Source organism: Aotus nancymaae, unplaced genomic scaffold (genome assembly GCF_030222135.1).
Source record: "Aotus nancymaae isolate 86718 unplaced genomic scaffold, 86718_ANA_hifiasm-v0.15.2.pri h1tg000138l, whole genome shotgun sequence".
Taxonomy (NCBI): domain Eukaryota; kingdom Metazoa; phylum Chordata; class Mammalia; order Primates; family Aotidae; genus Aotus; species Aotus nancymaae.
Genome location: NW_026988553.1, coordinates 1,881,787 through 1,952,926, shown reverse-complemented (window position 1 = coordinate 1,952,926; position 71,140 = coordinate 1,881,787). Strand labels below are relative to the sequence as shown.

At 51.0% G+C, this 71,140-nt stretch overlaps 3 protein-coding genes across 3 annotated transcripts; 2 read left to right on the top strand and 1 right to left on the bottom strand.

Moving 5' to 3' along the window:
- The first annotated feature begins 14,692 nt into the window (after positions 1-14,692).
- Positions 14,693-15,655, top strand: LOC105708103 (melanoma-associated antigen 4-like). Its single transcript, XM_064371503.1, has one exon. The coding sequence runs from the start codon at positions 14,708-14,710 to the stop codon at positions 15,653-15,655; it is 948 nt and encodes a 315-aa protein (XP_064227573.1). The 5' UTR covers positions 14,693-14,707.
- A 9,446-nt stretch (positions 15,656-25,101) lies between these two features.
- Positions 25,102-39,484, bottom strand: PWWP4 (PWWP domain containing 4). Its single transcript, XM_064371513.1, is given in 5 exon segments — positions 25,102-31,440; positions 31,508-32,404; positions 32,407-32,705; positions 33,407-33,587; positions 39,402-39,484. Coding segments are annotated over 3 exon segments (6,105 nt in total). The 5' UTR covers positions 32,486-32,705; positions 33,407-33,587; positions 39,402-39,484; the 3' UTR covers positions 25,102-26,311.
- A 22,841-nt stretch (positions 39,485-62,325) lies between these two features.
- LOC135272838 (PWWP domain-containing DNA repair factor 4-like) lies at positions 62,326-70,996 on the top strand. Its single transcript, XM_064371512.1, is given in 4 exon segments — positions 62,326-62,691; positions 63,393-63,691; positions 63,694-64,590; positions 64,658-70,996. Coding segments are annotated over 3 exon segments (6,105 nt in total). The 5' UTR covers positions 62,326-62,691; positions 63,393-63,612; the 3' UTR covers positions 69,787-70,996.
- Positions 70,997-71,140: the final 144 nt, after the last annotated feature.

Genomic DNA, 71,140 nt, shown 5'->3' with positions numbered 1-71,140 from the left:
GGCAAGAATTGAAGTTGCTGCAGACACGTACAGACTTGCCACCAGTAACTTGGGGTAACTCGGAGGTCTGCCACCGCTGACGCCTGTTCCTTCATGAGATTTAGAAAGTCTCTTCAATAATGGAAAGACGCAAAGCCAAGCCAAACCTTGTGAGTGGCAGAGAGCCATCCTCAGCGACGGAGTTTCCATCTGGTTCCCTCCCAAATCTCATACTGAACTATCATCCCTGGTATTGGACGTGGGGCCTGGTGGGAGGTGACTGGATCCTGGGGGTGGATTTTCCATGAATGCTTTAATACCATCCCCCTGGCTGTCCTCATGATAGTGAGTTCTTGTGAGATCTGGCTGTTTGAAAATGTGTGGCACTTGCCACTCTCTCTCATTACCCAGTCTCAGATATTACTTTATAGCAATGTGAGAACAGACTAATACAATCAGCAAAGTCAAAGGACAAATGACACACTAGGGAAAAATATCTCTAACTCACATCTCAACATGTGATGAACTCTTACAGAGAAAAGGATGAACCACCCAGGAGGAACAATGCATAAAGGATGTGAACAGAACATTAACAAGAAAGGAAAGAAAAGAGGCTCTTGAATCTATGAAAAGATGCACATCCCCAGACATGCACATCAGAACCACACTGAGATATCACTTTTTGTTTGTTTGTTCTTACTGATTAGATGGGCTAAATTCTAAATGTCAGATTACACAGTGTTGGTGAAACTGATGGGACACATAGATGCCCCCACTGGTTGCTGGTAGGCATAGACATTGGCACAACACCTATGGAGGGCAGTTTGGCAAGATCCACTAAAAATTCAAATGCACAGAACATTTGATCTCACCATTGTGTGGGAGGAATATGGAGCTTACAGACAGATCCTCTCATAGATGAAAGAAATATATTTAAGACCTCCAGTGCAGCATAGCCAGTGATAGCACAAGACTGGGAAGGTTCCAAGCGTCCATCCCGGGAAGACTAGGTAAATGACCAAAGGAAGAATGATATTATCTCAGGACAGGCAACAGTGATGTGAAATGCAGACGCCACTGTCCAGCAATAAAGTTGCCGTGATCCTTTATCTCTGTGTTGTGCCTGTGGGCCAGCTTTTGTGCCACAACCGCAGAGTTGAGGTCACAGAGCTGAAAATATTGACCCTCTGGCCCTTCCCAGAAAATGTTCATCATACCCTGCCTTCCACTGGCTGTGCTCCTTTTTGGCTGGAAGCGCTTGCCCTGCCTAGAACCCTCTGCCCGCCCCTATCCTCGGCCTGGGTAACTCCTGCTTGTACTGCCTTTCTCTCTCAAGTGGTTCCCACAGGACACCATCCCTGCCCACTCAGCAGGGGCAGGTGCTCTTGCTGCTGCCTCCGATAGTCCCCGGCTTCCCCCGTTTGGGATCTTAGCACGCATACCACTGACTTCCGGATGCTGCTTTCGGGATCCCCTCCGGGAGGCTGGCGTCGTTTGTGGCGCACCTTGACTGGGGGTGTTTCATCATCCCGGCTCCCAGTCCTGTATTGGCATAGCGTGGGTGCTCCCAAAGTGCTTATTGAATGAATGAATGTGCCTCTGTGCTCACATCAAATAGGCTTTCAGTTAGATAAACACCAGAACTCAACGTCGTGGCTGACTAGAGTAACTCAGTTTCCATTCCTGCTTCTTCATAGACCGGAAAAGAAATTGAAAATGCTTCTGCTTATGTACACTCCAATTTTTCTTTCCATCTAGCATGAGCTAATCTGTAGGATAAATATGGTTTTGGGCTCCACGTACGTGTGTATATTTTTACTCAGCACTGAGCACTGTGTTGGGGGATGGAGGACTTATTAACCCTTCAGCCCACTGAATGCAGCCAGTGGAAGAGCAGAGAGGACAGCCCCGCTGGGGAGATGAGACTGGGTGTGTGAGTTGGGGCTGCCAACAGAGCCAGTGCGCTTGTGTGTTCCAAATCCACACACTGGGGTCATGGGCTGGGCCAGGTCAGGTCAGATCGCTCAGCTGTTCCAAATCCACACACTGGGGTCATGGGCTGGGCCAGGTCAGGTCAGATCGCTCAGCTGTTCCAAATCCACACACTGGGGTCATGGGCTGGGCCAGGTCAGGTCAGATCGCTCAGCTGAGCATTCTGGGTATGCTAGAAGAAAATACTTTCCTTTCTGTGATTGCCAAGGAATGGATGTGTTCAAGTAACTTCTAGCAGGTCAGCGAAGTGACTATTTCCGGAGGCCCTCTCCCTCTCCTGATTCCTCCCTGTGGTTGCAGGAGGCTGGGTGCGGACCACTGAGCAAGACGGCCCTGGATGCCAAGAGCTTCACCTCCAGAATGGCCTGTGGACCATAGACGTCGGTGCTGGGTGGCCCTCCCACCGGAGGTTCTCATCTTCAGGTTCTCTAATCTTCAGGTTCTCAAATCCCCGTGGTGGAAATCCCTTGACTGTGACATGGAGTGTCAGCATGCCGAAACTAAAATGCTTGGCCAGCTTTCCTTTTCCTTTCTAAAATTTTAATTGTGTTAAAATACACATCACACAAAATAATATACCACTTTAACAGTTTTTAAGTGGACAGTTCGGAGGAGTTCAGCATATTGACAGTGTTGTGCAGCCATCATCACCATCCGTCACCAGAGATCTTCGTCTTCCCAAACCAAAGACCCATCCCCATTCAACACCAACTCCCTGCACCCCTCAGCCCAAGGCAACCACCATTCTACTTCCTGTCCCTATGAATTTGACTACTCTAGGGGCCTCATGGAAGTGGAATCCTACAATATTTGTATTTTTGTATCTGGTCAACTTCCCTTAGCATAATGTCCTCAAGGGTCATCCATCTTGTAGCGTGTCTCAGAATTTCCTACCTTTCCTCCAATAACCTTGCCCCATCCCTCACCCCTCAGCCAGTCCTTCCAGCGGCCACATGCTAGTCCTAGACACAAGCCCAGCTTAGGCTCAAGTGCATGCCTTTACCCTCGGGTCACCCCATCCTCTGTCCAAACTATCATCTGTTCACCCCCCATGATCCTCTCAAGTCCTAGCTCCTCTGATGACCCAGGTGAAACGTCCTGCTCACTTTGCTACCACTGTGTCTTTGTGCATACCTGTGCCTGACTTGCTTCTCTCACTGCCTCCAACTCTCATGTCTCCCAGCCTACCTGCACCCACCATATACTCAGAATCTCCAGTTACCATGAGGAACAACTGCGTTAGGATCCAAGGTCAGTGCTGCCAGTTGCATGCTGGATCCCATCCCCCTTTACCTACTCAGAGATTGTTCTGGCACTTCTTCCCTCTTCTCCCAGCATTATCTCCCTTCTCTGGGAAATTTCTTGCTACACACAAACATGCTGTGACTTTTTCCATCTAAAACCAAGAGAAACATTTTTTTCTCTTGATCTCACCTCCCTCTCTGGCAACTGTACTCTCTCTCTTCCCTTTACTGCAAAACTCCTTAATAGACACACTGCCTCTAATCCACCTTTCATTTGTCCTTAAAACACCCTCTTCATATTGTTAAAGTAATACAGAGAGAAAACATAATCCTATAAAGGTACACTTTAAAAACGTTTTAGGTCAAACACCCTTGGAAACAGCCTGGCTCCATGGAAGGAACTCGAAGCTTGCCATCCACTCCAGAAGTCCTCCTGTTCTCTCCTGGACACAACGCCGTCTACATCACCCCTCTAACCCCAGAACAGCCCCCACTCTGACTCTTTAAGGCACTCAGTGTCTTAATTTCTGTGACACTTTTATGATACAAATCCTCCTTCCCACTACAGTTGGGTTGTTGCATGTCCGCCTAAATCCTTTGATTAAACGAAAGTGGCCTAAGTCATGAGAAAGCAACAGAAATCAGCCATCCATTGCTAATGCTTCCATTCTTAATTCACTAAAGGTTGCAAATGGTAATAAGTTAAGGCTACCCCCTTCTTCATTTACTTGTGGAATACTTCTATAAAGGACTCTTCCCCTCACCTACAGTTTTTATGGGAAAGGTCTGTGCTATGTATGGTTTGAATGCCTGTGTCCCCGTCCGATTTCTATGTTAAAATCTTAACCACCAAGGAGGTAGTATTGGAAGGTAGGGCCTTTGGGAGGTGATTAGGTGACGAGGGCTGTACCCTCACCAATGGGATCAGTGTCCTCATAAACAAAGCCCCAGAGAGCCTGCTAGTCCCACTTGGTGAGTCCACAGCAGGAAGGCACCATTCATGACAAGCAGGCCCTCCTCTCCAGAGACGGAGTCCGCTGGTGCAGTTCTTGGCTGGCACCGTCCTTGAGACTGGACATGCAGCCTGCACACTGTGACAAGTAAGTTTCTGTTTTGCATAGGTCACGCCCCGGCCATGGCATTTTGGTATCGCAGCCCAGTCGTACAGACACGGCCTGATGCACGCTGGAGCCTTTCCCTTTACTTACCCATTTTCAAATAGAAGCGTTGATGCCCCAGTGTTTTCCGAAAGCGACCAGATGTTGTTTTTCTTTTCTTGTCACTTTGACCTTGTGGATTTAGACCTATTTATGTGTTTTAATCGATTTCGGTTGTTATTCTTACTGATGCTGAAACGGCCTCATCTGCGGCCAGTGGGAGCCCCTTCGGGTTGGTTCCCAAGACCTTTTAATGCCAGCCCGGCAGACTTTGAGCTTCCTCATCTTGTGGTACGCTCATTTCCCCAAGGACTCTTGTTGGTTTTGTGAGAAATTGTTTTCTTAAGCGAAGAGTGGAATTTCAAGAACGATCTGGGTGCCACGGAGGCTGACTGTTGCTGATTTGATCAGGATTTCTAGACCTCTTCAGCGCTCGGCGCTAGGAATCACACACAAATACATGCACGTGTACGTGTGCACATTAAAGATAAAAGATTATGTCTCATCATCTGTAGATATGATAACTCCAACAATATCCACGACTACAGAGTGAGCGCATCTACTTTACAGATGCTTATATATGCATCAGAATACAACACACTCATTTGTTGTATCCCACAGTATCCACAAAGCATTCTCACCTGAAACTCTAAAACTCTTAGGAGAAAACATAGGGGAAACGCTTCAGGACATTGCTCTGGGTAAAGATTTTATGAATGAAACCTCAAAAGCACAGGCCACCAAAGCAAAAATAAACAAATGGGATTGCATCAAACTCAAAAGTTTCTGCACAGCAAAGGAAACAATCAGCAGAATGAAGAGACCACCCACAGAATGGGAGGAAATGCTTGCAAACTATTCATCTGACAGGGGATTCATATCCGGAACATACGAAGAATGCAAATATTTCAGCAGCGGAAAACAACGACGACAACACACTCTGATCTGAAAACGGGCGAATTATCTGAACAGACATTTCTCAAGAGAAGACACACAAATGGCCCACAAATAGATGGAAAAAAGATGCCCAATGTCACAATCATCAGGGAAATGTGAATCAAAACCACATGGTGATAGCTCATCCCAGCTAAAATGGCTGGTATCCAAAAGACAGGCAATAAGAGAAGCTGAGGAGGATGCCGAGAAAGGCGAACCTTGGCACACTCTTGGTGGGAATGTAAATTAGTATGGCTGCTATGGAGAACGGTACGGAGGTTCCTCAAAAGACTGAAAATAGAATGACCAGCAATCCCGCCACTGGGTATGTATCTGAAGGAAAGGAAATCAATATATCTGAGAGATATCTGCATTCCCACGTTGGCTGCGGCACTGTTCACAGTAGCCAGGATCAGATGAAGGGCTAAAGAAAATGAGGTACTTAGATACAATGGAGTACTATTCAGCCATTCAAAGAAGGAGAGCCTATCACTCGCGGCAACATGAATAGGACACTATGTTACGTGAAATAAGCCGGGAGCAGAAAGCATAAACCCCACATGTGCTCACTCATATGTAGAAGCCAAAAAAATTGATGTCACAGAAGTAAAAAGTAGAACAGAGAGTCCTATAGGCTGGGAAGGGTGGGGGGAAGTGGGAGATAGGGAGAGATTTGTTAAAGGATACAAAATTACAGCTAGATAGGATGAAAAAGTCCTAGTGTTCTACAGGACTGTAGGATGACTGTAGTCAACGGTGACGGACAGTTTCCAATAGTTAGAAGGAGGACACTGAATGTTCCTGACACAAAGAAATGATACGTGCTTGAGACGACGGGTGTGCCGATGACCCTGATCTAATCACCACCATAAGTTACATGTATCAAAACATCACTATGTGCCCCAGAAAAATGTTCAAGTATGATGCGTCAAGCGAAAAAAGTAACAAAACCAGCCTTGCACGAACGTGATTACAGAGGAGAGTCTGAAAAAAAAAATGGTGCATCTGCTCTTTCCCCCGTCCCCTTTCATTGTACGGCTGCTGCAGTGTGTGGAGCCTGGCTGAGGTACAGAGCTCTAGGCTCCCTTCTCCGGCTTGTGGCCCTCGGTTTTCCTTGATCCCGCGTGGAAACACGTGTGTCATGCTCACCAGCAGCCTTCACTGGTGCCCCTCCAGTCCTTTTGCTCTAGCAGACTCCTAAGAACGGAGGCATTGCAGTACATTCTTAAGTTTTTGCATGTCGGTGAGAACTTGCTGCATTTACACTTTGAATGTGAGCTTGGTTGCGTACAATATCCTTTGCTCGGAGTTTTTTCTTATCATCTTACATTTTCTTCTAGCATAAGGCTTTCTGATGAACAGTTTGAGGATACTCTAATTTTCTTTCTATTATACATGTATTCTTTCTGTCTCTCTGGCTGAATATCCAAAGACTTCTTTTTTTCTTTAAATGTCAGTCATTGTGCTGGAACGTGTTTTGGTTTTGCTTGCTCTGGGCTGGTCTCCCCATGTACGTGGTGCGCTCTTTCAAAGGTTTCGTTTTGTTCTTACACATTTTATTGGCTGCTCTTTTCCTTTGCTTTGGTTTTTATCTTGGGGGACTCCTATTACATGCACACTAGAGTTATTTTGCCTGCCTTCTGTATTCGCCACTTTCTCTCAAATCTTCATCTCTTTGTTCATCTTTTAATGTAAACATTGGCCCTGCTTTGCTTTTTCTATTTATCTTAAAGCATTATATGTCGCGTTTATTGATTCTTGGGCGCCTTTTAAGGCAAGGTCTTAATGACTGAACATTTGAAAAACCTTTTATTTGTAATTCTTTCCCAGGCCTTTTCAAATTAGCCATGCTTTCCCGGGTCTGTCGTCTCATCTCTGAGTTGCTTTAATAATTCTGATTTACGTTTTGTTTCATATGTTGAATCATTTTCTCAAGGTCCTTAGCTTGCTTTAAAGTAAAGGATTTACAGGCTGGGCGCGGTGGCTCACGCCTGTAATCCCAGAAATTTGGGAGGCTGAAGCAGGCAGATCATGAGGTCAAGAGATGAAGACCATCCTGGGCAATGTGGTGAAACCCCGTTTCTACTAAAAATACAAAAATTAGCTGGGTGTGGTGGTGGGCGCCTGTAATCCCAGCTACTCAGGAGGCTGAGGCAGCAGAATCGCTTCAACCCAGGAGGCAGAGGTTGCAGTGAGCCGAGACTGTGGCACCGCACCCCAGCCTGGGCGACAGAGCAACACTCTGTCTCAAAAAAATCCAAAAAACAAAAAACCACAAGAAAGAAGAAAGAAAAAGAGAAAGAAAGAAAGAGAGAGAAAGAAAGAAAAGAGAGAGAAAGAAAGAGAAAGAAAGAAAGAGAGAGAAAGAGAGAAAGAAAGAAAGAAGAAAGAAAGAAAGAAAGAAAGAAAGAAAGAAAGAAAGAAAGAAAGAAAGAAAGAAAGAAAGAAAGAAAGAAAAGAGGGCCGGGCACGGTGGCTCACGCCTGTAATCCCAGCACTTTGGGAGGCCGAGGCGGGTGGATCACGAGGTCAAGAGATCTAGACCATCCTGGTCAACGTGGTGAAACCCTGTCTCTACTAAAAAAAATACAAAAAATTAGCTGGGCACGGTGGCGCGTGCCTGTAATCCCAGCTACTCGGGAGGCTGAGGCAGGAGAATTGCCTGAACCCAGGAGGCGGAGGTTGCGGTGAGCCGAGATCGCGCCATCGCACTCCAGCCTGGGTAACAAGAGCAAAACTCTGTCTCAAAAAAAAAAAAAAAAAGAAAGAAAGAAAAAAAACCCCAAAAGGTTACAGTTTCACCTGCACGTCTTTCTGGGATGTTTTCGTCGTCTGGAGGGATATTATACTGCTCCTTATTCTCTTCTCTGTTTTAGCAACTTTGTACGGGATTTGCCTTTGAGCCACTTGCTAACTAGTTTTCCCTTGAAATTCGTCCCTCTGCAGTTGTGGCAGGGTGGGAGAGGCTAGGTTTTCTGATTTCACGTATGAAGAGCACTCTCTTCTGGTGAGTGCGGGAACTGTGACCGTCTGTCCGTTTAGTTTCTATCACACGTTCCCCACGTGTTCGCCTCCTCCACTGTGATTTGGACTTTCTCTTTTTTTGCCCCTGCTGTGCCTGTCTTGCTTTACTTGTCTTCTAGTCCCACAGGTTTCTGCTCAGTGGGGGCCTTTGTCCTGCAGGGAAGTTTTGGGAGTTAATTGGGTCCAGTCTGTCTCAGCGCCTTTAGACCTTCGGGGTGATGGCGAGCCCACCCTTGCTTCTCCTCTGGGAGACTGTGGGCTCCTGGATAGTGGGGGGATTGGCCCCTACCTCTCTGTGTGCCCAGTGGCTGGCACAGGGGCGGACCGCACCCCGAGATGTCTGTGAAGACACTGGCCCACCAGCCCCACTCACCACGTGCCTGTGTCCTGGAGCAAGGGCTCGTTCAAGCCTGGGGCCCTCGTTGGTAACAAATGAGAGAAACAGACCCCCGCCTCCCTCGGGTCTCCTTGATCCCCCGCCCCGCCCCCCACCCCTGAGCAGGTTGGTCCCACAGCCCTGGAAGGCCTTTTGTCACTAGGCCCGCTGGGGGCCCAGGCCACCAGGGGGCCCACCTGCAGGCAGGGGAGGGTGGCGCTTGCCTCTCCCTGCCTCCCTGCCTCTCTCTCTCTCTCCCCTCTCTGCCCCCAGGCCCTTCTGACCTCTGCAGCTTCACAGTCTGGCCCCCGCCGCGGTCCGGCATTCCCCTCCCCTTCAGAAGCCACTTGGGCCACTCTAGCCATTAGTGGGTCCTCTGTGCTGCAGCTAGGCCAGGGGACTTGCCTGCCTGCCTGGATTGACAGACGGCTACTCTTGTCCCAGCCCGGGCGGGAGGCAGAGGGTGGAAGAGAGAAGCACTCACCCCTCTCACACGCACGCGGGGCCACGTGGCCAGGCTGCTTCCACGTTCCTGTGCCCGAGGCCTTCCCTCCCAGCACTGTAGCTTATCCCTGGGGCCGCTGGGTGCTACCCTCTTATTGCGGCTGCCTGTGCCTTGTGCCTGAGAGTGACTGCGGGTTCGCTCTCCCGACATACAGGGGCCACAGAATGTAGCTCAGCCCCTCCTGTCAGCCCTGGAAGACCCTGGCAACCTGGTCGCCTGAGCACACCCCTCCTCCCACTGCCACCTCATGGGACTGGGGGTCAGAGACTTGGTCGGAGAGGAGCAGACACAATCGCCAGAGGATAGGGGTTCAGGCTCCACCAGGCATCAAGGTCAGGACCCTGAGGGGTGACTGAGGGTCACCCAACCCCACCACGGCCAGCACGACCTAAGCCCCGGGGTCCCTGCTGGCATCGCTCCTCCTGAAACCCCCAATCCCTCCCATATAAACGTCTTCACACCCACCCCTACCCGAATCCAGGCAGCATCCGGTTCCGCCCCTACCGTCAACCCAGGGAAGCCCTGGTGCCCGGATGTGACGCCACTGACTTGCGCATTGGGGGTTAGAGAGGAGCGAGGTTCTCGGGCTGAAGGGCGGCCTGAGATCAGCGGACGGAAGCGGGCCCAGGCTCTGCAAGGAGGCAAGGTGAGAGGCTGAGGGAGGACTCAGGACACCCCCATCCCAGATAGAGGGCCCCAGATGATCCAGCGCCACCCCTTCTGGCAGCCCTGGACCACCTGGGGGCGGACTTCTCAGGCTGGGCCACCCCCAACTCCCTGCTGCTGAAGCCGCTGGGGACTCTGGAGTCAGAACTCGTGTGACCAGGGAGGGGCTGCTTGGGAGAGGACAGCGTCCAGGCTCTGCCAGGCCCCGTGCTCAGGAGTCTCAGGGAGGGCCGAGGGCCCCCAAGACCCCACTCCAACGCCCATTCTCTGGACGACCCAACCCCCGCTTCACCGCCATTCCCACCTCATCCCCCATCGCTCAACTGATCCCCATCCGCCCCGCCCTTCCGCCCACACCGTTCCCACCGGAACCCCCACCCCCAGCCCCACCCCCACCCAGGCAGGATCCGGTTCTGCCCCTGCCATCCACCCAGGGAAGCCCCGGGTGCCCGGATGTGACGCCACTGACTTGCGCATTGGGGGTTAGAGAGGAGCGAGGTTCTCGGGCTGAAGGGCGGCTTGAGATCAGCAGACGGAAGCGGGCCCAGGCTCTGCAAGGAGGCAAGGTGAGAGGCTGAGGGAGGACTCAGGACACCCCCATCCCAGATAGAGGGCCCCAGATGATCCAGCGCCACCCCTTCTGGCAGCCCTGGACCACCTGGGGGCGGACTTCTCAGGCTGGGCCACCCCCAGCTCCCTGCTGCTGAAGCCGCTGGGGACTCTGGAGTCAGAACTCGTGTGACCAGGGAGGGGCTGCTTGGGAGAGGACAGCGTCCAGGCTCTGCCAGGCCCCGTGCTCAGGAGTCTCAGGGAGGGCCGAGGGCCCCCAAGACCCCACTCCAACGCCCATTCTCTGGACGACCCAACCCCCGCTTCACCGCCATTCCCACCTCATCCCCCATCCCTCAACTGATCCCCATCCGCCCCGCCCTTCCGCCCACACCGTTCCCACCGGAACCCCCACCCCCACCCCCACCCAGGCAGGATCCGGTTCTGCCCTTGCCATCCACCCAGGGAAGCCCCGGGTGCCCGGATGTGACGCCACTGACTTGCGCATTGGGGGTTAGAGAGGAGCGAGGTTCTCGGGCTGAAGGGCGGCTTGAGATCAGCAGACGGAAGCGGGCCCAGGCTCTGCAAGGAGGCAAGGTGAGAGGCTGAGGGAGGACTCAGGACACCCCCATCCCAGATAGAGGGCCCCAGATGATCCAGCGCCACCCCTTCTGGCAGCCCTGGACCACCTGGGGGCGGACTTCTCAGGCTGGGCCACCCTCAGCTCCCTGCTGCTGAAGCCGCTGGGGACTCTGGAGTCAGAACTCGTGTGACCAGGGAGGGGCTGCTTGGGAGAGGACAGCGTCCAGGCTCTGCCAGGCCCCGTGCTCAGGAGTCTCAGGGAGGGCCGAGGGCCCCCAAGACCCCACTCCAACGCCCATTCTCTGGACGACCCAACCCCCGCTTCACCGCCATTCCCACCCCAGCCCCCACCCCCCACCCCCCACCCCAGCCCCCACCCCCCACCCCCCACCCCATCCCTCAACTGATCCCCATCCGCCCCGCCCTTCCGCCCACACCATTCCCACCGGAACCCCCACCCCCAGCCCCACCCAGGCAGGATCTGGTTCCGCCCCTGCCATCCACCCAGGGAGGCCCCGGGTGCCCGGATGTGACGCCACTGACGCGTACTGGGGGACAGAGAAAAGCGAGGTTTCCATCCTTAGTGGCGGCCTCAGTTCGGAGGAGGGAAGCGGGCCCAGGCTCTGTGACGAGGCAAGGTGATAGGCTGAGGGAGGACTGAGGACCCCCCACCCCAGATAGAGAGCCCGAAATATTCCAGCGCCGCCCTTGCTGCCAGCCCTGGACCACCTGCGGGAAGACGTCTTAGGCGGGCCACACCCAGCCCCCTGCTGCTTAAGCCTTGAGAAACACCAGGTTTTCCTCCCCAAGCTCTGGAGTCAGAGGTGGTTGTGACCAGGGCAGGACTGGTTAGGAGACGGCAGGGCCCCAGCTCTGCCAGGCATCAAGGTCAGGACCCAGAGAGAGGGCTGTGGGCCCCCAAGGCTGCACTCCAATCCCCACTCCCCCATTCCCACTCCCCACCCAACCCCCACCTCCCCGACTCCATCACCTGACCACCACCCTCCATCCCCAGCCCCAGCCCCAACCCTTCTGCCACCCCACTGTCTTCCACCCATCCCCACCCTCATCTCTCTCATCCACCCCACTCCCATCCCCACCCCCGTTCTGGCAGAATACGGTTTACCCCTGCTCTCAACCCACGGAAGCCCTGGGTGCCTGGATGTGGCACCCCTGACTTGCACCTCAGAGATGTGAGAGAAGCCAGGTTCATCTAATGGTTCTGAGGGGCGGCTGGAGGTCCGCTGAGGGGAGTGGCCTGAGGCCCTGGGAGGAGGCAAGGTGAGAAGCTGAGGGACGCCTGCGGAGGCCCCCCACCACCCCAGGTTGACGGTCCTCAAGTGATCCAGCACCACCCCTGCTGCCAGCCCTGGAACACCCAGCCGGGGCACACTTCTCAGCTTAACCTGCAGGACACTCTGGCCACCTGCCACTTAACTGGCAGGGGACTCTGGAGTCAGAGCTTACGTGACCAGGTCAGGGCTGGTCAGGAGAGGGTAGGGCGCAGGCATCAAGGTCCAGGCATCTGCCCAGCATCAAGGTCAGAACCCTGAGAGGGATCTGAGGGTCCCCCACCCTGACCTATATCCTCCTCTCCACCCCTACCCCACTCACATTCCCATCCCCACCCCCGTACCCCAACCACATCTTGGCAGAATCCCTGCAGTCAACCCACGGAAGCCCCAGGAATGGCGGCCAGGCACTCAGATCTTGACGTCCACATCTGGGGCTGATGGAGGGAAGGGGCTTGGGGAGGGAAGGGGCTTGGGGAAGGAAGAGGCTCGAACAGGGTCTCAGAGGAGCAGAGGGAGGGCCCTGCTGGGAGATGAGGAAGGCCTCAGGGGACCCAGCACCCCAGGACAGGAGACCCACCGCACCCCTGTCTGGGACTGAGGCTGCCTCTTTCGGCCTCAAGGATCACAGTGATGGGGACTCAGATCACCGTAGGGGTGGGACCCAGCCCTGCCAGGATCACGAGGAGGAAGAGGAGGGAGGGCTCAGGTGACCTTGGAATCCAGATCAGTGGGGATCTTCACCCTGGGAGATCCAGGGCCCGGTGGCCACATGTGGCCCATACTTCCTGTACCTTTGAGGTGACAGAGAGGACAGGGCTGTGGTCTGAGGAGTGGAGCCTCAGGTCAAGAGAGGGAGGAGTCCCAGGATCTACAAGGCCCAGGGTGTGCAGGTTTCATGAGGACTGGGAATACCCCCGGCTCAGAAAGAAGGAACTCCGCAGAGTCTGGCTGTCCCCTGTTCATAGCTCGGGGCGGGGGAGGCGGGGGGAGGACCAGATCATGGATGGCCCTGTGTGCCAGTCTCACTTGTGCCACAGGCAGGAAGTTGGGGAGCCCTCAGGGAAATGGGGTCTCCGTTAAAAGGGGGATGTCTACTCATTTTGGGGAATTGGGGGTTGAGGAAGTGAAGGCCCCGTCAGGAATAAAGACGAGTAACTCGGACAAGGCTCTTGGAATCCTCGCCCCAGAACCAAAGGGGTCAGCCCTGGACCCCTCAGGCAGGGGTGACGGGGTGTGGCTCCACCTCACTCCTGTTTCCAGATCTCAGGGAGATGAGGACCTTATTCTCAGAGGGTGACTCAGGTGAACACAGGGGACCCCATCTGGTTGAAAGACAGAGGGATCCCAGGATCTGCCAAGGGTCCGGGTAAGGGGCGTGAGGGACGATTGAGGATACTCCAGGGCCAGAACGCTGACAGGGACCGCACAGAAGTCTGCCCTGCCCCTACTGTCACCCCAGAGAGCATGGGCAGGGCTGTCTCCTGAGGTCGCTCACTTATTGTGGGATCACTGATGTCAGGGACAGGAGACCTTGGTCTGAGGGGGCTGTACTCAGGTCAGTAGAGGGAGGGCCTCAGGCCCTGCCAGGGGTCAGGGTGAAGACCAAGCAGGCTCCTCGCCCAGGACGCATTAATTCCAATGAATTTTAATACCTCCTCCTGTTCTTCCTGAGTGGACCTAGGCACGTGTGGCCAGATGTGGGTCCCCTGCTGTCCTTCTGTTCCGTATCAGGGATGCGAGTTCTTGATCTGCATTTCTCTGAGCAGCAAAAGGGTGGGATTCAGGCCCTGCCAGAAAAATGCGAGGCCCCTGCGTGAGTACAGAGGGGACCATCCATCCACCCCGTGAAAGTAGGGATGTCACAGAGTCCAGTGGTGGATAGCAGTGAGGGGTTAGGGCTGTGCTCGCAGTCTGCACCCTGAGGGTGTGTGGATTCCTCTTCCAGGAGCTCCAGGAACCAGGCAGTGAGGCCTTGGTCTGTGGCACTGACCTCATGTCACAGAGCAGAGGATGCACTGGCAATGCCAGCAGCAGATGTTTCCCCTGAATGCACACCAAGGGTCCCACCTGCCCCAGGACACGTGGGACTCCAGAGAGTCCGGTTTCACCCTCCCTACTGTCAGTCCTGTAGGATTGATCTCTGCTGGCTGGCTGTATACCCTGAGGTGCCTTCTCATTTCCTCCTTCAGGTTCTCAGGGGACAGGCCAACCAGGAGGACAGGATTCCCTGGAGGCCCCAGAAGAGCACCGAGGAGAAGATCTGTAAGTAAGCCTCTGTTAGCGTCTCCAAGGTTCGGCTCTCAGCGGAGGCCTCTCACACGGTTCCTCTCTCCCCAGGCCTGTGGGTCTCCATTGCCCAGCTCCTGCCCACACTCCCGCCTGCTGCCCTGACCAGCGTCATCATGTCCCGTGAGCAGAAAGGTCAGCACGGCAAGCCCGATGAAGATCTTGAGGCCCGAGGAGAGGCCCCGTGCCTGGTGGGCGCGCAGGCTCCCGCTACTGAGGAGCAGGGGGCTGCCGCCTCCTCTACTCTGGTCCCGGTCACACTGGGGGAGGTGCCTGCTGCCGGGTCACCGGCCCATCCCCAGAGTGCTCAGGGAGCCTCCGCCTGCCCCACTACCGTCAACTTCACTCGCTGGAGGCAACCCAGTGAGGGTTCCAGCAGCCAAGAAGAGGAGGGGCCAAGCACCTCTCCTGACCGAGAGTCTGCGTTCCGAGCGGCACTCAGTAATAAGGTGGATGAGCTGGCTCATTTTCTCCTCCTCAAGTATCGAGCCAAGGAGCCGGTCACAAAGGCAGAAATGCTGGACAAGGTCATCACAAAGTACAAGCGGTACTTTCCTTTCATCTTCGGCAAAGCCTCCGAATCCCTGAAGATGATCTTTGGCATCGATGTGAAGGAATTGGACCCCGCCGACCAGTCCTACATCCTCGTCACCTGCCTGGGCCTCTCCTACGACGGCCTAGGGGGTGGTAATCAGATCTGGCCCAAGACAGGCCTCCTGATACTCGTCCTGGGCACGATCGCAATGGAGGGCGACAGCGCCTCTGAGGAGGAGATCTGGGAGGAGCTGAGTTTGATGGAGGTGTATGATGGGAAGGAGCACCATGTCTATGGGGAGCCCAGGAAGCTGCTCACCCAAGATTGGGTGCAGGAAAACTACCTGGAGTACCGGCAGGTGCCCGGCAGTGATCCCGCACGCTATGAGTTCCTGTGGGGCCCAAGGGCCCTTGCTGAAACCAGCTACGTGAAGGTCCTGGAGCATGTTGTCAAGGTCGTTGCGAGAGTTCGTATTCCCTACCCATCCCCGCGTGATGCAGCTTCGACAGAGGAGGAAGAGGGAGTCTGAGGGCGAGTTGCAGCCAGGGCCGGGGGAAGGGGGCTGGGCCAGTTCACCTTCCAGGGCCCCGTCCAGCAGCTTCCCCGGCCTCGTGTGCCTTGAGGCCCATTCTCTGCGTAGAGTAGTCAGCGCTCTTAGTAGTGCGTTTCTGTTTCATTGAGCGACTTGGAGATGTATCTGTTTTTTTTTTTCAGAATTGTTCAAATGTTCCTTTAATGGATGGTTCAACTTCAGCATGCAAGTTTATAAATAGTAGTCAACTATATTGCTGTTTATGTAGTTAAGCAGTAAAAGTCTTGTTTTCTATTCAGATTGGGAAATCCATTCTGTTTTGTGAATCGGGATATGATAACAGCAGTGGAGTTAGTATTTACTTGGAAATGTGAAGAAATTAGCCCTAAGATAGATGAGATAAAGAACTAAATAAATTAAAATTCTTGCCTTATGCCTCAGTCTATTCTGTAAAATTTTAAAAAATATATGCATACCTGGATTTCCCTGGATTCTTTGAGAATGTAAGAGAAGTTAAATTAGAATAAAGAATTGTTCCTATTCACCGGCTCGTTTCTTCTCCATGCACGATGAGCATCTGCTCTTTGGATGGTCCTGGTTTGGTGGTGGAGATGTGGGGGTAAGCCAGACACACCACTACCCATAGGGTAACTGCAGTTACGTAATGAAGGTGGCAAGATGTCCTCTAGAGATACAGAGGAAAAGTGAGAGGGATGTGGGTGTGGGGCTCCAGGTGAGCGTGGTGGAGTGTAAATGCCCTGAGCTGGGGCCTTTGGGGCTTTGGGAAACTGCAGTTCCTTCTGAGGAAGCAGATTCCAGTGAAGCTGGGTGGGTCCAGGGCCAGATTCGCAGAGGCTGAGAGAAAAGCCTGGAATGGAAAGCTGCCCTGAGCAGTTCCTTTGGACGGTGGGGAACAGAAAGCAGCCTCCACCTGGGGCAGCAATGGAAAGGGTCCCGTGCTTTTGTCTCAATGCTGTGAACACAGCGCAAGTGCTAGGTGATGGACACCCATCATCTGCAAGGGTTTCCTGAGAGAGAAGCATCAGCCTGCCTGGAAAGGAGACCCAACACCCACTGCCAGGTGCTTTTCTGCCTGACTGGGAGAACCAGTGCTGACTCATATAAGGAGACATTCAAACGAGGTTATCTCACGTGCAGTTTGGCCAATTGTAAGCAAGATTTTGAGTGGAGCCAAAGCCAATCAATATAGTTGTTTGGATGGAAAAGCAGATGGGAGACAAGGAAGGAGTTGGTCTTTGACTCGAATTCTAGGAGCTTTGCGCTACATCTGGCTGGGGAGATCTGCACACCCAAAGTTTTGAAGTACGTGATCTTAGAGGCTCTCAACTACTTACTCCAGTTATCTTTAGTCATTTCTAGTTAATTATTCTCCTAAATTCCACTAGGTATGTGTGATACCAACACATTGTCAAACAAGAAATGAGAGTTTCTGGTTTGGGGGAATCTAAAATTTCAGCTTTTGAGCTTCATCCAGGCATTCTATTCCCCTCTAGCTTTCTTTTGTTATTTGCTTACCTAGGTCCGAGAACGTAAGCGGAGAACTAAGTCTTGATTCCGAGAAGAAACAAGGGTTTAGATTTGTGAAGCATGTGTCTTCTGTCTCCTGTTTCCTTACATATATTCTAGTTATTTCTAGTCATTTCTAGTTAGTTTCCTAAATACCACTACTTACCTCTACGACTAAATCAAGAATTCAGTAATAAGTAAAAATTCAGAGTTGAGAAGAATGTGATTTTTTCAGCTTGCTGGTTTCAAAAAGTTATTTGGGTTATGTTCATTATCTCTATCTAAATGTTGCCTAAATAAAGTTAGTTTTCCATAATAGTAACTGAATATTCTAGAAATAAAGAAGCAGTTGGGGTTGAAGGTAATGTGTCTTTCCACTGCTTGGATTTGACAGGTTTTTCGTGGTTCTCGCTGTTGCTGTGTCTAGTAAGCTACTTGTCATTAGTGACTATATGTCAGTAATGCTCTACAGTGATCGTGCTTTATTTCAACAAGAAATTAGGTGCAAGAATTGAGAAGAATGTGTTTTCCACTATCCGGCTTCAACTAGTAATCTCTAGTTACGTTCACTTAGTTCCATACTTGAATATCAGTACTATTCTATAGTAGTGACACATATTTCCAAAAGAAATAATAATTTAGATTTCAGTAAAATGTTTTTTTCTATATCCAAGCTGACTTTTTTCTAGATATTTTTAGTTATTTACCGCAGACTAGGTGCCACTGTATTTATAGAGAACTAACACAGTGTTTCGACGAGAAAGGAGTTGTTGGATATCACAGGAATATGTATTTCAGCTACTTGAAATGTTTTCTTCTGGGTAAGTGGTTACGTGGGTAACCAGGAGTTATCTATATAACACACACCTCATGCAACAATAGATAAAAAGTTACGGGTCAGAAATACGTGTCTTCAATTCCTGGCATGAAGTATCTACTCTACTCATTTCTATTCTAGTTAGTTAGTGTAATTAAATTGTTGTCAAATGATCAATAGTTCTCTGCGGTGCTAACGCGTGATTTCGTATACTCAATTCCATTACAGGTAACACGTTGCTTCAACAATGAGGAAGAATTTAGAGTTGGGGACCGGCACAGTGGCTCTCATCAGTAATTCCAGCAGTTTGGGAGGCCAAGGTGGGAGGACTGCTTGAGCCCGGCAGTTTCAGGCCAGCCTGGTCGACAGAGTGAGACCCTGTCTCTACAAAAAGGATGAGCGTTTTAAAAAAGAACGATTTATTTTCCTTTGAACATACACCCAGTAATGGGATTGCTGGGTCAAATGGCAGCTCTGTTTTAAGTTGTTTGAGAAATTTCCAAACTGCTTTCCACGGTGGCTGGACTAATTTGCATTCCCACCAAGAGTGGAGAAGCATTCCCTTTTCTCCACAGCCTCACCAAAATCTGTCGTTTTCTGACTCTCTAACAGTGGCTATTCTGACTAGTGTGAGATTGTGTCTCATTTTGGTTTTTCATTTGCACTTCTTTGACGACTGATGATGCCGAGTATTTCTTCATGTGGGTTGGCTGCTTGTGTATTATCTTATGAGAAGTGTCTGTTCATGTCTTTTCCCCACTTTTCAAATGCGGTTATTCATTTTTCCCTTGTCGAATTGTTTAGGTTGCTTGTAGACGCTGGATATTAGACCTTTGTCGAATACACGGTTTGCAAATATTTTCTCCCATTCTCTAGGTTGTCTATTGACTCTGTTGATAGTTTAACTTCCTGTGCAGAAGTTCCTTAATTAGGCCTCTCTTGTCCTGTGTGTGTGTGTGTGTGTGTGTGTGTGTGTGTGTGTGTGTGTGTCTGCGCGCGCGCGCGTGCATGCACGTGTGTTTGCAATTGCTTTTGAGAACTTAGTCATAAATTCTTTCCCATGTCCAGAATGGTGTTTCTTGAGTTTTTCTTCTGGATTCTTTTTTCTTCTTCTTCTGGATTCCTATACTTTGAGGTCTTATATTGAAATCTTTACTCCATCCTGAGTTAATGCTTGTATATGGTGAAAGGTAGGGTTTTCTAGTTCTCGGCTTCATCTAACTACCTCAGATTAACGAGTTGAGTGGAAGACGGTAGCTACCTACTGTACTGACTGACATTACCAACCTGAGATAAGAATTTTTAGTTGAGAAGAATGGTTGCTGAACTTCCTGAATCCCACCAGTTTTCTTCAGGTTTCTGGATATCTCTACTTTTCTCTAGGGTGCTAATTATCTAATTACAACTAGAATTCTATGGTAAGAATTCATGATCACAAGAAGAAAAGAAATTGTAGGTGAGAAAGATGCGTTTTCCACTTCCTGGCACAGACTGGTTACGGCTCATTTACTATTTGTCTAGGTAACATCGTTCATCTACTAAAGTAACTACGTATTCCAGAAAAGCACTTAGGTAGAGTTGAGAACAACGTGATTTTCAGACTCCAGGTTTTGACTAGTTATTCCAGTTACGTCTATTTGTTAGTATTGGCCTAGTCTCCTAGGAAAACTAGTTACATAGTTTCCCTATATAACTAGTTATACAGTTTCCCTAGGTGACTAGGCCAATACTAACAAATACTATAGTTTTCCTAGGTGACTAGGCCAGTAGTAACAAACAGACATAACTGATTTATTCAACAGGAGCTGACTTACTCAACAAGAAAAAGATGTGATATTTAAAAACAATATGCTTTTCCAGTCCTTGGCTTCCACTTTTCATCATTGTTTATGTCTTATGTGATATTTACTTAAACATCTCTACTTTTCTGTGGTAAGAATTTATTCATTCAACAACAAATAGTATTTAAATGCTGACTAAAATATAATTTTTACAGTCATCTTGCTTTCAAGTAGTTGTTCCAGTTATCGTTAGCTAGCTCGGATTAACTGATTTCCCAGGTATTCGTGGGCATGCATGCTACTTACACTTTATTCAACAAGGCGTAAGTGTATTTTGGAGGAGATGCTACCATTTCAGTGGTTACACTTTACCTACTCATTAAAATGATCTCTAGTTATGTCTAGTTAACTACTTAGCTAGGCTCCACAAGTTACGTAGAGTTTGAGAAGGAGTTATATTAATTCTTCTTTAAAGGTGCAGTAGAGTTTGCCGGTGAAGCCTCTTGGTGCTGGGCTTTTCTTTGTTCTGAGATTTTTGATAACAAATCCAATCTCTTTACCGGTTGTAGGTCTATAAAGAGTTTCTGTTTCTTTACGAGTCAGTTTGTTAGCTGTGTGCTTCCAAGAATGTGTCTATTTCATGTAGATTCATTCTTAATGTAAAATTGCTCATGGTATACTCTTGGAATCTTTTTTAAAAATCCCTGTAAAGTCAGTATTAAATGCCCTCACTTTCATTTCTGGTTAGAAATTTCATTCTTCTCTCTGTTTTTACTATAGAAGTGGTATTACTTCTGTGTTCCTATGTTGTAAAGAGGGAGCAGCTTGGTAGGCTCCCCATATGTACCTTTCTGTGTAATGTTGCTTGAGCCAACACGAAGGTGATCCAACATCCCAAGTACATCGTTGGCAACTAGGGCCTGAGGGTTTGGGGAAACAAACTCGGGGTGGGTCCAAAGAACTGTTGGATCGCCTGTTAGATGAACTTTAGACAGAACCACATTATTTACCTCGGTAAATAGCTGCCGGTTTTCTGGGAGAATGTGGGGCTGAGTGTTTCTGACCTCCATTTTGGAGGTCAGAAACACTCAGCCCTGACAGGTCTGGACCCTTGGTTAGGGGACCACAGTTTTCCACTGCAGCGGCTAACATTCAGCCTTCTGCTTGCCAGCTCCTTTTTGTCTTTTAATAAAAATCAAGTAATAGTCCAGTCAGCTGTCCCTAGATCCAGACCCTGGGATACTGCAATCAACGTATAATATTGCCACAGGTCCCCGTTAGTCAAATGAGCCTGACCCCACCCACCCTGACTGTGCTGCCCTGTACGGCAATGGTGCCCACCTTAGCCTAGCCCTGAGACTTTTGTGTCACCGTCTGGAGTCTGCCATTTGAGAATCCGCTCATTGGCTGCCAGAACCATGGCGGCATCGCTTGCGTCCAACCTTTGTTTTGAGAGGAGAGTCAAAGCAGAGCTTCTCCAAGATGCTGGGGCCACCCCACGAACAAATTCCTCATTTTAGTAGTGTCTTCTCAGCCCTCGAAGGGAACAACGTTCACAGGTGGGGCCTCTGGTCTCACGTGATGAGTCGTATCTAATACTGCTCTCCCCCCAACCGTCTCACCAATTGGTCAGTATTCTGCCAAGGCAGTTCCCGTAACTCCATGTCATTCACTGTAGGCTGTTGTTCTCCAAACGTGAAGCTGCCAGCCCAACAGGATCTGAGGCCAGCCCCAGGACAGGGAACCCCACGTTATAGCTCTGTGCTCCCATGTAAGTACACTCTCCCCTCTGCTGAACTGTATTCTGTCTGCTGTCTTGCTGGATCCACATGCTCAAAATCCATTCCCACCTATGCTGCCCCAGGTCACGCCAGGGCGCACTAGCCAGCTTCTGCAGGTTATCTGAATATGAGGTATTTCCCACCCAAACAGAAGCCGTATTTGTCTCCTCTGCTGTGATCTTTCCTATTCATGCTTTACGCTTGTCATAGCGATGAAAGTTAGCGGGATGGATGTTAGGTAAGACAAGCCCATATATATATAGACAAGCCTATATATATATATATATATATATATATATATGTATATATATACACACACGCACATATATATATGTGTATATATATGTATAAGAAAAAAGGAAGAAAAAAATTTTTATATATGTAGACAAGCCTATGTGTGTGTATATATATATATATATATATAAAATTTTTTTCTTCTTCCTTTTATTTTCTTAAAGACTGGGTCTCCTCTGTGGCCCAGGCTGGAGTGCAAGGGTGTCATCATAGTTCACTGCAGCGTCAACCTCCTGGGCTCAAGCAGTCCTCCCACCTCAGCCTCCCGAGTAGCTGGGACTGTAGGCACGCACCACCACGCCCGGGTAGTTTTTAAATGTTTATTATTGTAGAGACAGAGTCTCGCTATGTTGCCCAGATTGGTCCCCAACTCCTAGGCTCAAGTGATGCTCCTGCTTCAGCCTCTCAATGTGCTGGAATTACAGGCTTGAAGGCAACATCTTTTACGGTAGCTCGCTTAGATGAGGTCTTTGTGGAGTCTCCAGGAACAAGGGGATTGCTCCCCAATTAGCAAGGGTTAGGCGGTTGCTAAAGCCAGGGTGACGGTTTGGGAGATCCTAGGTATTCAAAACTCTCATGGTCGTCACCCTTGCAAATCTCAGGGTTCTCCTCTTTCCCCATCAGTTGCTTCCTTGGCTATAGAGACCTATGAATGTGGTGTGAGCCATCTCTGTGCAGCTCTGCCAAGCAACAGTTAGGATCAGGGCCTGATGTGCAGAGGTCTGCCTGCCGACCGGAGAGGAGGAGGTCGCCTTAACCTAGCGGGTCAGGGTGGGTGACAGGCTGGGCCCTCTCTCATCAGACACACAGATACCTGCGATGGAGATCCAGCTCAGGGCAATCATGGAGGGGCCACAGCATCTGCTCAGGCTGGAGAGGATCTCAGAGTCTGCGCATCCCTAAATCCACCCACAACCCCCAGATGCCTTTCAGTGACCCCGATTTAAAGAGGAGGACAGTAGATGCCTGCCCGAGGCGTGTCTGCCTCTCTTCAATAGATGCCCCAGGGTGTCAGTGACAGCCAAGAGAGACCAGGTCCCCTCCCTTTGCCCCAAGCCAGCAGGCACCTATGATCTCACACAGCTAGGTGAACCTGGGGCTCTGCTTTCAAAAACAGGCGGTCGGCCCATGACGCTGGTGAGTATTTCTCACTGACAGGAGGAGGAAGTGCGTCCTTGTTACCTTAGAGGTTAGCTTGTCACCTGCGTCACCACATTTCCATCTGGTTCTATGGCACCTGAAGTCAGTCTTCAGAGCAGAGCCTTCAACCACACCTCACCTGCTCTCCCAACCTGGCACGAGGTCAGGAGTGAATGAATGGGGTACTAAAGCAATATGAGAACCTAGAGATAACCATGGCCCCAGGAGAAAGCTGAACTCAGGTGATATGTTGGACTCAGAGAGGCACAGTGTCGTGGAGTAACGAGGGTGTGTTGTCTCGGTCTGTGAGGTCCACACTGAGCACGGAGGCGGTCTGTTTCCAAATAATTCCCAGGGCCATGAGGATGTCACATGGACTGTCTGGGCCGTGTGTCCCAGGAGTCTTGCCCACACTCAGGCAGAGTCTAGAGAGGGTTCCGTCGGGCCTGATGCTTATGCCGCTTGGAAGGCCCTCTTCTAAAATTTCATCAGAATTTCCAAGCTATTAGTGCTTTGGAAGTTTGTCTATATATCTTCCGAGACACTCCACCTATGGAGTCGGACGATCTCCAGCATGACACAGCTGAAGTTCAAGGTGAGAGAGACAGTGGTTTTACGGTGACTCCAAACAGCTACTCTGCCAGAGTTCCCCAAACACGTGGCCATGTGAACACCCAACATGGTCTCATGAGACCAGGTGACTGCCTCTAAGAACCAAAAAAGCACTCGGGTTCGTGTTTCGGCCTTCACGCTTATTTTAACGTCAAGTTTGAAAAACAATCTGGCTTTCCCATAACATTTATTCTCAACAACCATCTTGTTTCAAGTTAGCCTAGCAATCTGTGTGCTTCGCCACTTAGGCCTGAACTGCGTCTGTTTAATATTGTTCTTGCAAGGGCCGGGCCCGCTTAGCGGAACGGGGGCTGCCTCTGTGACCCGTGTTTCCGACCCCCAGCCCCGGTGCCTCCCGTTCTCTAGCAGCCCAGAGTGGCTTACCGGCCTGCGCCTAGATTGTTGGGACCTGTTGGAGCTAGCCCGTGAATAGGTCGGAAGATGAAGCTTGGTGGCTTTGAGACAGATGGCCACGCCTTGGGGGATGCTGGATGCAGAACAAGGAGCTGGCTTTCCTCCAATGTATGGGCAGGTAGACGGGCTCCTAAGCAGTCAGGCCGGCCGCATAGGTGGAGAGTAGCCAGCCTGAGAAGGAGATGGCTCTAGCTGCCCTCCAGAGGGCACCGACAGCTACAGGGAGAGGATCCATCACTGTCAGTTATGAAGACAGCCGGAGGCCGGTTCTAGGACACGGTTCAGCCGTTGAAAGAGAGCTTCCCCCCATGAGTGGAATTTCAGGGAAAAGCAGGGCGGCAGTCTTGCACGAGGCTGACAAGACGCTCACTGCACGCTGAGGTTTCACTCATGCACATACGGACTACATGCAGGCGATCCGGTGACTTCACGTTTGGCCTGCAGCTTGCTTTTTGAAGAAGCATCGGAAGGTCGTGTTAACATACGAGAAAACGTCTCTCTCATGGGATTCAACACTCGGGCTACTTTTCAAAAAAAGTAAACAAGCATAGCAGGGAAAAGGCAGGAGTCATCTTAACAGGGAATCCGATAGTTTCTGTCCACGTTATCTCCAAAAGAATGAAAAGTCCCCCCGATGTTGCCATAACATTAGGCTCTAAAAATTATTGTTGCTTAACAGCTGATACCAGTGGCTTTTTTTTTCTTATGAATTCAAACTGGACAGTCAGGGAATATCTTAAGGAGTGACTTTAAATCACCAGGAAGCGATCCATCAGGAAACTTTTCCAGTATTACAACATTCCCTAGGACTGGCCCTGACCTGCATTGTTATCCAATTGTTTTCTTTTCTTTTCTTTTTTTTTTTTTTTTGTTGGATTCATCATAATTTATTTATTTTTTATTGTACTTTAGGTTCTGGGGTACATGTGCAGATCACGCGGGATTGTTGCATAGGTACACACATGGTGACGTGGTTTGCTGCCTCCATCCCCCGTCACCTACATCTGGCATTTCTCCCCATGTTATCCAATTGTTTTCTATAATAATTTGAAAAAAAAAAAAAAGACAGGAACCTGATCCGGAGGTAAAGACATCTCTGTTGCACGTTTACAGCAATACATTATTTGACTGAGAGTGGTCGCATCAGATGGAGAGTAAGTTAAGAGACTGCCTTCCTTCTATGTAAGTGTGAAAAGGCTCATTCCTCAACTCAAGTCAATCAGTTTTTCCACTTCCTGTTCATTCCTTAACCCCTAACAACCTGGCTTGTAACTCCTTTCCACAGTAGTGCTTGTCTTTGCAAACTGACCATCAACACTGCTAATTGCCAAATCCAAGATGGCTGTTTCCTTGCTTACCACTTTTCCTGATGTCCTCGTGATGCTCCCTCGCCAGGGTCTCTTCCCACCTCTGCACTCCTGAGGCGTTGTGTTCGCAAAGTTAGCACAACACACAGTTCTTATATTACTGCTTGAATTATTTATATAGTTTTATGGCATGTATGTTTTACGTATTCATTCGCTCATTTCACGATATTGATATAGACTAGGTAGGCAGAGGGCAGGACACCAGGGAGAAAGCAGTGAGCAAGGTCAAGGAGATGTCTGAGGGGACCCAACAATCCAATGAGAAATACAGAGGAGAAAACACGAAGTTACAACAGAGTACAATCAAAACTTTGAAAAGATCCACGTTTTCCTCCCTTGCTAGATTTCAAGCTCCTTGAGTATAAAACCTATGGTTTTTTTTTTTTTTTTTTTTTTTTTTGTAGAGTTGGAGTGTTGCTACGTTGCCTAGTTTGGTGTCAAATTCCTGGCCTCAAGAGATCCCTCTGCCTCCCCAAGTGTTGGGATTACAGGCAAGAGCCACTGCACCCAGGTATTTTTTTTTTTTTTTTTACACCAGCGACTTTTTGTGTAAAAGAACACAGGACCTAAATGAAAGTAGCAAGTCCAGTCAAAAGAAATGTCATGAAAATCAATGGTCTTGTCCTTCAAACCTATCGGGACAATTACGCTTCCAAAGAGGTTGAGGGAAATGCCAGCGTTTGCAATCGTTTCACAAAAGAGCTCTTCACGAGTTTGCGAGGAAGCCATGGTGATGAATGTGCCACCACCAAACGCTAGGGATGGGCCCCAAATGAATTTTGCACGTTCCCAAAGTCTCGACTATCCAGAACATACTTACACTCGTCGGGGAAGGGCTGGCTCATTTTACACAGAGGGGCTTTCTCATTAATTCTGGAAAGGAGGTGGCTCCCCGCTAAGGTCTGGGCGCAGGAGGAGAGCTAATCAGCTTCACGGGTGGTTGCTGCTTTCCTTCTCATCTTCTTTAAGATATTTCTGTCAAACAGCTCTTTCTCACGGTAATGCACAGGTGGCCCTCGCAGGTACTTCTCCTCTGCTGCCTTGTAATCCAGCCCATCGATTGCGGCGATGGCACAAATGATGGCCTCCGGCAGAAGAACTTCCAGAACAAAATTGACTTTGTCGTCCCTTATCCGAGTCAGCATGGTCTTGTCCATTTGCTTGTAGATTTCTTGTAAATGCTTGGTCACGACTTCCAACTGGTCGTCATCCTCCAGGTATGTTTCAAAGCAGAGCAAGTCCCTGCGTGGGGTCAGAAACGCGGTCAGCCACCTGGACTGCTTCCTGCCTTGCAAGATGTCCAGGAGGTGGGGGTCGGCCCCCTTTTCCCTCACGATGAAGTCCACCAGCTTCCGGTTGTCTCGGTCCCGAGCGGCCCTCATCCGGTCCGGGAGGATTTTCTTGCAAGGCCTCTTCCCGCCCAGGGAGGTCTCCTCCTCCCAGTCTTCCAGGTCGGCATAATTGACCTTCGGGAAGTCAATCTGCAGGTCTCCCTCTCGGACGGCTCTCCTGATGGGGTAGCTGACGTCTGCAGTGTAATAGTCCAGGAAGGAGCCCTGGAAAGAACCCCGGACCAGCCCTTCTCTGTAGTGGGAAATCAGTGAGAAGCACCAGTCGACGCTTTGCTTGTATGCCTTCTGGGCCCTCTTCAGCAGTTTCTCTTGCTCCTTACAATCCAGGTGCTTCAGCCTTTGAATAGGAACTTGAATGCCACGATTTCCATGGTGCAGGTTGTCGTCCAGCAAGAGCACCCTCGCGGTCTCCTCTGTGTTGCTGACACTCTTGACCACTGCTGGCCAAAACGGATGGTCTTGAAATTTGAACCAGACCAGCGTTCCCCTTTCAATGGGACGTGGCTCCCGTGGAAGAGCAAGGCTGGCGGGCTGCCCATCCTGTTTTCCGCCAGCCCTCTGAACGGCGGTCACGGGATTAGCAACCTTAGCGTCACCAGGGGGCTGAGGTCTTCGAGGTCTCCTCTGAAAATTTGGACCCGGAAGCTTCCTTTTTCTCTCGGCAATCCGCAGTGAAGAAGGCAGCCTGTGCTGAGGGGACCCAGAGGATGGGGCCAGACCTGCCCAGCCTGGCTTCCAGGCACCCTCTCCAGGGTCCTGAATGTCCCCCGAGAAGGGAGAGCATTCAGGGGAAGCAGCCAGGGTCTTCTTTGGGCGGCTGTCCAGTGTGTCTTCCTTCAGAGCGGGCGGCGCAGGGCTGGTGAGACCTGGGGGCCAAGATGCACCCTTCCCCATTACTGTGGGAGGCAGCGACGTAAGAGTTGAGGCGTTGGCTCTTTTCTTGCCTTTTATCTCACAACCGTGCAACGGAAGTGTCAGGGAATCCTGGCCGGCACGGCAGCTTTGCAACGCCTGTGCTTGCATTCCACCTGGAGTAGGAGCAATGGCCATACGTGTCTGTGACCCGTCACCGTGCGGGGCGCCTGGAGTAGGAGCAATGTCCGTGCGTTCTCCTGAGCTGTCAGTGCGCAGGGCATCTGGAGCAGGAGCGATGGGCTTGAGTTTCCATGAGCTGTTACCACGCAGGGCCTCTGGCGTAGGGGCAGCGGCCGTGTGCAATGGTGAGCCGTCACCGTGCAGAGCGCCTGGAGTAGGAGCAATGTCCTTGTGTGCCTGAGAGCCTTCAGTGCACCGTGTAGGACCAATGGCCATGCCTTCTCCTGGGCTGCCACAGTCCAGGGCGCCTGGAGTAGGAGCAAAGGCTCTGTGCACTGGTAACCTGTCACTACGCTGGGCGCCTGGAGTAGGAGAAATGGCCATATGCGCTTCTGACCTGTCACCCTGTGGGGTGCCTGGAGTAGGGGCAATGGCCGTGCATGCTGTTGAGCTGTCACTGTCCATAGCGCCTGGAGTAGGATCAATGGCCGTGTGCGCTGGTGAGCTGTCACTGCGCAGGACGCCTGGAGTAGGAGCAATGGCCGTATGTGTCTGTGACCTGTCACTGTGCAGGGCACCTGGAGTAGGAGCAATGGCCGTGCGTTCTCCTGAGCCGTCACCGCGCAGGGCGCCTGGAGTAGGAGCGAAGGCCTTGCGTTTCTGTGACCTGTCACCACGCAGGGTCCCTGATATAGGGTCTATGGCCATGCGCGATGGTGAGCTGTGGCTGCGCATAGCGCCTGGAGTAGGAGCAACGGCCGTGTGCGCTGGTGAGCCGTCACCGCCCAGGGCGCCTGGAGTAGGAGCAATGGCCCTGCCTGCTGGTGAGCTGTCACCGTGCAGGGTGCCAGGAGTAGGAGCAATGGTCTTGCGTTTCCGTGACCTGTCAGACCTGTCACCTCGCAGGGCACCTGGAGTAGGGGCCATGGCTGTGCACGCTGGTGAGCCGTCACCTCCCAGGGCACCTGGAGTAGGAGCAATGGCCTTGCATGCTGTTGACCTGTCAACGCGCTGGGTGCCTGGAGTAGGAGCAACGGCCGTATGTATCTGTGACCTGTCAGCACGTGGGGCACCTGGAGTGGGAGCAATGGCCTTGTGTTTCTGTGACCTGTCACCGTGCAGGGCCCCCGGAGTAGGGGCAATGGCCGTGCACATCGTTGAGCTGTCACTGCGAATAGCGCCTGGAGTGGGAGCAATGGCCGCGTGCGCCTGAGAGCCATTGCCCTGCAGGGCTCCTGGAGTAGAAGCAATGGCCATGTGCGCTAGTGACCTGTCACCGCCCAGGGCGCCTGGAGTAGGAGCAGTGTTCGTGTGCGCTGGTGACCTGTCACTGCCCAGGGCGCCTGGAGTGGGAGCAATGTCCCTGCGTACTGGAGACCCATCAACGCGCAGGGTGCTGGGAGTAAGAGCAATGGCCTTGCGCTTCCGCGACCTGTCAGTCGTGTCACCATGCAAGGTGCCAGGAGTAGGAGCAATGGCCTTGCGTTTCCGCGACCTGTCAGTGCTGTCACCATGCAAGGTGCCAGGAGTAGGAGCAATGGCCTTGGGTTTCTGTGACCTGTCAGACCTGTGACCTCGCAGGGTCCCTCGAGTTGGGTCAATGGCCATGCACAACATTGAGCTGTCACCGCGCATAGTTCCTGGAGTAGGAGCAATGGCCGTGTGCGCCTGAGAGCCGTCACCGTGCAGGGCTCCTGGAGTAGAAGCAATGGCCGTGTGCGCTGGTGAGCTGTCACCATGCAGGGCACCTGGAGCACGAGCAGTGTTCGTGTGCGCTGGTGAGCTGTCACTGCCCAGGGTGCCTGGGGTAGGAGCAATGGCCCTGCCTGCTGGCGAGCTGTCAATGCGCAGGGGGCCTGGAGTAGGAGCAGTGGCCTTGCGTTTCCCTGACCTGTCGGACCTGTCGGACCTGTCACTGGGCAGGGCATCTGGAGTAGGGGCAATGGCCGTGCGCGCCGTTGAGCTGTCACCGTGCATAGCGCCTGGAGTAGAAGCAACGGTTGTGCACGCCTGAAAGCCATCGCCCTGCAGGGCTCCTGGAGTAGAAGCAATAGCCATGTGTGCTGGTGACCTGTCATCATGCAGGGCGCCTGGAGAAGGAGCAATGCCCGTGGGCGCTGGTGAGCTATCACTGCCCAGGGTGCCTGGAGTAAGAGCAACGGCCTTGTGTTTCCGTGACCTGTCAGTCCCGTCACCTCGCAGGGCACCTGGAGTAGGGGCAATGGCCATGCGTGCCGGTGCGCTGTCACTGCCCAGGGCTCCTAGAGTAGGAGCAACGGCCTTGCGTGCTGCTGACCTGTCAGCGCGCGGGGTGCCTGGCGTAGGAGTGATGGCCTCGTGTTTTCGTGACCTGTTGCCACGCGGGGCCCCTGGAGAAGGGGCAATGGCCATGCGCGGTGTTGAGCTGCCACTGTGCCTAGCGCCTGGAGTAGGAGCAATGTTTGTGTGCGCCTGAGAGCTGCCACCTTGCAAGGCGCCTTGAGTAGAAGCAACGGCTGTGTGCGCTAGTGACCTGTCACCGTGCAGGGCACCTGGAGTAGGAGCAATGCCCGTGGGCGCTGGTGAGCTGTCACCGCCCAGGGCGCCTGGAGTAGGAGCAATGGCTCTGCGTGCTGGTGACTTGTCAACGCGCAGGGTGCCAGGAGTAGGAGCAACGTCCTTGCGTTTCTCTGACCTGTCAGACATGCCACCTCGCAAGGCCCCTGGAGGAGGGGAAATGGCCGTTCCTGCAGTTGAGCTGTTACTGCCCGGGGCGCCTGGAGTAGGCGCGATGGCCTCGTGCGCCTGAGAGCCATCACAGCGCAGGGCGCCTGGATTAGAAGCAATGGCCACGTGCGTTGGTGACCTGTCACTGTGCAGGGCACCTGGAGAAGCAGCAGTGGCCGTGCACGTCGTTGAGGTGTCACTGCGCTTAGTGCCTGGAGTAGGAGCAATGGCCGTGTGGGCCCGAGAGCCGTCGCCATGCAGGGCGCCTGGAGTAGGAGCAGTCGCCGTGCGTTCTCCTGAGCTGTCACCGCACAGGGCACCTGGAGTCGGAGCAGTGGCCGTGTGTGCTGGTGACCTGTCACCATGCAGGGCGCCTGGAGAAGGAGTAATGGCCGTGCACCCTGGTGAGCTGTCACCGTGCAGGGAACCTGGAGTAGGAGCAATGGCCATATGAGTCCGTGACCTGTCAATGCACAAGGCCCCTGGATTGGGAGCAATGGCCCTGTGTTTCTGTGACCTGCCACCGCACAGGGCCCCTGGAGTAACAGCAATGGCAGCGCGTGCCCACGACCTGTCCCCGAGCAGGGCGCCTGGAGTAGGGGCTATGGCCCTGCGTGCCCGTGACCTGTCACCGCGCAGGGCACCTGGAGTAGGGGCAATGCTGACGCCCACCCGTGACCTGTCCCCGCACAGTGTGCATGGAGTAGGGGCAATTCCCCTGCGTACCCGTGACCTTCCACTGCACAAGGCGCCTGGAGTAGGGGCAATGGCCCTGCTCGCCCCTGACCTGTCACTGGGCAGGGCGCCTGGAGTAGGACCAGCGGCCGTGCGTTCTCCTGTCCTGGCACTGAGCAGGGCACTTGGAGTAGCAGCAATGGCCCTGCGCCACAGTGACCTGTCCCCGCACAGGGCATCTGGAGTAGGGGCAATGCCCGTGCTCGCCCGTGACTCGACCGCTGCACAGCGTGCATGGAGTAGGGGCAATGGCCCTGCGTGCTCCTGACCTGTTACTGAATGAGGCACCTGGAGTAGGGGCGAGGCTGGCGCGCGCCCGTGACCTTTCACAGTGCAGGGTGCCTGGAGTAGGGGCAACGGCGGTGCGCGCTGGGGACCTATAACCGCGAAGGATGCCAGGAGTAGGGGCGTGGCCGGTGCGCACCCGTGACCTGTAACCTCGCAGGGTGCCAGGAGTAGGGACAATGCCCGCGCCCACCCGTGACTCAACCCCGCACAGCGTGCATGAAGTAGGGGCAATGGCCCTCCGTGCTCCTGACCTGTCACCCAATAAGGCACCTGGAGTAGGGGCGAGGCTGGTGCGCGCCCGTGACCTTTCACAGTGCAGGGTGCCTGGAGTAGGGGCAACGGCCCTGCGTGCCCGTGACCTGTCCCTGCACAGGGCGCCTGGAGTAGGGGCAATGGCCCTGCACGCCCGGGACCTGCCACCGCGCATGGTGCCTGGAGTAGGGGCAATGGCTGTGGGCTCCTGTGACCTGTCATCCCGCAGGGCACGCTTACTCTCTGAAGGGACCGTCGGTGATCTTGGGTTTACCCTCTTCCCAAGACTCTTCCTGAAGTCGCGTGTGCATCTCCCGTGGTCTTCACGAGGGAGGGAACCGGCTGGCTTTTCCGGCGCCTTTTGAGAAGGCTGAGAGGGCGTGGTGCTCTCTTGTTCATGTGGTTTTCTTCCTCCACGCAGATGTGTTCTCTCGTTCAGCATCTCCAGGACCTCCTGAAGGGTTCCTCTGTACCCCAACTTCTCTCCGGGTGGGGCACCGACCATCCTCTGTGCCGCTGCAGAGGCGGCAATGTCTTCCATTTCAGACTTAGTTGGGGCCTTCACGTCTGTGCTGCTCACCTTGATTTCTTCATCTACTGCGAGGATTTGAACTTCTAGGGAAGGTGCCACTTGACGCATCGTTTTGGTGAAGTCGCACGTGTGCACAAAACCTTTGCTGGCCATAGGCGGCCTTTCCAAGAGCATAGGATGTACTCGGAGTCCATGATGAGCTGAGTCGTGCGTGAAGAGGTAGCTAAGGGAGGCCGAGGGGTCTGCCCGCCACACCCTCTTCTACCGCAGGTCTCTCCTAAACCAAGCTGCTCTGCAAAGCGTCCTTTGCCTTCGGACTGCAAAGGGCGTGTAGGGTGGCTGGGCTGTGTTCCTCCTCCTGAATCTCCCTGAGACACTTGAACTCGTGTTTCCAGTGGGCAATGCTGGAGTCAACTGCAATGTGGAGAAGGGAGAGCAGAAAGGTATCAGAAAACATCCTTTTGTGAAATGCGAAGCACCCCGCTCAGTGAGGTGAATAAAATAAGGAAAGGTGACAAGCGAGCCTCAGACAGAGGGATAGACAGATGGCAGTTATTTGGGAACATCCAGAAGGTGCACAGGAGCTTTCTGACACACCAAACCCAAGGCTTCGTCCTAATTTTAGCAATTCCATATTGAGGAGCACCTGTATGGGGAGGTGGGTGTCCGGACAGGGGCCCCATGCTTCTTATTGAGTATTCTGCGCCTTTTGGCTCCTCGGGAGGGAACCTAGGGAAATGCTTCATGTTTTCATTTCCAGGCTGACCAGTATGGAGCCGTGCACCCCAGGAAGCCCGAGGAGCTCTCCCACATGCAGATGCTGGGTGTCGGCACCGTGTCATGTGCAAGAGCACGAACTTAGAACCCAGAGCTGCGTGGAGATCATGCTGGTGATTACTGGCTATCATCGGTCATGAGGATCGCTGCAGGCACCGGTCACTGGCTGCCACCTGCACCTCTCTGCCGTGGCTTTAAACTTTTGCCCGCCAACACCAAATCTGTGACTCTTACACTGACAACAAGGGTCTGTACAACGACAGGCAAGGAAAATTCCACTCCGAAATGTCAGCATGAAATGAATGCAAGTGAATGTTTAGTAAGTGGGGAAATCTTACCCAGTGTCACATGGATCGCAGCAGGTTTGGTTCTGTGAGCTGAATCTCTTGCTACTCACACGGCAAGCGCTGGTGTGGAGACCCTTCAGCCCCGCTCCATGCTGCTGAAGAGTGCTATTCTTCTGGCGTCCCAGTGGCACCACGTGTAGATGCTCAGGACCTATGCACTCCCAATGTCAATCTGGAAACGCAAACACAGATAGGAAATTAAGCCAATCAAGTGATTTATCCAGTTCCCCTCCCCAACTCTCGAATGCACGCCCTTTTGAAACGGAACTGATGTCTTCATCTCAGGCATCATGTAGACGTCATATTTGTTTTCTTCTTTTGCATCTCAAAACATTTCCCTGTTACGCCACTTAGTGTATGCTAGTCTTTTTCCATTTCAGAACCGTGGGAACTACTGCTTTCCTGATAGCATCCGCCTAAGATACATGGATTCAATACTAGCAGTCTCTCTCTGTCTCTCCCCCTCTGTGTGTGTGTGTGTGTGTGTGTGTGTGTGTGTGTGTGTGTGTGTGTAATGAAATGTGCTCAACGAGATTGATAGAATAAGAAAACGTGACAGGTGATCTTGCCTTGTTACTGTGTTTCTGTGATTCTCAACATGAAACGGGTTTGCACAGAATACGAAACGTGTAGACAGACATATGAAAGGGTCACCACTCGCAGAAGCTCACTCTACGTGATAATGCGCCTGCTTCCAAGGCATTGCTGGCACGCCCAGGTGCACGCAGGCGTGCACACGTTATCTTCAACTAGAGCTCCTAACTGAAGAGCATAACTGTACTCTTGGTCTTGTGAATGCCCACGTTCCTACCTCCTTTGTGTGAACGTCTTTACAGGGAGGTTTCCCTGATGGTTCCAAACTTTGCCTAATGAAATGTCCCATGTTACGGAAACGTGCACTGACATGCAACCCTTGTGCCAATCCTTCACTTCCCACCTTCCAAAGCGAAATACTCTGCTAGCATGTTGTTGTTTTCCACAGCCATTGTACAAAAAACTTGGTACTGTGCAATATTGGGTATCACAGCTCGTTTACATATTTTAGTTCACGCACTATGGACTTCAAATTACAGGTTTCACAGGCCAAAAATTATTTTCTCAATAAATGCAGGTATGTGTGTCTTTATTCACGCACACAGGTGGATGTAATATGAGATGTATAATGATGATGAGATATACAACCTTTAGGGAAAAGCTGCCCAAAACCTTTCTTAGATGAGGGTATATGATGATACAGGTTTAATGCCCCCTTGCTTCAGATAACTCAGAGTACCAGGCTGTCAAGCACAGGTGTCACCTGAAGGCCCAGAACAAAAGTCAGAAGGACTCACCAATGACCAAGGCACTTCAATCTCCCCTTAATTAGACCTGCCAACCCATGTCACAAAACAGGTATGACTGGGCACCCGCAAGCCCAAGCCAATGTCTACCCACATCCCAAAATACAGAGTCTGTCCTCCTCTCTCTCTCCCCCGCCTCCTCTCTCCTCTCCTCTCGCTCTCCTCTCTCTGCCCTCTCTCTCTTCTCTCTCTCTCCTCGCTCTCCTCTCTCTCCCCTCTCTCCTCTCTCTCTCCTCTCTCTCCTCTCTCCCCTCTCTCCCTCTCTCTCTCCTCTCTCCTCTCTCTCCCCTCTCTCCTCTCTCTCTCTCCTCGCTCTCCTCTCTCTCTCCTCTCTCTCCTCTCTCTCTCCTCTCTCTCTCCTCTCTCGCTCCTCTCTCTCTCCTCTCTCCCCTCTCTCCTCTCTCTCTCCTCTCCTCTCTCTCCTCTCTCCTCTCTCTCCTCTCTCCTCTCTCTCCTCTCTCTCTCCTCTCTCTCTCCTCTCTCTCTCCTCTCTCTCCTCTCTCTCCTCTCTCTCTCCTCTCTCTCTCCTCTCTCTCTCTCCTCTCTCTCCTCTGTCTCCTCTGTCTCCTCTGTCTCCTCTCTCTCTCTCCTCTCTCTCCTCTCTCTCTCTCCTCTCTCTCCTCTCTCTCTCCTCTCTCTCTCTCCTCTCTCTCCTCGCTCTCCTCTCTCTCCTCTCTCTCTCCTCTCTCTCTCCTCTCTCTCTCCTCTCTCTCTCCTCTCTCTCCCTCTCTCTCTCTCCTCTCTCCTTTCTCTCTCTCCTCTCTCTCTCTCCCTTCTCTCTCACTCCTCTCTCTCTCCTCTGTCCTCTCTCCTCTCTCCTCTCTCTCTCTCCTCTCTGTCCTCTCTCTGTCCTCTCTCTCTCCACACACACACACACGCATGCACACACACACACACACGCACACACACACACAGGTGGGAAACTCAAGGTGCCTGGCACTGATGCATAGGATCCATGCTCGCTGTCTCTACACATTCCTGTAAATGTTTCTGCTTCCAGTACAAATGCTGTTTTCTTCTCCATTTAGCTTCTTATTTTAAACAAAGACAGGGAAACATCTAGAGGGATGTCTAAAATTTCTACATAGGAAATATAGTAAGCATCAGCAATCCAATCACCCAGAAATGCTTACTGCAAGTGTATGAGTCCACACACTGCGAAACTGTTGTTCTGCTGATACATGTGTATGTCTGTAAGATAGTTAAAAGGCTTAAAGTTTGTACAGCCATTTGAATGTTCTTCGGTATTGGCATTTGGCGACATGTTTACAGGTGTGAAACACTTTAAGGGACTGCCTTCTACAGACAACCAAGATATCCATTACAGTTACATTTTGGATGGCCAAAGCCATGCCTCCTTAAGAGAGATCATCTGAAGGGAAGTGTGTGAGATCAAAATATTACATGTTCGCTCACCACCTGCATTGGCCCATTACCCAAATATCTGCTATCGAGGGTTTGCATATAGTCTTGCTGGCAACTTTCTCCCCACATTTTGTAGTAAGGGAGACCCAATTGTTTTCTCTCTCTCTCTCTCTCTCTCTCGAGAGAGAGAGAGAGAGAGAGAGAGAGAAACAGAGACAGAGACAGAGACAGAGAGAGGTTGGTAGGTAGGTTGATAGATGGGGGGATAGACAGATGGATAGACAGAGAGATAGATGGATGCACAGAAGTAGAGATGGATATGGGTTGACAGAGTTGATTGATTCATAGGGATAGATACACATAGATGGATGTAAAGATCGAGATAGACGAAGATATACAGTATAGTAGCTAGAGGGTCTATTGATATTCGGAGTAATAGAGAGATAGAGACACAGATGATGGAGAGAGATGATGAAGAGATATACAGAGAGAAAGACAGTTGGATGTAGAGATAGAGAAATGTAATTTTATAGAAGATAGAGACTTGATAGATATGAAGAATGATAAGAGTAGATAGATGGTGATGGATGGATAGAGATAAAGACAGAGATGGATACAGACAGAGAGTTGATGGATGGACAGCAGAATGGCTAGAGACAGAGCAAGATAGCTAGATAGGTCTACCTGTATCTCTGCCTGGGTGTACCTTCATCTGTCTATATCACAGATCCAGGTAGATAATGACATGCAAACGCTGATCTACTTCTGCGTACCCGGATCCACGTGATGAAAACGGAACATTCACTCTGCCCAACTCAGTTTGGTGAGTGAGCCCAAACTCTCAGAGTATGGAATGAGGAGGACAATGTGTTTAATATTTTACTTCACAGTGAAATCAAGCACTGCTTGCCCAATGAGCCTACGCAGATGAAATTGAAAGGAAGACAGGAGCAGTAGTGAGTCTACAACCTGTAGCATCATAGTCAATTTCAGGTCACTAAAGAATCAGCGGTGGAGTACTGTCTATTGTCGGTGTATAACTTCTGTTCGATTCCAACTGCTCTTCGGTTGAGGGATGAAAGAACTAGATGGCCATGAGGTTTTATTTCTGCCATCAACAGCCACGATTTGGGGGATAATTGTTTTTTGGAAGCCCTCCGTTAATCCGTTTCTCAAGTGAGGGGTTTATTTACGTTTCAGGACAAAGTAAAAGAACACAGTCCTCAGCAGCTCGTCTCAAAGTGAGGCCCCTTTCCTCACACGGCCCCCCCTCCCACCGAGAGGCAGGCATTGTCCCTTCCTCCCCCAGCACCCCTCCCTACCATGACCAGAGCTTTGTGGAGCTGCTGTCGGCTGCTGGGTGCGTGATTTTAGACCCTCTCCCAAACAGGAGTTTCCTCCAAAGGATGAGCTGGCAGCATCCTTTAGTCCATTACAGGCACCGCGTATAAAATGGTTTCTGCAAAGGAAGTGCATTGTTGCGCGTTCCTGCACGTCTGCTTTGCGCAGGCAAAGTGCACGTGAACTTTGCACCTACCTTTAAAGACAGGCCCGACGCTTTGCTAGGGTTTGCAGTGCACTCGTAGAACGGTCGGGGGAGAGTTCGTATCGGCGAAGTTTTCTCCTTATGCTGTTCACTAATTGGATGCATCAATAGAGTATGCAATTAGTGAACTACCGCCCCGCTCTCTGGTGTGGAGAGAGCGGGGCTGTTTTGTAGAGAAGAGGAACACAGCGGCCCGCCACGGTGAAGGAGCCTGTGTTTCTCGCGGCTGTCATCGACAAGGGGCCCCTCACTGATTTTCACTCCATTCAGCTCAGCGTGGTTAGCTGAGTGACACCAGGAAATTCGTCTTTTAGAGAAGCGGTGTCTCATCTCACGGGGCAGCCACCCAGGATGAGCACAGCAGGAACCCTGGCTTGCTCAGAGTGACGGGAGGCCTTCCCGCCCTGCCCCGTGTAGCTCGCCATTTGCTGACTTCAGATTTCCCTGTCCTAATGTGTGCACCGTGAGCTCTTACACTCAGGAGGCGAGTGAAGCGACATCGTGAAGGGGACACGCCAGTGTCCCTTAAGTTCAGACTTCCCTGGGGAATCTCTGCTTTATTTAAAGGACTCGGGTGACGGTGCTCTATGGCAGAACAGGTGTCACCTCTGGACAGTGAGTCAGGGATGACAAGCTACTCACTCTCCTCAGCCCCGGTTCCTTGGGAGCTGCCCGCCTTCCTCATCAACAGCAGGGATGACAGCCGGGAGTGGTCAACTCAGTGACACACCCCCCCCACACACACACGTCCTCAGAGAGAGACACACACACACCCTCACCCGCACACCCACCAACCCCCGTACGCACACACACTCAGAGACACACACGCACACGTCCACACCCCCCCCACACACACATCCGCAGGGAGAGACACACACACACCCTCACCCGCACACCCACCAACCCCCATACGCACACACACTCAGAGACACACACGCACACGTCCACACCCCCCCACACACACACATCCGTGGGGAGAGACACACACACCCTCACCCGCACACCCACCAACCCCCGTACGCACACACACTCAGAGACACACACGCACATGTCCACACCCCCCCACACACACACATCCGCAGGGAGAGACACACACACACCCTCACCCGCACACCCACCAACCCCCGTACGCACACACACTCACAGACACACACGCACACGACCACACCCCCACACACACACACGTCCTCAGAGAGAGACACACACACACCCTCACCCGCACACCCACCAACCCCCGTACGCACACACACTCAGAGACACACACGCACACGTCCACACCCCCCACACACACACATCCGTGGGGAGAGACACACACACTCTCACCCGCACACCCACCAACCCCCGTACGCACACACACTCACAGACACACACGCACATGTGCACACCCCCCCACACACACACATCCGCAGGGAGAGACACACACACACCCTCACCCGCACACCCACCAACCCCCGTACGCACACACACTCACAGACACACACGCACACGACCACACCCCCCACACACACACACGTCCTCAGAGAGAGACACACACACACCCTCACCCGCACACCCAACCCCCGTACGCACACACACTCAGAGACACACACGCACACGTCCACACCCCCCCACACATCCACACACACCCACACACATTCGCACACACCGCCAACACAAACACCCTCACACCCCTCCCCGCCAAGCCCCCTCACGTCCCCCAGCCACCCACACAGTCGCATCGATAGCAGACACCTACTAGTCTTGACACTCCCACAGCTCTTCCAGCTGTCCGGGCTGTGGATATTCTTGCGAAATGTGTCTGCCGCCGGGAAAGAAACGCTTCCCCCAGTTGTCATAGAAACCGGGATGTCGTCTGGACGGCGGCGTTCTCCTGGATAACGGCTGTCTACGGGGCGCGGGAAGTGCCAATACATCCTCAGAGGCTCCGCGCGCGGATCTCGAGCTCCCTCGGTTACAGCCCCCCCCCCGCCCCCCGTCCCGCCCAAGCTCCTGCGGGAACCAGTAAAGGACTCGCAACATGCCTGGGAATCCTCCTTGGCGTGGGCGCTGCTAGGGGCAGGGGAACTTTTCAGATCGGAGCATGGAGGGAGGCAAGGGAAGGCGCCGCAGGTTCTCTTCTGCCTTGGGAAATCAATACATAATTTCAAACCACAATTTCAGTTTGCAGTCTGTACAGACGAAGTGGTAGTGATGGAGCTTTTTGCTAGTGTAGCAAGTGAAGCATGTAAAGAAGAGCTCAGATTCTAGTAGCTAAAGAGGGAAGGCGTCACATAGAAATTTTCTACTGCAACTCTTTACTTAACCTATGCTTAAGACTTTTGATTTAGTGCATGATCCTGGAGTTTAGGAGTGTGATTTCGTGTTTGGGATGTGTGAAAGAGATGAGTGAATGGAATTAGAAAGTAATTTTTATTAATTGTTATTTGGGGTCAGCAATAGGAAGTAAAACAGCACAGTTATCTGTCAGCTCAGGTCTCCATTCTCCAGGACAATACAATAAATAATAACTGAATAAACATTTAGCTTCCACTACACGTACCCTAGACCCCGGCAAAACTAGATTACTAGTCCCTGAAAATTTCCCCAATTCCTTTGGATTTGTGCGTTTTTCTATCATTATGTGTGCAGTGAGTGATCAGAAAAAGCTTTTTTTGGTAGAAGATTGTGTGTGGTACAGAATTTGTTGTAGGTAGATTTATCTCCACGTATTCCTTGTTTCTACAAGCATGGAAATGGAATTGTTGTGAAGAATATTTTGTATTTAAATTTGTCATACTGGCTAGTGAGATCTAGCCTTGCAGAATATGGTGTTATGATTAGTAGCCTGTGTTTTTGGTTCAATGGATTGTGAAATCAAATCTATTTCCTCAGAGGACAGGAGGCAGAAATGGCATGATAAAGATTAGAATAGAGGGGAAGCTTTCAGACATCTTTCTCAGTATGGAGGAAGGCAGTGTAAGAGAAGCAACAAATTATAAGACCTTATCAATTGTTTGTTGAATGGTGACTATGGGAGTAACTCCCAAATATTGAGTGTCTATATGGACCTCTGATATGGTTTGGTCGTGTCTCCACCCAAATCTCAACTTGAATTGCATCTTCCAGAATTTCCACGTGTTGTGGGAGGGACCCAGGAAGAGGTAATTGAATCATGGGGGCTGGTCTTCCCTGTGCTATTCTCATGGTAGTGAATAAGTCTCACAAGATCTGATGGGTTTATCAGGGATTTCTGCTTTTGCTTACTCCTCATTTTTCTCTTTCCACCACCCACCGTGTAAGAAATGCCTTTCATCCCCCCGCCGTGATTCTGATTCTGAGGTCTTCCCAGCCATGTGGAACTGTAAGTCCAATTAAACGTCATTTTGTTCCCAGTTTTGGTATATCAGCAGTGTGAAAACAAACTAATACAACCCCCAAGGAGCTGGTATTCTGGTTTTCAGTTTAAAGGAAGTAGCCAGTGTAAGGCCGGTTGTCTCGCCGGGGGTTCGGACACACCCCCTTCCCTCTCTGGGGGCTCGGACACACCCCCTCCCCTCGCGGGGACCTTGGACACTTCCCCCTCCCTCGCGGGGACCTCGGACACGCCTCCTACCCTCGCCGGGAGCTCGGACATTGCCCCCTTCCCTCTCCGGGAGCTTGGACACACCCCCACCTCCCCCCGGGAGCCTGGGAAAGAAACCCCATCAGGACCTACCTAATACCATTTTGTCCCATCCAGGCCCCACTCCCTACCTACTATTTTGTCCTATCCAGGCCCCACTCCGCGCCTGCCATTTTGTCTTCTGCAGGCCCTACCGTGTGCCTGCCATTTTGTCTTACTGCCTACTATTTTGTCCTATCTAGGCCCCACTCCCTGCCTACTATTTTGTCCTATCTGGGCCCCACTCCCCTCCATTTTGTTTCATCCAGGTCCTACTCCCCTCCATTTTGTCCCACTCACCTTGGGCACAGTCAATCAAACGCCTCCACTCCCTATAAAACCCCGTGCCTGAGAGGAGTCCGTGCGACTTCTCCGGCCCCTCCTGTCTGGACCGCAGAACCTCACCCGGGAGCCTGAGTAAATTCCTTCGCATTGGATTATTTTCGTGCTGGCCTCAGTTTCTTCATTTTAAATGTGGCAAGAACCCAAGAACAAACCTTACAGCCAGATCAAAGTCTTTAAAGCCCAACTCCTCTTTTCTGTGAAAACCAATGCTTCTCCTAAGGTCCCTATTTCTATCAGTGTTGTCCATTAGCAGGTTGGAAACCTCAGGGTCATTATACACCTTCCTCTGTCTTAAAGCCAATTCATCAACAAGTCCTGATAGTTCTCCTCTCTTCCATTTTTTTTTCACATCTGTGTTTCCATTCCAATTTCATTGTAATCACCTTAACACGTTTTATCTATGATTGTTTAGTAACTAAATGGCTCTCCATCCCCTTCACCCCTCCAGTCCTGCTTCTTTGCATTCAGCAAATCTAGGATGACCAAGTTAGCCTGACACTCAAGTTCAATGCCATGTCTTCTCTAACTTTTCTCATGTGTCCTATATATTGGCCATACTGGACTCTCAAATTTCTTTAATATTCCCAGAACATCTCAGTAACATCCTCTACTTGAACAAAGATGTAGAGCCAAGAATGTAGATTATTTCTCCTCTTTTGAATACATCATTTTTCATGTCTGCCTGGCTGAAATCACACTTATCCTTCATACTCATTAAATGGTGTCTTCATCTTGTAACTACCAGATTCGTTTCTACCAGAAAGGACTTCTTTCCCCACCTTGAATTTCTCCCTAAGTCTTTCTCTGAATCTTCTAATCTCCTTTTTTACTCATCTTATTTTACTCACTAAGTTTTATTTCAATAATGGCTATTTTATGTACATATCCCTCCTAAGAGCCTGTAAGCTGTTTGAAGGTAAGGAAATACCTTAGTTATTTTTGTATTCCCTGTGTTCATTCATTCTTTCCTTCTTCCTTCTCTTGCATCATTCATTTATTCACATATTCACTATGTGCCTATGATGTGCCAATATGGGCTAAAGAATAAAACAGGCCTGGTTCCTGTCCTCCTACAGTTTACTGTCTAGTCTGTACTTTAGGCAGAACAGCTTAGACAAAGCTATCATTCAATAATTGTGAATGGAATGAAACAGAGCTGAAATTCAAGTGTATTTTAGGAATAGTCATAGTCTGAATCCCAACTAAGTCACCTGCTCTTTATGCAGCAAGGTAGCAAAGCTAACTTGATTGGCTGCTTTTGCTGCTTTTCCTTTGAATCTGCAAAGGGCATTTATTAAGAGTAGGACTATTTTGGTTAGTAAGACTAGGATGGCCCTCATGATTTATTTAAATATAGGGACAAAACAGTAATGACATATATCACCTAGCAGAATAAATATGATTTTTTGATATATATAGACAAGGCCTAGTCTAGTTTCAGATGTGTGCTTCAGAAAATTAGGGACGCTTTCCTTCAAACATAAGGATATAGCCAAACCACTAATATTACTCTTTTAATTTTAATATTGCATAAGTTATATTGTTCTTCAAATCAATGCCCTTGTTTCTTTCTCTAGATTCGGTCCTGCTTCCCACCTGACATCTTGTATTTCACCCTCCTGTTTAGTGTCTCAATGATCACTTTGGAAGAAGAGTCATAGTACAGAGGCATTGATGCTACCTCTATAAAACAAAAACATTAAAAACTCGGGCAAGTGCAGTGGCTCACATCTGTAATCCCAGAACTTTGGGAGGCCCAGATGGGCGTATCATGAGGTCAGGAGTTTGAGACCAGCCTGGCCAACATAGTAAAACTCCATCTCTACTAAAAATACAAAAATTAGCTGGGCATGGTGGCACACACCTGTAATCCCAGCTACTTGGGAGGCTGAGGCAGGAGAAACACTTGAACCCAGCAGGTGGAGGTTGCGGTGAGCCGAGATCGCACCATTGCACTCTAGCCTGGGTAACAAGAGCGAAACTCCGTCTCAAAAAAAAAAAAAACAAAAAAACAAAAAACAAACAAAAATTAACCTCTTAGGCTCACCTCCTCATTTGCCTAATATCACTTTACTTACCCTTATACCACTGGGCTGTTTCCCAACAGCACAGGTAACAGAGAACCACTCACCATCCTCAGAAGCAATTTATTTCCTATCTCATCCTCTCTAATGGTTCTCTGGACTCCTTTTTCTGGAGCTGAGAAACACTAATACATAGCACCCGATTATGTCTAGACAAGCACAGATATTGTTATTTGACCCAATTTTTGCAGTTCATAGTTTATTAAGGAGGAAAGAATAAGCCCTGTCATAAATAATTGAAAATACATTCTTTGATTGCATATAGAGAATTACAACCATGGCACATCTGAGAGGAAGTCTTTCCAAGCCTCTGTGACAATGCACTATTCCCTGGAACTTTTACAGGGCAGCAGCACACTGGCTGACTCCAGCTGATTTCAGAGAGGAAAACTCCTTACCAGAACCTTCCTCCTGGTCACCATGCCAAAGGTTCATCTGCCAAGCTTTTCTCTCTTTCTCTCACAATCCCCCTACGTCTCACCCCGCTCTTTGTTAACATTATATGCTCTGAAGAAGTCGACCCCCAACTGGAAAATGAAAGATCCAATAAAAAAGTTAGGCAAGCCAACAACAACAAAGAAAAAAAAAAAAAAACAGGGAAAAGGGAAAAGGAAAAAGGAAGCTGGTGCGAGGAAAGGATTAAGAATAAGAAAAGGGACCCAGCATGGTGGCTCATGCCTGTAATCCCAGCACTTCGAGAGGCCAAGGCAGGCAAATCACTTCAGGCCAGGAGTTTGAGATCAGCCTGGCCAACATCGTGAAACCCAGTCTCTACAAAAAATACAAAAATTACCCAGGCGTGGTGGTGCGTGCCTGTAATCCCAGCTACTTGGAAGGCTGAGGCACAAGAATCACTTGAACCCGGGAGGCAAAGTGAGCCGAGTTCATGCCACTGCACTCCAGCCTGGGTGACAGAGCAAGACCCTGTCTCAAATAAATAAATAAATAAATAAGAAAAGAGTAGATGTTTCGTAACTGTATGCAAAGCGAAACTGGGTGTACCCTGAACACTTCCACAGAGAAACAGGCCAATCATTGTGCACTTCCTTCCGCCACATCAGTACAGTTCTGCATTCAAAAAAGAAAAAGAAGTGTGGCCGCAGGCACTGGCCTTTCAAAGGTCAGTTCTGACATTCTGACTGAACATCTCTCATTTGTCTAAAGAGAACAATAACATTTTCATTTTCCTTCTGCAAATATTTTTGTTATGAGAAAAGGCTGCTTCAAGAACTGGGAGAGTGTTTTAAGAAGACTGCTGGCTGAGTCAGCCAGCAGAACCTTCTGTTTTTTAATTCTCATTGCGCTGTCCCTGATAACAAATTTTAGGGTAAAACAGCAGTGGAAGGCTGCGAAGGGTGTTCATTCTTTCCTAACTAAACCATGTTATATGTGGAAAGAAATATGCATTGAAACATAAATTAACTGAAAGCTGAGGTATCCATTTAAAACTTAGATGTTTTTGTTTATGATCACACATCTCTCACATGCCACTAAAGTTGTCTGAGTTTTCAACTGCAGAAGTTATTAATGGAAACATAACAATAAGAGATTATTTTAGAGGCATCTCTTTGTACTGCCCATCCCAAAAAAGAAATGGGAAACTCTTATAAAATATCTAGAATAAGAAAATAACAGTGGATATGAAAAACAGATATGTCACTTACTATCTGACACAATGTGGAAAACTTATTATTTTGTCAATTACATTCTAATATTCCACAGTGAATAAAGTAAAAGCGTTACTCTGCCTAACTATTTATTGTGTGTACCATTCACCTCACATCAACACCTAAAATGGGTAGGGAGCTGAATCACACTTAATCCTTACGTGGCATCCTGTATAGGAGAACAAGGCATTAAATAACACGAATGCAGCCCCCTCGTTAGCACTTTTTGCTATAAAAGATACATGGCTCAAAAACAATATTCTTAAACTACAAATATCTCCCAAACATACCTTCAAAGCTTTCCCACATATTTTGAAATTGATTGCTGTGAAGAAATAACGTTAATTTTTTCACTAGGTGTAAGTAAGACACCATGCTTGTATTGTAAGGCATGCCTGGTGCCCAGTGTTTTAAACACAAAATGTGCCACGAGTCAAGGTTGATTTTTCTGAACTTACTTTATTAGGAGGCACGATTACATTAAACACATTACCACATGTCTTCCTCATCTGTTTCTGCAAAAGGACGGCTTTCGGGATGGCTATCCATTCCTGAATTCTGTGCTGCACTGAAAATTTTGAAAGGCACACATTTTTAGAGGACGGATGCTACCGTGGACATTTTTTCACATAGAAATGTACTATTTGTGATTTTTATGGCTCTTTGCTAATTAAAGCTTTAAAGCAGCCCTATACATGGAATACCCTGGTGACCATTTTACAGAGACATTTCTGCAAGCCTTCCAGGATCGAACTCATAGTTAGCCATGTGCTGTGGATCAGAACCCTTGGATGTCGTGGGCTGCACACATCCAGAAGAACGGCTCTAAGGGCATCTGTAATGCTGCTGTGGGGCAGGAGCCTTCTATGGGAAACCTAAAGCCCTTGAAGCTGCTTTAGAAACCTAGGGCTTCTTAGCATATGCAAGGTGGACACCAAAGCAATGAAGGTGCCACGGGCTGCCCATGTACTCCCCACGACCCCGTGCAAAGAGATAAGACAGACCGTCCCCTTGGGCAGGCATCTGTTTCCTTGACTCTTCATTCCATTTTTACCTCCATGCTCCATTTCCTGGGCTACCATAAACTGAGAGTTTCCACTAGGGCCTTCTCAGCCTTCCTGATGCACTTCCTATTCATAGACTCCGTGACTGGCTGTCCTGGGATGGTAGAGACGACTCCTGAACCTTGTGAGTGTTAAATGAGAGCCACCAGGGAGGTTCACTGGTTGAAGAAGAGTGGGGCTGGCATGCTCCGTGTCTACTGGTGAAGCAGAAAAGGATAAGGGAGAAGATGCCAGTGTGCCCACCTGTCCCGTTATGTCTCATCCAGCCCTTCCCTGGGGCTGGGTGCAGAGCTCACACCTGCTCCACACACTTGAACCCCAGGACCTCTGCTGAATTCTTGCCTTGCCCTTGGGACACAGCTTGCCCCTGCCCCGGGTCCCCAAGTTACCCCATGTTGGTCAGGAGAGCTATATGGAGACACAGGACCTCCTGTCCAGCCATCTGGACAGGAAAGAACCTGTGTGCACCTGTCCTGGACAGTCAGGTGTGGGCACTGCCCACTCACTTGCTTGGATGCCCAGAGGACCCCTGGTGACCAAGTGTCCCATCCAGATGGGTGGCCGAGCAGGAGGTACACATGTGGACTCTCCTCCCACCTCCAGCACGTGCACCAGACCCCAGTGACACTCCAGGCTCCCGGGACCACCTGGATCCCTTGAGCTCTCTGCCCTGGCCCATGCCAGCCTGTCCTTAGGGGTCTCTCCCCAACCCAGGCCCCAGGTGGCGCTGGGGATATTTCCTCACAGGTCAGTCTGAGCTGCCCCAAGATCCACACTCTTGTCCCCTGAGGATCTCAGACTACACGGACCCGGTCTCCCCTCCCGCCATTGCCTCACCTGAGGGATCCCTGACGTCTCTTACTCACAGGACCTCCAAGACCCTGCACCTCCACACTCCTCTAAAAACCTAAATTCTCAATCCTCATAAACAGCTGGCCTGACTACGCACACACATCATGGATTGGCTGACTCAGGGCACATGCGGGAGGAGAGGCCATGGGAGCCACGCCCCCTCCAGGCAGTCTTCCCCTGAGGGACGGCCCATGGCTGCTGTGGACTGGAGGGTGGCTTTCCTGAACCTTCAGCCCTGCAGTCCTCCAGCTCCTCATCCTGGGGAAGGACACAAGGACCAGGGAATGGAGTGAGGATCAGCCAGTGACCCTGCCCTGAGGGGTGGAGGCTGGGTAGCTGTGGCCTAGGGCCTTGCGCCTGAACTCCTTTCAACCACCCCTGCCACTTTGGGAAGAATGGTCCTCACCCTGGAAGTGGGCACAGGTTCCCTCCCATTCCCTGTGTGCTTCCAACACGCCCAGCTGCATCCCAAGCATTCTTGCTATGTGTCCAGTGCACCAACCACACCACAAGACCTGCTTCCCTATCTATGTAGGATTCTGCCCCTTCCTCTTTAGCTCACCATTGAGTCACTCAGTGTGCCTATGGGGAGGCAGGTGCCGTTCTGCTCTCATTTCTCATGTTGCATCAGGTACCCCTGCGGGGGCCACTCCACCCTACATGTGTCCATTTCCTGTCCATTCACCTCTGGGCAAGGCTGTTGTGAAGGAGGGCTGCTCTGACCTTATTTAAATGTTGTGGTTACCTGCACATGTGCTGCTTTCATTTCCCCTATTCCATCACCTACGTCTGTGGGGCTAATCTATGAAATATCGGCTCAGTTTTCTGTCTATGAACATGTCAGTTCTTTCCAGTGTCAATCCCTTCTAAGCTAGGATGCTATGAAGAGTGAGATGTCTGGCATATGTGCCAAAAGTTTTACACGGTGTAAGAGACTGCAATTCCTGGATCATAGACTCAGGGAATATTCCCTCATGCTCAATTGTTTCCAAGATGCACCCCCCATCAGAAGAGTTTGTTCCCACTGGTGGGATATGCCTTTTGCTTAATGTTACCCTTCTAGTGGGTGTAAAATGACATTGATTGGGATTTTGTGTTTCTCCAATTACTAACAAGACTGAGTTCTTTTTCTTGGCGGTTTGCATATCCTTTTACATTACAATATCCCTGTTGGTGAATTAATCATTTTTCACTTTAATAAGATGTTTTTCTTTCAGTATTTATATATTGTGATACTTTTATAACTGTGTTTTCCTGTGCCTTTTATAATAAATTTATCTTTTCTCTGAAGTCATAAAACATTCTTTCCTCTGCTAGCTTCTTGCATTTTCTTTCTGTAGCTTCCTCATCTCTCCCAGCCTCAGATGTTAGGGCTGTGCTCTGGATTAGGCCTTGCCTTAAGGGCATGTGGTGGCTGATTTTATGGTACGTCCACTAAAACTCTCCCCATACAAGCACTAAAGCTGTTTCGCTTCCTTCTCATTCATGTGTTGGCTGGAGTAGCACTCTTCATTTTCTTCACCAGCTGGTTAATAGTTTGGCACAGGCAGCCTACTTTAGGGCCTATCTCAACTTGTGATATGCCTTCTTCACTAAGCTTAATAATTCTCACTTCTGATTTAAAGTGACAGATCTGCAACTCATTCTTTCACTCTAATCCTTACAGGCCATCGTAGGATTATTATTTGGCCTAATTTCAACTCTGTCGTGTCACAGGGAGTAGGGAGATCAGAGTAGAGTGACAGACATGAAAAAAGGCCAGTCAGTGGAGCAGTGAAAACACACACAACGTTGGTTAAGTTTGCTTCTTCTAGGGTGCATTTGGTGGTTTCCCAATGCAATTACAATAGCAACATCAAACATCACTGATCACAGATCACCATACCAGATATAACTATAGAGAACATTTGAGATATTGTGAGAATCACCAAAATGTGACAGAGAGACATGACGTGAGCACATGCTGTGAAAAATGTTGTCCACAGATTGTTCAAAGCAGGGTCATTAGGGACCTTCAAAAACAAGTTGTATCTGCAAAGTGCAATTAAACACAATCAAACAAGGTATGCTGGGAGTTCTGTTTCTCCTGTGCAATACATCTGACTATCTATCTATCTATCTATCTATCCATCCATCCATCCGTCTATCTCTATATTTGTCTATCTAGTTATCTACCTGCCTACCTACCTATCTGTGTTCCTATAATATATATAGACACACTATCTCTGCATCTTTGAATCAGTGAGCTACTGCTTCACCTGCCTCATTCATTTTAAAAAGAGACTCTTCATTATTTCGTCTTGTATTCCTGTTTCTCCGTCATTAATATCTGCTTTATATATTAACAGTATTTATTTGTTTGTGCTTTCTTTTAACTTTGTTTTATGTGTAGCCTTTGAGTTAGAAATGTCATTGATTCATTTTTACACTCTCATTGTCATGGATATGCGTATTCAAAGCGGGCCACTTTTCTCTGATCACCTCTTTAAATATATCTCATAGATTCAAATCTGTAGGGTTTATTATAATTTTTCAGAAATTAGATAATTTCTTCTCATATCTCTGCTGGCATCAGATATTTCTTTAACAGATGGTTTGTATGAGTTCTGGGGCAGGGGGACTTATTTTTACAGCTTTCAGTTGTATTGTACTATGATCACAGCAGTAGCTTGTGATATCTCTCTTTTGGGGAACTTACTAATGTTTTCTTCGTGACCTCATAAATGATGAATTTTTGTAAATGTTCTTCATACACTTGAGAAGGTGCATTTTTGAATACCACGTTGTAGTTTCAATACAGGCACATCAGTACTACCTTTCTAAACATGTTTCAAGTGTTACAGTGGGCTGTGTGCAGTGGCTCGCCCTAGTGTTCCCAGCACTTTGGGAGGCCGAGCTGGGAGGATCACCTAAGCCCAGGAGCTCAAGACCAGACTGAGTACCACAGAGAGACCCTGTTTCTACCAAAAATCAGAAAATTCGCCAGGCATAATGGCATGCCCTGGTAGTCCCAGTGACTCAGCAGGCTGAGACGGGAGGATCACTTGAGTCCCGGAACTCAAGGCTTCAGTGAGCTATGAACCCACCCACAGTGGCAATAAAAGTGGGAAAACAGAGCCAGACTCTGACTCAAAAAGAAACAAACAACTCTCACGTACCCCATAAATATACACACCTACTATGTACACACGAACGTTTTAAAGTTAAAAGTTAAAAGTGTTTTAAAGTTACACTGTTATTCCTTTTCGACCATTTAACTGGTTGCGGCAAATTGCGTTTTCTGAAGATGGCCACGGCGCCACCTTCTTTCCCACAAACTCTTCTTTCCATGTGACCTGGGCCCTGCTCCTGTCAAGGGGTGCAGCTCATATGCCCTCCTCTTGAACTGAGTCAGCATATGAAGCTGCGGACTGTGAGAGCGGGCCACACAAGTGAGGATTTGTGCCTGTACAGACTAGGTCTTAAAAATGCCATCAAATCCCACCTTGCTCCTTTGGGACGCTTGATCTGGGGACCCACCCATTACGCTTTGAGGAAGCTCAAGCAGCCCGTGGAGAGGCCCATGGACAGGATCAGAGCCCCCCAGCCTCAGCTGAGTTTCCAGCTGATAACCAGCTGCAGCTTGCCAGCCGCGTGAGCCAGCCATCTTGAACGTGGATCCTCCAGTGTCAACTTGAGTAACACTAAGTCGCATCCTATGGGTCAGAGATGACTCATCTCCATTAACCCCGAAAAGGCTACGTGGTGATTTTTGTCTTCAGCCACAGGGGAAATCCTCCCCTTTAACCAGAGCTCTCTTTTCCCCCACGTCCCCATAGGAGAGCTTCATGGCAGCTGCCAGCTTTCTCCCGGGATCTCTCTTACTCGCTCACTGCCCACTCCATCTCCTTACTTTTCCTCCTTCCTCTACCCGACTCTTCTCTTTTGGGTCTCTCTATCTCTGTCTAATAGGAGCGTCACTTTCTCTCGCTTTTCTGCTCTAGTCACCCTTCAGTTTTGCTACTTCCACTCACAACTCCCTGCCACACGCACCACTTGACTCTCTTCCTGTTTTTGTGACAGAACCATTCAGACGAAAACCCCCAACACTTCTGCCATCAAACCTGCAAGCTACCTGCATCTGTGTCCCTGTTAGAGGAGGAGAGGCGACCCTGCCCCTGTGTTGTAGGTTCCATGGCCTCCTGTCTTCCAGAAACCTCGTGTTATCCATTAGTTTCTCCGTTGTCTTTCTCCTCCCTCTATCTTCGGCACGTCTTTCTCTTTCCATCCTTCTTATTCCCACTCGCACATACTCGAATCTCCTTCAACTTGAAAATCCCTGGGCCTTATTCACCACCACCGTGATTCCCACCACTCTCTTACTGTTTGTGCCAGAGCTTCCACAGGATTAGCTCTGCTTGGTTTCTCTATTGCCTGACATCTCACATTTTCTATAACCCACTAGGAAAGCAACGTGGGCCTGCGCTCACCTCTCCTAAAAGGGCTCTCCCTCAAAAGTCACTGGTGACCTCCGTGTGACTGTATCTAACGGACATTCTCTGGCCCTCATCTCAGTTGACTCTCAGCTGCGGTCAACACTGTTGGGCACTCTGCTCTTTTTTTCTTTCCCCTCCTTTTGTCTTCCTTGGGCTTCCACAACAACACATTCTCTTCTTGGTCTCTTCATTTTGGCCATGGCTCAATACCTTTACTTGTAGCACCTCCTCCACGGGGCCCTTTCAAGATGGAATCTCCAGGGATTTGGTTTTACTCACTTCTCCTCCAGCTGTCTACTCTTTCTCTATACATTTTTCTATATGGCCATAAGTACCATTACCACTGAAATCACAGCTTCTCTAAGTGTGGCTTGTGGACCAGCCTGTATAAGGATCACAGTGAAAGCAAAATGGGAACATTCAGATTTCATGGCCCTATTCGGGCCTACCAGATGAACTCTGCGGGAGGGAACGTGAAATCTGCATTGGAAATAAGTTGCCCAGGTTGCTCTCACACCGGCACACTATTTGTCAGGGACTGCCTGGCTGACCTTAACGGTGGCAGCTCAACACCTCCATCTGGTGGCTTTTGGACACCGTCGTCTTCTTTTTGCAAATACAGTCTATGGAGATTAGGAAACTATTAGGAATGTGAGAAATGAGAAAGAACTAAAAAAGAAACAGGATATGAATGGAGTTGCTGCTCCATGAATAATCAAGCTTGAATTATATCACTTTATGACATGTCTGGCAGCAAAGTACAACTTGTCTATAATACGGTTTTGAGAGTAGACGAAATGGACACATTTCCATTCTCATCTAAGGGCAGGGAAAACACAGGTGTTGGATGAGTTGCCCTCTACAGATCATTACACCCAAGTTTCTGACTCTAACAAACAATGCTGCGTTTAATGAATCTGTAAAGTTAGTCTTCCAGAAGTTAGCTAACAAAGAGCCCTCGGCTTTCCATTAATAAAACAGTATGGGTTTTCATTCCCATTTCTCCGACGATCAGTGATGTGAATCGCTTTTTCATAAACCTGTGGGCCATTCGTACGTCTTCTTTCGGGAAATGTCAATTCAGATCCTTGGCCCTCTTTTTAAGGGGATTACGTTTCTCCTGTCGAGCCGTTTGAGCTCCTTGTACCTTCTGGACATCAGTCACCTGTCGGATGATTCGTTTGCAAATATCGTCTCCCATTCGACACGCTTTCTCTTTACTCTCCTGATGGTGTGCAGAAGCTTTGCAGTTGCATGCACTGTATTTGTCTATTTTTGGTTGCTCCTGTTGCCTGGGCTATCAAAGTCTTAGAAATGTTTTGCCTAGACCAGTGTCCAGGAGAGTTTTCCCTAGGTTTCCTCCTAGCATTTATATAGCTTCAGGTGTTTTATGTAAGCCTTTAATCTATTCTGAGTTGATTTTTGTACGTGGTGAGAGACACGGGTCGCATTTCACTAATCACCACAGAAATGCACACCAAAACCTCAGTGACATATCATCTTTCCCCAGTCAGAATGGACACTATGTAAAAAGACACAAAACGGCAGAGGTTGGCAAGGACGCAGAGCAAGGGGAGTTCCTATAACCTGTCGGTGGGAGTGTAAACTACTACAGCCACCATGGAAAACAGTATGGCGATTTCTCAACAAAACGGAGACCAGAACTACCATTCAGTGCAGCAATCCCCCTACTGGGTATCTACCGAAAGGAAAAGAAGTCAATATATCAGAAAAAAGAGAAAAAAAAAATAAATTCCTGTTCTCGAATGTTGACTACAGCACTATTCACAATAGCAAAGATGTGGAAGCAACTTAAGTGTCCATCAACAGATGAATGGTTTTTTAAAAAGATGGTGTATATATGTGGACGTATGTGTGTGTGAATTTGTGCGTGTGTGTGTTTCTGTGTCACACGATTTATGCATAATAAAAAGACGGAAATCGTGCCATTTGCAGCAACATGGATGGAACTCGAGGTCATTATCACCCATGAAATAACGCAGGCAGAAAAAAGACAAACATCACGTGTCCTGACTTGTATGTGGGAGCGAAAGCGTCTGATCGCATGGAGGTAGAGAGTGGAGAGAGAGAGAACAGAGACCGGGAAGAGCGAGTCGGCAAGGGAAGGATGAAGAGAAGTCGGCTGAAGGGAGCAAACCTACAGTAAGATAGAAGCAATGAATTCAGTGTTTGAGGGCAGAGTAGGGGTGACGGTCCTTCCCAAAAATGTATTGTACTCAGGTGACGGACACCCTAAGTACCCCGAGTTAATCACCACACCCTGTACACACGTAACAAAATTCACATGTACCCGTAAATTTGTCTACAGAATACAAAAATTAAAATTAATAACAAAGAAATATAATAATATGAGGCACTCTAAGGTAACTTAAATTCTACTTTCAAATCTTTGGTCTAGTCATAAAAATAATGCATCTTCGCTCTAAAGTGTCATAAAAAAATACAATGTTTAAAGGAAATGACATTCACACATGATTCTGCCAAGCAGATCTAATATTCCATTTAAACTCCGGGGTATCATTTCCTTTCATCCCTTTCTGTCTCCAGATAGATAGAGGGGTGGGTATAGATAAAGACGTAGCTATAGACTCAGGTAGATATAGATATGGGCTCCTTTACATCTTCTAAAGTGATCTTTAACTTTCGGACCTGTCTTAGTTTGCTACCGGCTCTGCAAGGTTTTGTCTTGTTTTGTTTTGAATCATGCATTTTCCTTCTTTCATCCACACTGAGCAGCCAAAGTCTTCAAGATTTTATTCACTCTGACCATGCTTTCACACTGCCTGTACTAGTAATAGGTTAACGGGAAGGCTACTGCATGTTATCGCCTTCGAGTTCACCCCCTTGTGTCCCTCAGCATTCCACTGGCTCATAGAAAGGTGCCAGTGCATTGGGTGAGGAGCAGTGGGCAAAGGCTGCCCGAGCCCTTCCTGTACTACAAACTGTTCGTGAGATCATATAATTGAATGTGGTTTCCTACGGTAACTTTACTGAAAATTATGTCTCATTTCCCTTATTCATGTGAAGCATGGCCTCAGATTGATGTCCGTCACCATGGCACATTACTACTGAAAAAGGTGTAGAGTAGTGTGAAAATATCTGGAGAGTTTACCATGTGCTCCAAGAGGTAGGCGATCTACAGATGTCTGTGTGCCATAGATACGACACGATTTCGCAAGTCATCTCGGTGCTGATTCTTGGAGCAGCACGTTGCCAATACCTTTCCGTCTCGATCACTGCCAGTTTACTCCTTCTAATTACCTGGACTCGCGACAAAACATTTTCTCACTGTTTTGGGAGCCCGTGGTGTAGAATTTTGTCAAGGCCACGTGACAGCCTAAATCTCACGCACGCTCTGCTGTTTCATTCAGAGTCTCAAAGAAATCGAGGTGAGAGTCTGGCTTTCAGAGATGTGCTCAGCAGATGAAATATTGGTGATGGATACTGAGATGTGGGTGGGAGTTTAACAGCTGAATGAGGGTGGGAAAGAGGGCCCATGCAATAAGCAATATAGGATCCAGGCCTGTGTAAGGGTATAGGGACAGAGACCATAGGCTCAACATCATTACTCTTAGGGAGGAAATGCAAATCAAACCACTTGTACCACGAAAGCTGCCGGCATTTAAAAAATATTAAAATGAATGCATAGAGTCCAGCTCGGCCCTTCTCTTGTAGGTGGCATGTGGACTAGAACACATGGCTGGCTGTTGCTCCAGGGTGTCTGAACCTGATGCTGTGCTGGGCTGTCTGGAACGTCCTCCAGAGAGCTGACTCTGGGCATCCCTGGCCAGCTCCGAATTCAGGGTGCCGATGTTGGGAGACTGGAACTGGCTGCCACGGGAGTAGTTACCACGGCCCCCCCAAAAACGGGAACTCGCTGAGAATCGCACCCTCTCTCCCGAGGGCCTGTGTCCAGCCCGTCATCACTGCCCAGGATGGACCACAGCAGGGCCGCCTCTAGTTCCTGAACAGGAGGAGGCAGAAGAGCTGCATCCGGGGGCAGCTGTGTCTCTCGAATAGGAAGGCCTGACTGGGAGAGGAAGCATGGGCCGTGTGCCCGGGTGGAAAGGTACCCGTGCCTCGGGGCATACAAAGCATTAGTGAGCACCGGGTTCCAGCGGTATGTGCTGAGCGCAGATCTCAATGTGAGGGGTTCACCCCCACCTCCCTGTCGTCCCAGGTCGCAGGCAAATTGCTCTTCATGGGGACCACGGCCTGCGGCCACCCCGAGCAATCCACCTCGGTCCAGGTGAAGGGTCAGGGTCCTTCTCTTCCTGCCACAACCTACGTTCAGGCTCTGCCTTCCTGTGGCGTGCAGGTGTTCTACCCTCCCATGTTTTGGCCTCTGTAGGTGGCTTTGAACTGACCGAGGGCCCCGGATCCAGACTGCACGAAAGATCCCGCCTGGCCTCGTGTGTTCTGGCGGTGGGACAGGCAGGCGGCCCCTAAGGGGACCTGGGCCCTGAGTCCCTGTGCCCCGAGTCCCTGTTTCCCAAGGCAGAAGAGAACCTGCGGCGCCTTCCCTTGCCTCCCTCCATGCTCCGATCTGAAAAGTTCCCCTGCCCCTAGCAGCGCCCACGCCAAGGAGGATTCCCAGGCATGTTGCGAGTCCTTTACTGGTTCCCGCAGGAGCTTGGGCGGGACGGGGGGCGGGGGGGGGGCTGTAACCGAGGGAGCTCGAGATCCGCGCGCGGAGCCTCTGAGGATGTATTGGCACTTCCCGCGCCCCGTAGACAGCCGTTATCCAGGAGAACGCCGCCGTCCAGACGACATCCCGGTTTCTATGACAACTGGGGGAAGCGTTTCTTTCCCGGCGGCAGACACATTTCGCAAGAATATCCACAGCCCGGACAGCTGGAAGAGCTGTGGGAGTGTCAAGACTAGTAGGTGTCTGCTATCGATGCGACTGTGTGGGTGGCTGGGGGACGTGAGGGGGCTTGGCGGGGAGGGGTGTGAGGGTGTTTGTGTTGGCGGTGTGTGCGAATGTGTGTGGGTGTGTGTGGATGTGTGGGGGGGTGTGGACGTGTGCGTGTGTGTCTCTGAGTGTGTGTGCGTACGGGGGTTGGGTGTGCGGGTGAGGGTGTGTGTGTGTCTCTCTCTGAGGACGTGTGTGTGTGTGGGGGTGTGGTCGTGTGCGTGTGTGTCTGTGAGTGTGTGTGCGTACGGGGGTTGGTGGGTGTGCGGGTGAGGGTGTGTGTGTGTCTCTCCCTGCGGATGTGTGTGTGGGGGGGGGTGTGCACATGTGCGTGTGTGTCTGTGAGTGTGTGTGCGTACGGGGGTTGGTGGGTGTGCGGGTGAGAGTGTGTGTGTCTCTCCCCACGGATGTGTGTGTGTGGGGGGTGTGGACGTGTGCGTGTGTGTCTCTGAGTGTGTGTGCGTACGGGGGTTGGTGGGTGTGCGGGTGAGGGTGTGTGTGTGTCTCTCTCTGAGGACGTGTGTGTGTGTGGGGGTGTGGTCGTGTGCGTGTGTGTCTGTGAGTGTGTGTGCGTACGGGGGTTGGTGGGTGTGCGGGTGAGGGTGTGTGTGTGTCTCTCCCTGCGGATGTGTGTGTGTGGGGGGGTGTGGACATGTGCGTGTGTGTCTCTGAGTGTGTGTGCGTACGGGGGTTGGTGGGTGTGCGGGTGAGGGTGTGTGTGTCTCTCCCCACGGATGTGTGTGTGTGGGGGGGTGTGGACGTGTGCGTGTGTGTCTCTGAGTGTGTGTGCGTATGGGGGTTGGTGGGTGTGCGGGTGAGGGTGTGTGTGTGTCTCTCCCTGCGGATGTGTGTGTGGGGGGGGTGTGGACGTGTGCGTGTGTGTCTCTGAGTGTGTGTGCGTACGGGGGTTGGTGGGTGTGCGGGTGAGGGTGTGTGTGTGTCTCTCTCTGAGGACGTGTGTGTGTGGGGGGGTGTGTCACTGAGTTGACCACTCCCGGCTGTCATCCCTGCTGTTGATGAGGAAGGCGGGCAGCTCCCAAGGAACCGGGGCTGAGGAGAGTGAGTAGCTTGTCATCCCTGACTCACTGTCCAGAGGTGACACCTGTTCTGCCATAGAGCACCGTCACCCGAGTCCTTTAAATAAAGCAGAGATTCCCCAGGGAAGTCTGAACTTAAGGGACACTGGCGTGTCCCCTTCACGATGTCGCTTCACTCGCCTCCTGAGTGTAAGAGCTCACGGTGCACACATTAGGACAGGGAAATCTGAAGTCAGCAAATGGCGAGCTACACGGGGCAGGGCGGGAAGGCCTCCCGTCACTCTGAGCAAGCCAGGGTTCCTGCTGTGCTCATCCTGGGTGGCTGCCCCGTGAGATGAGACACCGCTTCTCTAAAAGACGAATTTCCTGGTGTCACTCAGCTAACCACGCTGAGCTGAATGGAGTGAAAATCAGTGAGGGGCCCCTTGTCGATGACAGCCGCGAGAAACACAGGCTCCTTCACCGTGGCGGGCCGCTGTGTTCCTCTTCTCTACAAAACAGCCCCGCTCTCTCCACACCAGAGAGCGGGGCGGTAGTTCACTAATTGCATACTCTATTGATGCATCCAATTAGTGAACAGCATAAGGAGAAAACTTCGCCGATACGAACTCTCCCCCGACCGTTCTACGAGTGCACTGCAAACCCTAGCAAAGCGTCGGGCCTGTCTTTAAAGGTAGGTGCAAAGTTCACGTGCACTTTGCCTGCGCAAAGCAGACGTGCAGGAACGCGCAACAATGCACTTCCTTTGCAGAAACCATTTTATACGCGGTGCCTGTAATGGACTAAAGGATGCTGCCAGCTCATCCTTTGGAGGAAACTCCTGTTTGGGAGAGGGTCTAAAATCACGCACCCAGCAGCCGACAGCAGCTCCACAAAGCTCTGGTCATGGTAGGGAGGGGTGCTGGGGGAGGAAGGGACAATGCCTGCCTCTCGGTGGGAGGGGGGCCGTGTGAGGAAAGGGGCCTCACTTTGAGACGAGCTGCTGAGGACTGTGTTCTTTTACTTTGTCCTGAAACGTAAATAAACCCCTCACTTGAGAAACGGATTAACGGAGGGCTTCCAAAAAACAATTATCCCCCAAATCGTGGCTGTTGATGGCAGAAATAAAACCTCATGGCCATCTAGTTCTTTCATCCCTCAACCGAAGAGCAGTTGGAATCGAACAGAAGTTATACACCGACAATAGACAGTACTCCACCGCTGATTCTTTAGTGACCTGAAATTGACTATGATGCTACAGGTTGTAGACTCACTACTGCTCCTGTCTTCCTTTCAATTTCATCTGCGTAGGCTCATTGGGCAAGCAGTGCTTGATTTCACTGTGAAGTAAAATATTAAACACATTGTCCTCCTCATTCCATACTCTGAGAGTTTGGGCTCACTCACCAAACTGAGTTGGGCAGAGTGAATGTTCCGTTTTCATCACGTGGATCCGGGTACGCAGAAGTAGATCAGCGTTTGCATGTCATTATCTACCTGGATCTGTGATATAGACAGATGAAGGTACACCCAGGCAGAGATACAGGTAGACCTATCTAGCTATCTTGCTCTGTCTCTAGCCATTCTGCTGTCCATCCATCAACTCTCTGTCTGTATCCATCTCTGTCTTTATCTCTATCCATCCATCACCATCTATCTACTCTTATCATTCTTCATATCTATCAAGTCTCTATCTTCTATAAAATTACATTTCTCTATCTCTACATCCAACTGTCTTTCTCTCTGTATATCTCTTCATCATCTCTCTCCATCATCTGTGTCTCTATCTCTCTATTACTCCGAATATCAATAGACCCTCTAGCTACTATACTGTATATCTTCGTCTATCTCGATCTTTACATCCATCTATGTGTATCTATCCCTATGAATCAATCAACTCTGTCAACCCATATCCATCTCTACTTCTGTGCATCCATCTATCTCTCTGTCTATCCATCTGTCTATCCCCCCATCTATCAACCTACCTACCAACCTCTCTCTGTCTCTGTCTCTGTCTCTGTTTCTCTCTCTCTCTCTCTCTCTCTCTCTCTCGAGAGAGAGAGAGAGAGAGAGAGAGAGAAAACAATTGGGTCTCCCTTACTACAAAATGTGGGGAGAAAGTTGCCAGCAAGACTATATGCAAACCCTCGATAGCAGATATTTGGGTAATGGGCCAATGCAGGTGGTGAGCGAACATGTAATATTTTGATCTCACACACTTCCCTTCAGATGATCTCTCTTAAGGAGGCATGGCTTTGGCCATCCAAAATGTAACTGTAATGGATATCTTGGTTGTCTGTAGAAGGCAGTCCCTTAAAGTGTTTCACACCTGTAAACATGTCGCCAAATGCCAATACCGAAGAACATTCAAATGGCTGTACAAACTTTAAGCCTTTTAACTATCTTACAGACATACACATGTATCAGCAGAACAACAGTTTCGCAGTGTGTGGACTCATACACTTGCAGTAAGCATTTCTGGGTGATTGGATTGCTGATGCTTACTATATTTCCTATGTAGAAATTTTAGACATCCCTCTAGATGTTTCCCTGTCTTTGTTTAAAATAAGAAGCTAAATGGAGAAGAAAACAGCATTTGTACTGGAAGCAGAAACATTTACAGGAATGTGTAGAGACAGCGAGCATGGATCCTATGCATCAGTGCCAGGCACCTTGAGTTTCCCACCTGTGTGTGTGTGTGCGTGTGTGTGTGTGTGTGCATGCGTGTGTGTGTGTGTGGAGAGAGAGAGGACAGAGAGAGGACAGAGAGGAGAGAGAGAGAGGAGAGAGGAGAGAGGACAGAGGAGAGAGAGAGGAGTGAGAGAGAAGGGAGAGAGAGAGAGGAGAGAGAGAAAGGAGAGAGGAGAGAGAGAGAGGGAGAGAGAGGAGAGAGAGAGGAGAGAGAGAGGAGAGAGAGAGGAGAGAGAGAGGAGAGAGAGGAGAGCGAGGAGAGAGAGGAGAGAGAGAGAGGAGAGAGAGAGGAGAGAGAGGAGAGAGAGAGAGGAGAGAGAGGAGAGAGAGAGAGGAGACAGAGGAGACAGAGGAGACAGAGGAGAGAGAGGAGAGAGAGAGAGGAGAGAGAGAGGAGAGAGAGAGGAGAGAGAGGAGAGAGAGGAGAGAGAGAGGAGAGAGAGAGGAGAGAGAGAGGAGAGAGAGGAGAGAGGAGAGAGAGGAGAGAGGAGAGAGAGGAGAGGAGAGAGAGAGGAGAGAGGGGAGAGAGGAGAGAGAGAGGAGCGAGAGAGGAGAGAGAGAGGAGAGAGAGAGGAGAGAGAGGAGAGAGAGAGGAGAGCGAGGAGAGAGAGAGAGGAGAGAGGGGAGAGAGAGGAGAGAGGAGAGAGAGAGGGAGAGAGGGGAGAGAGGAGAGAGAGGAGAGAGAGAGGAGAGAGGGGAGAGAGAGGAGAGCGAGGAGAGAGAGAGAAGAGAGAGAGGGCAGAGAGAGGAGAGCGAGAGGAGAGGAGAGAGGAGGCGGGGGAGAGAGAGAGGAGGACAGACTCTGTATTTTGGGATGTGGGTAGACATTGGCTTGGGCTTGCGGGTGCCCAGTCATACCTGTTTTGTGACATGGGTTGGCAGGTCTAATTAAGGGGAGATTGAAGTGCCTTGGTCATTGGTGAGTCCTTCTGACTTTTGTTCTGGGCCTTCAGGTGACACCTGTGCTTGACAGCCTGGTACTCTGAGTTATCTGAAGCAAGGGGGCATTAAACCTGTATCATCATATACCCTCATCTAAGAAAGGTTTTGGGCAGCTTTTCCCTAAAGGTTGTATATCTCATCATCATTATACATCTCATATTACATCCACCTGTGTGCGTGAATAAAGACACACATACCTGCATTTATTGAGAAAATAATTTTTGGCCTGTGAAACCTGTAATTTGAAGTCCATAGTGCGTGAACTAAAATATGTAAACGAGCTGTGATACCCAATATTGCACAGTACCAAGTTTTTTGTACAATGGCTGTGGAAAACAACAACATGCTAGCAGAGTATTTCGCTTTGGAAGGTGGGAAGTGAAGGATTGGCACAAGGGTTGCATGTCAGTGCACGTTTCCGTAACATGGGACATTTCATTAGGCAAAGTTTGGAACCATCAGGGAAACCTCCCTGTAAAGACGTTCACACAAAGGAGGTAGGAACGTGGGCATTCACAAGACCAAGAGTACAGTTATGCTCTTCAGTTAGGAGCTCTAGTTGAAGATAACGTGTGCACGCCTGCGTGCACCTGGGCGTGCCAGCAATGCCTTGGAAGCAGGCGCATTATCACGTAGAGTGAGCTTCTGCGAGTGGTGACCCTTTCATATGTCTGTCTACACGTTTCGTATTCTGTGCAAACCCGTTTCATGTTGAGAATCACAGAAACACAGTAACAAGGCAAGATCACCTGTCACGTTTTCTTATTCTATCAATCTCGTTGAGCACATTTCATTACACACACACACACACACACACACACACACACACACACACACAGAGGGGGAGAGACAGAGAGAGACTGCTAGTATTGAATCCATGTATCTTAGGCGGATGCTATCAGGAAAGCAGTAGTTCCCACGGTTCTGAAATGGAAAAAGACTAGCATACACTAAGTGGCGTAACAGGGAAATGTTTTGAGATGCAAAAGAAGAAAACAAATATGACGTCTACATGATGCCTGAGATGAAGACATCAGTTCCGTTTCAAAAGGGCGTGCATTCGAGAGTTGGGGAGGGGAACTGGATAAATCACTTGATTGGCTTAATTTCCTATCTGTGTTTGCGTTTCCAGATTGACATTGGGAGTGCATAGGTCCTGAGCATCTACACGTGGTGCCACTGGGACGCCAGAAGAATAGCACTCTTCAGCAGCATGGAGCGGGGCTGAAGGGTCTCCACACCAGCGCTTGCCGTGTGAGTAGCAAGAGATTCAGCTCACAGAACCAAACCTGCTGCGATCCATGTGACACTGGGTAAGATTTCCCCACTTACTAAACATTCACTTGCATTCATTTCATGCTGACATTTCGGAGTGGAATTTTCCTTGCCTGTCGTTGTACAGACCCTTGTTGTCAGTGTAAGAGTCACAGATTTGGTGTTGGCGGGCAAAAGTTTAAAGCCACGGCAGAGAGGTGCAGGTGGCAGCCAGTGACCGGTGCCTGCAGCGATCCTCATGACCGATGATAGCCAGTAATCACCAGCATGATCTCCACGCAGCTCTGGGTTCTAAGTTCGTGCTCTTGCACATGACACGGTGCCGACACCCAGCATCTGCATGTGGGAGAGCTCCTCGGGCTTCCTGGGGTGCACGGCTCCATACTGGTCAGCCTGGAAATGAAAACATGAAGCATTTCCCTAGGTTCCCTCCCGAGGAGCCAAAAGGCGCAGAATACTCAATAAGAAGCATGGGGCCCCTGTCCGGACACCCACCTCCCCATACAGGTGCTCCTCAATATGGAATTGCTAAAATTAGGACGAAGCCTTGGGTTTGGTGTGTCAGAAAGCTCCTGTGCACCTTCTGGATGTTCCCAAATAACTGCCATCTGTCTATCCCTCTGTCTGAGGCTCGCTTGTCACCTTTCCTTATTTTATTCACCTCACTGAGCGGGGTGCTTCGCATTTCACAAAAGGATGTTTTCTGATACCTTTCTGCTCTCCCTTCTCCACATTGCAGTTGACTCCAGCATTGCCCACTGGAAACACGAGTTCAAGTGTCTCAGGGAGATTCAGGAGGAGGAACACAGCCCAGCCACCCTACACGCCCTTTGCAGTCCGAAGGCAAAGGACGCTTTGCAGAGCAGCTTGGTTTAGGAGAGACCTGCGGTAGAAGAGGGTGTGGCGGGCAGACCCCTCGGCCTCCCTTAGCTACCTCTTCACGCACGACTCAGCTCATCATGGACTCCGAGTACATCCTATGCTCTTGGAAAGGCCGCCTATGGCCAGCAAAGGTTTTGTGCACACGTGCGACTTCACCAAAACGATGCGTCAAGTGGCACCTTCCCTAGAAGTTCAAATCCTCGCAGTAGATGAAGAAATCAAGGTGAGCAGCACAGACGTGAAGGCCCCAACTAAGTCTGAAATGGAAGACATTGCCGCCTCTGCAGCGGCACAGAGGATGGTCGGTGCCCCACCCGGAGAGAAGTTGGGGTACAGAGGAACCCTTCAGGAGGTCCTGGAGATGCTGAACGAGAGAACACATCTGCGTGGAGGAAGAAAACCACATGAACAAGAGAGCACCACGCCCTCTCAGCCTTCTCAAAAGGCGCCGGAAAAGCCAGCCGGTTCCCTCCCTCGTGAAGACCACGGGAGATGCACACGCGACTTCAGGAAGAGTCTTGGGAAGAGGGTAAACCCAAGATCACCGACGGTCCCTTCAGAGAGTAAGCGTGCCCTGCGGGATGACAGGTCACAGGAGCCCACAGCCATTGCCCCTACTCCAGGCACCATGCGCGGTGGCAGGTCCCGGGCGTGCAGGGCCATTGCCCCTACTCCAGGCGCCCTGTGCAGGGACAGGTCACGGGCACGCAGGGCCGTTGCCCCTACTCCAGGCACCCTGCACTGTGAAAGGTCACGGGCGCGCACCAGCCTCGCCCCTACTCCAGGTGCCTTATTGGGTGACAGGTCAGGAGCACGGAGGGCCATTGCCCCTACTTCATGCACGCTGTGCGGGGTTGAGTCACGGGTGGGCGCGGGCATTGTCCCTACTCCTGGCACCCTGCGAGGTTACAGGTCACGGGTGCGCACCGGCCACGCCCCTACTCCTGGCATCCTTCGCGGTTATAGGTCCCCAGCGCGCACCGCCGTTGCCCCTACTCCAGGCACCCTGCACTGTGAAAGGTCACGGGCGCGCGCCAGCCTCGCCCCTACTCCAGGTGCCTCATTCAGTAACAGGTCAGGAGCACGCAGGGCCATTGCCCCTACTCCATGCACGCTGTGCAGCGGTCGAGTCACGGGCGAGCACGGGCATTGCCCCTACTCCAGATGCCCTGTGCGGGGACAGGTCACTGTGGCGCAGGGCCATTGCTGCTACTCCAAGTGCCCTGCTCAGTGCCAGGACAGGAGAACGCACGGCCGCTGGTCCTACTCCAGGCGCCCTGCCCAGTGACAGGTCAGGGGCGAGCAGGGCCATTGCCCCTACTCCAGGCGCCTTGTGCAGTGGAAGGTCACGGGTACGCAGGGGAATTGCCCCTACTCCATGCACACTGTGCGGGGACAGGTCACGGGTGGGCGTCAGCATTGCCCCTACTCCAGGTGCCCTGCGCGGTGACAGGTCACGGGCACGCAGGGCCATAGCCCCTACTCCAGGCGCCCTGCTCGGGGACAGGTCGTGGGCACGCGCTGCCATTGCTGTTACTCCAGGGGCCCTGTGCGGTGGCAGGTCACAGAAACACAGGGCCATTGCTCCCAATCCAGGGGCCTTGTGCATTGACAGGTCACGGACTCATATGGCCATTGCTCCTACTCCAGGTTCCCTGCACGGTGACAGCTCACCAGGGTGCACGGCCATTACTCCTTCTCCAGGCGCCCTGCATGGTGACAGGTCACCAGCACACACGGCCACTGCTCCGACTCCAGGTGCCCTGTGCGGTGACAGCTCAGGAGAACGCACGGCGACTGCTCCTACTCCAGGCGCCCTGCATGGCGACGGCTCTCGGGCCCACACGGCCATTGCTCCTACTCCAGGCACTAAGCGCAGTGACACCTCAACGACGTGCACGGCCACTGCTGCTTCTCCAGGTGCCCTGCACAGTGACAGGTCACCAACGCACGTGGCCATTGCTTCTAATCCAGGCGCCCTGCGCTGTGATGGCTCTCAGGCGCACGAGGCCATCGCGCCTACTCCAGGCGCCCCGGGCAGTAACAGCTCAACTGCAGGAACGGCCATTTCCCCTCCTCCAGGGGCCTTGCGAGGTGGCATGTCTGACAGGTCAGAGAAACGCAAGGACGTTGCTCCTACTCCTGGCACCCTGCGCGTTGACAAGTCACCAGCACGCAGAGCCATTGCTCCTACTCCAGGCGCCCTGGGCGGTGACAGCTCACCAGCGCCCACGGGCATTGCTCCTACTCCAGGTGCCCTGCACGGTGACAGGTCACTAGCGCACACAGCCGTTGCTTCTACTCAAGGCGCCTTGCAAGGTGGCAGCTCTCAGGCGCACACAAACATTGCTCCTACTCCAGGCGCTAGGCACAGTGGCAGCTCAACACCGCGCATGGCCATTGCCCCTTCTCCAGGGGCCCCGCGTGGCAACAGGTCACGAAAACACGAGGCCATCACTCCTACGCCAGGCACCCCGCGCGCTGACAGGTCAGCAGCACGCAAGGCCGTTGCTCCTACTCTAGGAGCCCTGGGCAGTGACAGCGCACCGGCACGCATGGCCATTGCCCCTACTCCAGGTGCCCTGCGAGGTGACGGGACTGACAGGTCACGGAAACACAAGGCCGTTGCTCTTACTCCAGGCACCCTGGGCAGTGATAGCTCACCAGCGCCCACGGGCATTGCTCCTTCTCCAGGCGCCCTGCATGATGACAGGTCACCAGCACACATGGCTATTGCTTCTACTCCAGGAGCCCTGCAGGGCGATGGCTTTCAGGCGTGCACAACCGTTGCTTCTACTCCAGGCGCTATGCACGGTGACAGCTCAACGGCGCGCACGGCCATTGCCCCTACTCCAGATGCCCTGCCCAGTGACAGGTCCGACAGGTCCGACAGGTCAGGGAAACGCAAGGCCACTGCTCCTACTCCAGGCCCCCTGCGCATTGACAGCTCGCCAGCAGGCAGGGCCATTGCTCCTACCCCAGGCACCCTGGGCAGTGACAGCTCACCAGCGCACACGAACACTGCTCGTGCTCCAGGTGCCCTGCATGGTGACAGCTCACCAGCGCACACGGCCATTGCTTCTACTCCAGGAGCCCTGCACGGTGACGGCTCTCAGGCGCACACGGCCATTGCTCCTACTCCAGGAACTATGCGCGGTGACAGCTCAATGTTGTGCATGGCCATTGACCCAACTCGAGGGACCCTGCGAGGTCACAGGTCTGACAGGTCACAGAAACCCAAGGCCATTGCTCCTACTCCTGGCACCTTGCATGGTGACAGCACTGACAGGTCGCGGAAACGCAAGGCCATTGCTCCTACTCCTGGCACCTTGCATGGTGACACGACTGACAGGTCGCGGAAGCGCAAGGCCATTGCTCTTACTCCCAGCACCCTGCGCGTTGATGGGTCTCCAGTACGCAGGGACATTGCTCCCACTCCAGGCGCCCTGGGCAGTGACAGGTCACCAGCGCACACGAACACTGCTCCTACTCCAGGCGCCCTGGGCGGTGACAGGTCACTAGCGCACATGGCCATTGCTTCTACTCCAGGAGCCCTGCAGGGCAATGGCTCTCAGGCGCACGCGGCCATTGCTCCCACTCCAGGCGCTATTCGCAGTGACAGCTCAACGATGTGCACGGCCATTGCCCCTACTCCGGGGGCCCTGCACGGTGACAGGTCACAGAAACACAAGGCCATTGCTCCCACTCCAGGTGCCCCACGTGCTGACAGGTCACAGATACATACGGCCGTTGCTCCTACTCCAGGCACCCAGCGCGTTGACAGGTCAACAGCATGCAAGGCCATTGCTCCTACTCCAGGTGCCCTGGGAGGTGACGGCTCACCAGCGTGCACAGCCATGGCCCCTACTCCAGGTGCCCTGCGAGGTGACAGGTCTGACAGGTCACGGAAACGCAAGACCATTGCTCCTACTCCTGGCACCCTGCACGGTGACAGCTCACCAGCAGGCAGGGCCATTGCTCCTACTCCAGGCGCCCTGGGCGGTGACGGCTCACCAGCGCACACGGCCGTTGCTCCTACTCCAGGCGCTATGCGCAGCCACAGCTCACCATCGCGCATGGCCATAGACCCTATATCAGGGACCCTGCGTGGTGACAGGTCACAGAAACGCAAGGCCTTCGCTCCTACTCCAGGCGCCCTGCGCGGTGACGGCTCAGGAGAACGCACGGCCATTGCTCCTACTCCAGGTGCCCTGCACAGTGACAGGTCACAGACACATACGGCCATTGCTCCTACTCCAGGCGTCCTGCGCAGTGACAGCTCACCAGCGCACACGGCCATTGATCCTACTCCAGGCGCTATGGACAGTGACAGCTCAACAGCATGCACGGCCATTGCCCCTACTCCAGGCACCCCACAGGGTGACAGGTCAGAAGCGCATATGGCCATTTCTCCTACTCCAGGCGCCCAGCGTAGTGACAGGTTACCAGTGCACAGAGCCTTTGCTCCTACTCCAGGCGCCCTGGACTGTGGCAGCCCAGGAGAAGGCATGGCCATTGGTCCTACACGGTGCACTGAAGGCTCTCAGGCACACAAGGACATTGCTCCTACTCCAGGCGCTCTGCACGGTGACGGCTCACCATTGCACACGGCCGCTGCCCCTACGCCAGAGGCCCTGCGTGGTAACAGCTCATGGAAACTCAAGCCCATCGCTCCTGCTCCAGATGCCCTGCGCACTGACAGCTCAGGAGAACGCACGGACATTGCTCCTACTCCAGGCGCCCCGCACGGTGACGGGTCACAGACACGTATGGCCATTGCTCCTACTCCAGGTGGAATGCAAGCACAGGCGTTGCAAAGCTGCCGTGCCGGCCAGGATTCCCTGACACTTCCGTTGCACGGTTGTGAGATAAAAGGCAAGAAAAGAGCCAACGCCTCAACTCTTACGTCGCTGCCTCCCACAGTAATGGGGAAGGGTGCATCTTGGCCCCCAGGTCTCACCAGCCCTGCGCCGCCCGCTCTGAAGGAAGACACACTGGACAGCCGCCCAAAGAAGACCCTGGCTGCTTCCCCTGAATGCTCTCCCTTCTCGGGGGACATTCAGGACCCTGGAGAGGGTGCCTGGAAGCCAGGCTGGGCAGGTCTGGCCCCATCCTCTGGGTCCCCTCAGCACAGGCTGCCTTCTTCACTGCGGATTGCCGAGAGAAAAAGGAAGCTTCCGGGTCCAAATTTTCAGAGGAGACCTCGAAGACCTCAGCCCCCTGGTGACGCTAAGGTTGCTAATCCCGTGACCGCCGTTCAGAGGGCTGGCGGAAAACAGGATGGGCAGCCCGCCAGCCTTGCTCTTCCACGGGAGCCACGTCCCATTGAAAGGGGAACGCTGGTCTGGTTCAAATTTCAAGACCATCCGTTTTGGCCAGCAGTGGTCAAGAGTGTCAGCAACACAGAGGAGACCGCGAGGGTGCTCTTGCTGGACGACAACCTGCACCATGGAAATCGTGGCATTCAAGTTCCTATTCAAAGGCTGAAGCACCTGGATTGTAAGGAGCAAGAGAAACTGCTGAAGAGGGCCCAGAAGGCATACAAGCAAAGCGTCGACTGGTGCTTCTCACTGATTTCCCACTACAGAGAAGGGCTGGTCCGGGGTTCTTTCCAGGGCTCCTTCCTGGACTATTACACTGCAGACGTCAGCTACCCCATCAGGAGAGCCGTCCGAGAGGGAGACCTGCAGATTGACTTCCCGAAGGTCAATTATGCCGACCTGGAAGACTGGGAGGAGGAGACCTCCCTGGGCGGGAAGAGGCCTTGCAAGAAAATCCTCCCGGACCGGATGAGGGCCGCTCGGGACCGAGACAACCGGAAGCTGGTGGACTTCATCGTGAGGGAAAAGGGGGCCGACCCCCACCTCCTGGACATCTTGCAAGGCAGGAAGCAGTCCAGGTGGCTGACCGCGTTTCTGACCCCACGCAGGGACTTGCTCTGCTTTGAAACATACCTGGAGGATGACGACCAGTTGGAAGTCGTGACCAAGCATTTACAAGAAATCTACAAGCAAATGGACAAGACCATGCTGACTCGGATAAGGGACGACAAAGTCAATTTTGTTCTGGAAGTTCTTCTGCCGGAGGCCATCATTTGTGCCATCGCCGCAATCGATGGGCTGGATTACAAGGCAGCAGAGGAGAAGTACCTGCGAGGGCCACCTGTGCATTACCGTGAGAAAGAGCTGTTTGACAGAAATATCTTAAAGAAGATGAGAAGGAAAGCAGCAACCACCCGTGAAGCTGATTAGCTCTCCTCCTGCGCCCAGACCTTAGCGGGGAGCCACCTCCTTTCCAGAATTAATGAGAAAGCCCCTCTGTGTAAAATGAGCCAGCCCTTCCCCGACGAGTGTAAGTATGTTCTGGATAGTCGAGACTTTGGGAACGTGCAAAATTCATTTGGGGCCCATCCCTAGCGTTTGGTGGTGGCACATTCATCACCATGGCTTCCTCGCAAACTCGTGAAGAGCTCTTTTGTGAAACGATTGCAAACGCTGGCATTTCCCTCAACCTCTTTGGAAGCGTAATTGTCCCGATAGGTTTGAAGGACAAGACCATTGATTTTCATGACATTTCTTTTGACTGGACTTGCTACTTTCATTTAGGTCCTGTGTTCTTTTACACAAAAAGTCGCTGGTGTAAAAAAAAAAAAAAAAATACCTGGGTGCAGTGGCTCTTGCCTGTAATCCCAACACTTGGGGAGGCAGAGGGATCTCTTGAGGCCAGGAATTTGACACCAAACTAGGCAACGTAGCAACACTCCAACTCTACAAAAAAAAAAAAAAAAAAAAAAAAAACCATAGGTTTTATACTCAAGGAGCTTGAAATCTAGCAAGGGAGGAAAACGTGGATCTTTTCAAAGTTTTGATTGTACTCTGTTGTAACTTCGTGTTTTCTCCTCTGTATTTCTCATTGGATTGTTGGGTCCCCTCAGACATCTCCTTGACCTTGCTCACTGCTTTCTCCCTGGTGTCCTGCCCTCTGCCTACCTAGTCTATATCAATATCGTGAAATGAGCGAATGAATACGTAAAACATACATGCCATAAAACTATATAAATAATTCAAGCAGTAATATAAGAACTGTGTGTTGTGCTAACTTTGCGAACACAACGCCTCAGGAGTGCAGAGGTGGGAAGAGACCCTGGCGAGGGAGCATCACGAGGACATCAGGAAAAGTGGTAAGCAAGGAAACAGCCATCTTGGATTTGGCAATTAGCAGTGTTGATGGTCAGTTTGCAAAGACAAGCACTACTGTGGAAAGGAGTTACAAGCCAGGTTGTTAGGGGTTAAGGAATGAACAGGAAGTGGAAAAACTGATTGACTTGAGTTGAGGAATGAGCCTTTTCACACTTACATAGAAGGAAGGCAGTCTCTTAACTTACTCTCCATCTGATGCGACCACTCTCAGTCAAATAATGTATTGCTGTAAACGTGCAACAGAGATGTCTTTACCTCCGGATCAGGTTCCTGTCTTTTTTTTTTTTTTCAAATTATTATAGAAAACAATTGGATAACATGGGGAGAAATGCCAGATGTAGGTGACGGGGGATGGAGGCAGCAAACCACGTCACCATGTGTGTACCTATGCAACAATCCCGCGTGA

Excerpts from the sequence above, each read along its gene's own strand:
- LOC105708103 (XM_064371503.1), top strand. The coding sequence starts at position 14,708 with ATGTCCCGTGAGCAGAAAGGTCAGCACGGCAAGCCCGATGAAGATCTT.